The 72,089-nt window shown below is 35.7% G+C and overlaps 3 protein-coding genes across 3 annotated transcripts in view; all 3 read right to left on the bottom strand.

Moving 5' to 3' along the window:
- Positions 1-806, bottom strand: part of LOC104110375 (cysteine-rich receptor-like protein kinase 42) — a 3,708-nt gene extending 2,902 nt beyond the window's left edge. The window contains exon 1 of the mRNA XM_009619851.3: positions 1-806. This exon is cut by the window's left edge and continues 419 nt beyond it. Coding sequence (XP_009618146.1) covers positions 1-359 — 359 coding nt within the window. The 5' untranslated portion in view covers positions 360-806.
- A 2,916-nt stretch (positions 807-3,722) lies between these two features.
- LOC104110365 (homeobox protein knotted-1-like 2) lies at positions 3,723-15,919 on the bottom strand. The gene is made up of 5 exons (XM_009619842.4): positions 15,404-15,919; positions 15,031-15,150; positions 14,736-14,877; positions 4,430-4,677; positions 3,723-3,973 (listed from the first exon to the last, which is right to left on the bottom strand). Exons 1-5 carry the CDS (start codon positions 15,707-15,709, stop codon positions 3,821-3,823), a joined length of 969 nt encoding a protein of 322 aa, XP_009618137.1. The 5' UTR covers positions 15,710-15,919; the 3' UTR covers positions 3,723-3,820.
- Positions 15,920-70,611: 54,692 nt separating this feature from the next.
- LOC104091640 (homeobox protein knotted-1-like 2) overlaps positions 70,612-72,089 on the bottom strand; it is a 12,156-nt gene continuing 10,678 nt past the window's right edge. The window contains exons 4-5 of the mRNA XM_009597020.4: positions 71,397-71,641; positions 70,612-70,917 (exon numbers count right to left, since the gene is read on the bottom strand). Of these exons, the coding sequence (XP_009595315.1) occupies positions 70,765-70,917; positions 71,397-71,641 (398 nt within the window). The 3' untranslated portion in view covers positions 70,612-70,764. The remainder of the gene's footprint in view (positions 70,918-71,396; positions 71,642-72,089) is intronic.

Here is a 72,089-nt window from a genome sequence, read left to right on the forward strand (position 1 = left end):
ACAGAGCCACCAGGTGCAGGAATGCACGTGTTGAGCTTATCCTTAGCTTCGACGAAACAGAGTTTGCATTCGTCCTGAGAAAGATCGTTATGGCATTTCGCTAATCCATAAATATCAGGTGAATTAGAGCTTAAGGAATATGTTGCTGACTTATTTTCCGAAATGAAATCACTGAGAGTTCCCATGATTTCCATGTATTTTGGGAATAAATCGCTGGTAATTGACACATTTGTACGGGGTTTGCAAGAAATATTAGCAACCGAAGTTCTTGGATCACAAAGAGAAGGAGAAAACAGAAATATGAAGAAAATTAAGGAGATGAACGTGACATGTTCAAGGTATATTGGTGGAAAATGCATTAAATCTAAATAGGAATTTTCTTTTCTTCTTTTTTATTGATTTTGATCCTAAGTTACACTATTCCAGAGATAATGAAATTGTGACATATGTACAAAAGGTATTTCTGTAACAAATAAACATATTTGTACAGGGCAAGAGAAGAATTGAAAAGATTGAAGTCAATGCGTATGGAAATATCTAAGGGTCGAGTCTTCAATTTTCTCCACCTCTTCTTCTTCTTCTTCCTCCTCCTCTCTCTTTTTATTTTATGCAAATACACATAAGAATGCATAAATGTATTGTAAAATTAAAATTTGCAGAGGAGGGAAGAAAATAAGGGGGCGTGCCCCGTTTGGGGAAACTTGAAAGTAATGTCAATGATTTCGATCCGATTTTAATTTGTTCTTTTTCAAAATAGAGAGTTGAGATAATATAAATGGCTAATATCAATTTCCAAGTTCCATCACAACTTATATGTTCTTAAATCTTAATTTATGGTGGTAATAAAATCATTCAAGATGTTGGATATTTTGAATAATTTTATACTTTCTTTTAATCTAAATCATTTTGTTTCATTTCTATTTAGCTTAAACTATAATCAGGGACAAATCCAACTTTTTCGCAGTTGATGAAGCCTTACCGTCGTTTTCATCTCGGATTTTATAGACATATATATATAGTTGAACTTTTTTTTATTTGATGCTGACGTGCACCCGTTGCTATAAATAAGTAGTGAGTTGAAACCCATTTAAAATCAAGAAGACAAGAATGCACCGAGGGGCGGCAATTTGAGCCCAAATTCATTTGATCCGTCAAATTCGTCCAAGGTTTGGTTGGTCATTGACCCGATCATTTGTTGAAAACGACCCATCTTGATCCAACTCATTTCAGCCCATCTAAAGTTGGGCTAATTTTTAGGTAGAAATGGTGTGGGATAGCCACTTTTTAACATGATATTTAATTTTTATCCAGTATTTTTAATTTTGAGCAAAAATAGCCACTACTCTATTAAAATTAATACAAAAAGATGGTGTTACCCTTTCTTCATGAGTGTTGTGTAAATATTAAGGACATGGTGTCCTTAACATTTACACTGCACACATGAAGTTAAGGACATCGTGTTCTTAACATTTACACTACACATATGAAGTTAAGGACATGAAGTCATAAAGTTTAACAATGGAAGGTGCAAATATAGGACACTTTGTCCTTAATATTTACACAGCATTCATGAAGTTAAGGATACCATGTCTTTAATCTTTACACAATACTCATAAAGTTAAGGACATTATGTCCTTGATATTTATACTGCACACATGAAGTTAAGGATACCATGTCCTTAACATTTAAACTACATATATGAAGTTAAGGATATGAGGTCCTAAAGTTTAACAACAGAAGGTGCAAGTACAAGTTAAAGACATTATGTCCTTAACATTTACACTATATTTTTTTTTTAGATTTCATGGTGTTCCTATTTTTCTTATGATTGTTGTGATGATACTAATATTTACTAATATTGTCTCCCTTTGCTTTGCATCTTTCTTCTAGATTTCATGGTGTTCCTATTTATCCTATGATTGTTGTTGTGATACTAATATTGTCTCATTTTTGTCATTTTATCTTCTTTTTTTTTCTTTGAGCCGAGGGTCTTTCGAAAACAGCCTCTCTACTCCTTCGGGGTACGAGAAAGGTCTGCGTACACACTACCCTCCCCAGACCCCATTAGTGGAATTTTACTGGGTGTTGTTGTTGTTGTTGTTGTTGTTGTTGTATTTACACTATATGCATGAAGTTAAGGACGTCACGTTCTTAACATTTACACTGCACATATGAAATTAAGGACATGATATCCTAAAGTTTAACAACGGAATGTGCAAATACACGACTCTTTGTCCTTAATATTAACACAACATTCATGAAGTTAAGGACACCATGTCCTTAATATTTACACTGCACCCATGTCTAGCACATGGGTATTTTCGTCCGGACGGGTAAAAATTTAATAAGCACAGGCTAATTGTACACTTCTCCCTAATTTTTAGCCCAAATTGATCCATGAGTAACTTTCCTAAAATATCTTTAAAAATAATTCTTTTTTTTCTTTGATATGTTATATATCACTAGGGGTGTACAACGAAAACCGATAAACCGTACCAAACCGATAATCCGAGTCAAACCGAAAAAAAAACCCGATGTGATTTGGTTTGATTCGGTTTGGTATTGGAAAATAAAATTCGACCATAATTGGTTTGGTTTGGTTTTAACTAAAAAATATCAAACCGAAACCAAACCACCCCAAAAGTACATTTATATAATTTTTAAAAATATTTTATACATATAAATATTTATTGTAATGTAATTTATAAATATTTCTTAAACTTTTTCACAGTTTTATCTTTTAACGTATTATTTCAAGTTTAGACTTAACATTCTTGATGGTAAATAAATTTTATAGCCCATAAATATAGTAACTCCAACAAAGTTCAAATCAATACTAATGCTAACAAAAGAAATTCAATTCAATACTAGGAATGATGAAAGTGTTGGATAATTATTTTAGTTTTACATTGGTTTATAATGAAAATGCATGACTTATTTTATCTTTTTCTTTAGTGCTTAGTTATATAATTAATATTAGTACTTATTAGCTATACTTATTTTAGCATGACCTATATAGTATTTTTAGATTATGTTAATTTTTATTATGGCTTATTAATTATCAATAGTTGTTTTATGTAATTTTATTATTTTATCTTTATTATTGAATACTTTAGTATAATGCTATAACTTATCTCATATTATTGTGTTAGTTTCTTGGAAAACATATTATAATTGTATTTTTCTAGGACTTAAGAAATATTTCGATCACAAGTTACATATTTTATGCTATGAAGACTTTACCGGAAAAAAATCCGAAAATCCGAAAAAACCGAGATTGAAAAATCCGACACCATTGGTTTGGTTTGATAATTGAAAAATTCGAACCAACCCGAGTTTGACGGGTTGAGCTATGACTCAAATTTTAGCGGGATCTTTACATAAATAGCCGGTCATATTCATTATTTACTTTTTCTAGCCATATACATAAATTATACATTGATTACATATAATTATACACATATAGTACATACGTTATACATATATTATACCTTCGCTGGTTATTTTTAGTTTAAGTGATTGAGTGAGCGGCTATTTAGATGGATTCTTCAATTTTAGTGCATCTTAATCTAGCCCATCTTACCTGCCATTTGTTAACTCAACCCATTTTAACCCGCCCATAATCAGCCCAACTCGCCCATTTGACAACCCTAAATCCACCTTTGACTAAAATTCAGTAACATCATCATAGGACTTGGATCAGAAGCATAAAGATTATCGTAGAGGCAATATGGTAACTGAATTAGAATTATATTGTTAGCAAGATAAAATGTCTGATTAGAAACATTGCGGGAAAGAGATTAATTTCCTCGAAGCTAAATTATTCAGAAAAGTGACCATATATACTTTCCATAACAGCATACTGCATGTTTTCTGAAGGTTTCCAATGACGTTTTCTCTGATTAATGAACCAATTGTTAATCTGCTTCGGATCTAAACCTGTTGATTCAGCTAGACATATTTTCTCTCCTTCCTGCATTCACCAAGTTCAATAACAGTATTATTCACATCTTTTTGTTGACAGAACAATATATTTTTACGTCTATCAATATTGTAACTCATATAAATATTTGTACAGCATCTCAAATGAACATCAAATGTGTTTTACTGATGGTGAGTTTTCATTGTGTGAAGTAATTTTTTTTTTCTTTCTGTCGAGATATTTCTACTGAAAATTTCAAACTTATTCATATCGAGATATATATATATAGGTCCTTGCTTCAACAATTTTTCTATGATTAATATACAATTATATAAGGGATGTATAATGGAGTTTAAATGTTTTCTTTTAACAAATAGCAATAATACCTTTATATTTGAGTGGGATTTTAATAATATATATGGGTGTAAGTACTATAAGATGTTCAGTATAATTTATCCTATTTTTTAATTACTATAATCTCTATTGACGAAAAATAAAAATGGTTACCGTAGGATAAGGCCATTTGTAGTGAGTGGTCCACCAGTTAAGCAAGATTTGCCTTGCTTCTCTTGGGAGTTTTCCCTTCTTATTCTTCTTGGAAAATTCTTGCTTTAGACTACTTATATATCCACTGTACTTTCGCATTAACTTATCCTTAATTTCATTCTCAGATCTGCACATATCATTAGTATTTCCACCACCACCGCTTGTATCAGCCACCTCCTCCTCCTCCTCCGTCCCCGCCGCTCCTTCATCTTTCGAAACAAATTAAAATACGCAACAGATACAGTGTAGTTAGATTTTCTAATGGCTTCGAAACTGGGGATGTAAAAAATAGATAATGATTGATATTAGGAAATTAATCAAATTTGCCTATGTACTACTCGACATTGACCAATTTTGGTCCAATCTTATCTCATAGATGGTTTTTGCCCTTAATCTCTAAGGAGAACTCCAACCTAAGGATAATTTAAGAGGAAATAACACATAATACCTATCAAGGCCAAAATAATTACCCGTTGTTGCCCACTTGAAAATTAATTACAATTCCCACCTATACAGCACAAACTTATTATCGGACTATTCAATTTCCTATTTCCCATTTAATTTGCTTTACCCCACGTGAGGGACATGTGGAAAATGCAAATCTATTCCCCTTTTTATTTTATTTTATGACTTGAATCACATTACTTTTGACTATCTTTCCGTCTATAATATGTACTTTGATTGTAGAAACATATATTAATAATTATTTTAAAAATAAAAATAAAAATGAAATAGGATATTCGCAGTGAGAAAAATGGACAAGAGGAATAAGTTGATCGGAGAAACTCCCGGGTTGTCGTGCATACCACAATTTCAAAAGGATTGTCCTGAATTTTTGTCCAATTGTTCTCCACATTTTCAATAAATAAATAATAATATTTATTAACATTAATGGAATTCCATGGAGGTATTATTCATTGCATTAGCTCTCATTGAGTTAATTAGATTATGTGACAACTGATATTATTTCAGTTTAATAATTGAATTTAAAAAAAAAATTAAACTCTTTGTGTACAATTGTATACCCCGTTGGTATAACTATGTACTATATTGATATCATTAGTTAGTTGGAACATTTTTTGGTTGTATTAGCTACATTTAATTGATACACTATTTGATTTTTCTTTAGTAATAATAGAATAGTACATTATCTTGAATTTTTGTAATTTTCCTTTATGCATGTTTATTATGTAATCATTTTGATTTTTTCTTTATGCGTTTATTTTATATAATAGTATTATAATACAATATCTTGAAATACATTCTTATATTAATATGTGATACACTAATTTTTTATTTTTCTCTTTATGCATGTGTATTATGTAATAGTAGTATAGTCATATATAGTTTTCTGGAATTAATTAGTAGAACTGTATACCCTATTGGTATAATTATATGTCATATTGGTATCATATGGTAGTTGGAATAGTTTTTGGTTGTTTTAGCTGCATTTTTAAGTAAATTCTATTCTAAAATGATTTATATGATCATGTTTTGCTGTGTTGGATTTTCTTGTACCTATGGACATAGATTTTGTGTATTATGTAATAGTTTTTATAGTTATATGCAGTTGTTGGAATGACCCCATACAACTATATACCCTATTAGTATAGTTATATACTATATTGGTATCATATGCTAGTTGAATCATTTTTTGGTTGTATTAGCTGCATTTAAATGGTACACTATTTGATTTTCTTTTAATAATAGTAATATAGTACAATATCTTGAAATACTTTATTATATTAATATGTGATACACTATTTTTTTTTTATTTTTCTCTTATGCATGTGTGTTATGTAATAGTAGTACAATCATACAGTTGCCGGAAATTAACCAGTAAAGCTGTTGTAACGACCCGGCCAGTCGTTTTAAAAGTTGTAGCCTCATTCACCCATTTACTGCTCATTTTGTACTTTATAACTGTTATGTGACTTGCCGGGATAGTCGGTTCGGGTCCGGATACCGCGATCGTGTAGGGTCTTTTCTGGGCAGCTTGCAATTTGCACTTCGCGATCGCGGGACCTTGTCTGTGATCACATAGAAGAAATCACTTCATCCCATTTTCTATTTTTACCAAATTGGAGCTTGGGAAGAGGTAATATTCGGGAGATTTTCAAGAAAAATAATGGGGTAAGTGTTCTTAACTCAATATTGGTCAAATTACCCGAATCCATGGTTGTTTTTAACATTTAATTGGTGAATTAAGTTGGAAGATTTAGAAAACCCTCTTGGTTTAAATTGAAGATTTGAGGGTCGAGTTGATGTCGGATTTTAGTAAAAATTATATGGTTGGACTCGTAGTAGAATGGGCGTTCGTATTTTGTAACTTTATTGGGTTCCGAGACGTGGGCCCATGGGCGATGTTTTGGGTTAAATTTTGAATTTTGTTAGAAAAATTATATTTTCTTATAGAATTTATTCCTATAATTTGTATTGGTTGAATAGAATTAATTATGATTAGATTCGAGCCGATCAGAGTTGAAAAATCGAGGAAAAGGCATGCTACTTGACTGATTGAGCTCGGTTTGAGGTAAATGACTTGTCTACTTTGTGTGGGGGAAATTCCCCTTAGGATTGGTATTGATATGAAAATTTTGATGTGTTAAAAGTCGTGTACACGAGGTGACGAGTGTGTACACGGGCTAAATATGGAAGATTATGTCTTTAAATTATGTAGAGCACTGTTGCATATTAATTAAATTATTTTATTTTGTTATATTCATCGTCATTAATATATTTTCGTATTTTAATTTGCATGACCTGTTCTTGCTAAGTGTTTTACCTGTTTAGTTGAAACTCTGTTTCTTTTGTTATGTGCATTATTTGAAGGATGGATTTCTTAATTTAAATATTATTAAAAATGAAGTATTTTACATTTAAAAATTTGATATTTAGACAAGGTGTTAAATTTGTGAAATATTATATTTGCTGAATATTTTGTGAGATTTTCGTACTCATTGTGATTGAGCCGTGAGCTCCTTATTATGAAAAATATTGTTGTTGATTTATTCTGGCATGAGCCGTGAGCTTTTAATTGTGAAAAATATTGTTGTTGTTGATTTATTTTGGCAAGTTGAAATATTTGGGCACTTGAGGTACAAATTGTGATATATTGTGATATTGATACGCATGCGGTGGTATAAAGTCTGAGTGTTGAAACGCATGTGGTGAGATAAGGGTGGCTTGATACGCATGGCTAGTAGGGGAACTACTAGAAATCATGCGGTGTGATAAGGGTGGCTAAAACACGGGATGATATTTCAAGAAAATGAGATATTTTGAATTTATTTATGATTTGGGACTACGAGGCGGTACCTCGGGAGTGCCCTTGTTGATATTTCTTTATGGCTGCATTGCCTTTGGTTATTTTGGTGAATTTCCATAAAGTTGTAAATTTTCTGTTTTTCCTTCCGCGAGGTATTGTTTTGCCCTTATTCTGTGTAGTTAAATTGTGACATACTACTTACTTGATTCATTTTTATTGTTATTTTATTGTTATTATATTGTTAAACATTTGACCATGTCTTTTATTATTTTCAGTAGGGCCCGACCTAACCTCGTCACTACTCTACCGAGGTTAGGCTTGGCACTTACTGGATACCGCTGTGGTGTACTCATACTACGCTTCTGCACATCTTTTGTGCAGATCCAAGTAAGTCCTACTACCCCAGATATCGGTGAGCTACCTGTGTACGAAGACTTCGAGTTATATCTGCCAGCGTCTGCAGACTCCAGAGTCCCCTTCTATCCTTATTATGTTGCTTCTTTATTTTCTTTAGACTCTAAGATATAGAGACATTGAGGAAAAATTCTTAGAAGTTTATGACTTATTCCTACCGGGTTTTTGGGAGTTGAAATTATTAAATTGCAGTTCTTATTTATTCGACTGTTAAGGATTAAATTTCAATTTATATTTAGTTATATTCCGCATTGATAGGCTTACCTAGTCTTAGAGACTAGGTGCCATCACGATATTCTACGGAGAAAATTTGGTGTCGTGACAACTGTATACCATGTTGGTATAGTTATATGCCATATTGGTATCATATGATAGTTTGAACATTTTTTGGTTGTTTTAGTTGCATTTTTAAGTGATTACTATTATGAAATTATTTATATGAACATAATTTGCAGTGCTAGATTTTTTTTGTGCTGATGGACATAGATTATGAGTATTATGTAATAGTTTTGGTAGTTATAGGCAATTATTGGAACGACCCCATACAACTATATACCCTGTTAGTATACGAAATGAACAAGTTGCTTTGCGAATATTTAGCTTGCAATGCGAGCATGTAATTTTCTCATACTTTTATTGCATCCTTTAATATTTTGGTACAGTAGTATAGTCGCAGATAGTTGTAGCAATATTCTAGAGTAATCATATACTCTGTTGGTATACATGTATACCATATTGGTATCATATGGTACTAGAAGTCTTTTTTGCTACTTATACTTTTATTGCATTTTTTAATATTTTATTATCATTTCTATTCTAACTAGTATATATGAAGATTTGGTGGTCGTAGATTATGTTTTCTTGCTCAATAATTGGTTATGTTACTACTAATGGTAGAGTGTGTACTGATATTTATAGAGAAGGGGATCAAGGTTTGCATGACAATCACGTGTTGATTCTTAGAATCTGATTATGTAATTTATGGTGCTCAACAACAGTCAATGTGATATTCAGTGAATTAGATCAAGTGACAACTGATATTATTTCAGTTTAATGATTGAATTTTAAAAATGAGAAAAAAGAAAAAAAGGTATATTATACTAGTTATATTTAAAAAAAGGTGAACAAATATTTACTATATCAGCTATTTTTTTTTATTGTATAAAAAAAAGAATAATAAAAAATAGTGAAAACAGTAAATGAAATTAGATTATGAAGAGAAAAAGAATATAAAAAAATAAGTTAAATGAAATTAGAAAAGGAAAAAAGAAAAAAATAAGAAGAAAATGAGAAAAAAAGAAAAAAACGAAAAGAAGCATAGAAATAAAAAAGAATAGGAGAAAAAAGAGAAAATTTCTCACAAAAACTACAATGGGTAGGAAATGTAATTAGTTTGATGGATAGAAAAATAAATGGGTAGACAAAGATAAATAGTTTTATTTTTGTGGGTAACTGTGTCATTCTCCCATAATTTAAACCGTAGGAAGAAGTTAAAGGGGTAAATTTGAACTTTTTGTTTCTCAAAGAATTTAGACACACAGAGTCGTCTACTTATTACGAGATTTAATTGCTCAATTTAAATACTCCCCTTGTCCCAATTTTATGTGATGCAATTTTTTTTTGTCTGTCCCCAAAAATATAAAAAAATTCTATATTTAAAAACGATTTATTTTATCTTTATAGGATAATTTATAGTCACACAATTATATATGATTTGTTTCATATAAAAAAATTTAATTTTTTTATTTTCTTATTAAATTTCGTGTTAAATCACATATGATGACAATTTTGGACATTTTCCTGATAGTATGACCCCTTGGGTTATGTAACTGCAGAAACACATCAAATTGTGACGTTCAATATGCGTACTAAGGAGAATATACATCACAGACACAAACCCATCAAGCTGTGACGTTCTTTACGAGTATTAATTAGGAGAATATAAATCATATAAGGACAACATGAGGGTAACTCGTGACAAATTAAAGGCGTAGGTTTTGTTATGTCGTTTCAGAGTCAGAGAATCAGAGAAAGATTGTACTACTACATAGTTGCAGCCATTAATCTAACATAACCCGCATTCTACGCACTCTCTGTACGCACCTTTTTCTTTTTTTGGTCTTTGATGTTTTCATTTGTTGCTCAGTATCTATGTCATCATTTCATGTATATTTCTAGAAATGAACCAAACAAGGTAATGACTAATGAGCACTGAAATTATTTTGGCTTAACACTGTTGCAGACTATTTAAGTCATATAAAGTTTTTTCGTTTAATCATCTGGTTTCCTGAACCTATTGGCCGGACTAAAGTCTCATTTGTTTTTTTTTTTTAATTAAGACGTTTGAATCTGAGTATATCTCTAAATATCAAAATGTATATTAAGATTAAAATATTCGAATTTGAATATACTTCTGAATGTTAAGATTTGTATTAAGATCTGAATACTAAATGGTTAAGACTGTTTGTTTTTTGAATATACAAAATTTACCTTTATTTAAAAATTAGTAAACATAAAATTCAAATAAAATACTAATTAACCTAATATTCTATAATTAATATATATATATATATATATTAAAATATGATAGTTGGTGGTGGTGATGGCTAACAGAGATGCTTGTGAATGCCGACTAGAGGCAGTGGTTGGTGGTGGTTTTGGTTGATGGTGGTCGTTTTGGTTGATAGTGATGGTTCTGGATAGTAGTTAGTGGTGATTGGTAACGATGGCGATTATGGTTGGGTTGTGGTTGTTTATATTGGTGGGCGGTGCCGGTTATGGTTGTTGATCATGACGGGGTGGTTGGTTATGGCAGTTGATGTGTGTGAGTGTGTGGTTGTAGTTGAGGATGATGGTGGTGGTAGATGATAGTAGTGGTAGCATCTATGGTTGAGTATGGTGGTGGTGGTAGTTGATAATGGTAGGCAGTGACGACAGTTAATAATAAGTATGGATGATAGTCTTTTAATGAAATTAAGTCTTTGTTATGGATCTTAATCATACATACCTATTAAGACCTATTAAATAATTGTGAATTAAAAAAATAAATACACTTAATGATTAAGATTCAAATTTTAAAAATAAACGCATTTAATTTTTTACCTAGAAGATTTTAATTACTCTATTCCAAATTACGCGAGAAGCCATTAGACATTACTAAGAGACATCCCTACTATATATATATTATATGAAATTTAAATAATTAAGATTCAGACTTTCATAATTAAGTGCAAGCAAATGAGGATTAAGTTAGATCAAGTTCTTGTACGAAAGACACCATGAATTAATTTATCAAGAAAGTAGAAAAAGAGAGGAGCTAATATAACCCCCCTCCCCCCTCCCCCCAATACCTGTGGAAATTGAAGTGGTGATATTAAACCTCTACAAGGTATCTAAATTTTTATTAGTCATTTAACTTGACATATGGAGCTGCCTAATTGCCTAAGAAAAATGATCACTTCAAGTCATTTATACATTGAGCATGCATTCAACACACAAATTAAAGATATGACATGGAAAAAAAGTTCAAACACATGCAATGTAAATAAATTAATTAAAAGAGCAAGCCTAACAGGGAAAAAAAGAGCAAACCATTTAATACGAAGCAATTTCATTTTCTTTGGGCGTATATATGTGTTAGATAAGTAAGAAAATTATGTAGAGAGTCTGATTCGAACCCTTACTTTGATAAAAACAGTTGACTTAGCCCTAGAAATCCTACATAGTACTAATTCGGAAAGGAAGCAGAAATCCTCCATGCAAGGAATGCAATCCCCCCTTTTTTCGAAACTAGAGAGGTTTCATCATATGAGCTTTACATTAAGCAGTTAATATTATAAAACTAGAGTGTCATAATTTTTCCACTGTTTATCTTCAACAATACAGGGAATAGCAGCTTTTCTAGACTGGATGATAACTTAAAATAATCAAAAGACCATACAATTTGTAAAACCATTCACCTAACTAACCAAAACTAAAAAACGCAAATAAAAAACAAAAAGTATCAGACATTGAACAGCACTTCTTTGCTGTGTACTAACTGAATATATTTATGCATATGGCCACAGCTTTTTGCTAGATATATCAGTTATAAAGCCTTAAAGTAGAGATTAACAGACAATCATGAATCGAAGCTTGAAACTTATTGGATGTCTAAGGACGACAAGATCATGCAAAGCCATGACGATGTATATGAAACTTAACTTTTTCTTGTACTTGTTTCTGCCACAATATCACATGCTCACTATAATTAACAAGATTCCCTCTGCTTCTGACTACTTAAGATGAGGGTTAAGAAAAAGGCTATATTAAGTTTAGGATTTATTTATTTAATTTTATGAGCATTAGAAGCTTTGCACAACTCCTTCCAACCAACGTCACTTTTCTCTTGACAAAGTGAATGTGACTTTTCTTTCTAGGGCCCTCTGAGAGGAGTTAAATCGTTTACGGATATAATTAAGTTATATTATATACCGACAGTGTAATTGTTTTTACTCCATTAGTGAATTTGACATGCGGAGTTAAGGATGAAGATGAACTCTCTGTCTTTCACATTTGAAGTGGAGGGTTCAAAGTTCAAACCCATCCGTAGCACTTCCCGTTTCCCCCTCCTCCCGCCCTTATGTAATAAAAAGAAGTGTGATAACATGTAAGTTAATTATCATTTTTATCAGATTACCCAACTAATACTTATCAATAAATTTACATGTTAATTATCTAATAAACCATTTGATTTAAAAAGTATATACTACTACTAGCTAGTATTTTTCAATATCTGTGCATAAAACTTAGAACTCAATCTTTATTGAACGTTTAGAGGAGTTGGGACTTGGGAAGGGAAGAAACTCAGACGAATCTACTGAATAACGCGTGGTACATTTCTTTCTTTCTTCAGACATGAAAGCACTAGGAATTGTCAAGTCACTCAGAGCCCGTGAGATAGTAGTTGTTTTATTTACCCCATTTTTGCAGATAAATTCAAGAAAATAGGAAGTGTGGATAGAACTAAGAAAAGCTAGCATAGCTAGCTAGGCCTTTCGTACACCCCGCAACTGTGGAAAGCACTCTTAAGGTCATGAATTTTGTACAATATTCAGAATGTTTGTTCTTTCTATCTAAAAGAAGACGTTCTGCATTTCACTTTTTATTTCTTTTACAGTTCTTCTTTTTTACTTTTCACCATTACTACTAGAAACAACAAGAAAGCCCGAGAAGAAAAGTAGTAATGAGAAGCATTTGAGCCATAAACAAAGAAAAATACAGTACTATGTTTTTCGTCTTTTTTTATATGTCTCTTTAATTTGACTCTAGCAAAGAAATTTAAGAATATAAGGAAAATTGTTGAATCATGTGATTTAAGCTAAATGTGTGTATAACAATATAAAAATGTCCTTTAAATTCTGTCTCGTCGTTTCTCATTTCTCTATCATTAATGATACTCCCTCCGTTCACATTTACTTGTCACGTTTTAATTTTTCACGCTCTTAAGAAATAATAAATGAAGTGCATAATTTATCATGATACCCATATTAATTGATGCATATTTTATTGGATTTGAGAAAATAATTTGAAATGAGTAATAAATACTGTGGGTATAACAGAATTTTTTTTTGTCTTCTCTTGATATGCATAAAGTGACATGTAAAAATGAAAATCTATTTTTAGTATACATGCCAAGTAAAAGTAAATGGAGGGAGTAAAAAGAGAATGTTGAAATTAGTAACTTAATACTCCATCCGTTTCAAATTAGATCAAATACTTTCCTTTTTAATCTGTTCCAAAATAAATGATACGTTTCTAAATTTGGAAATAATTCAACTTTAAACTCTTCATTTTACTTATTTTACCATTAATGAGAAGCTTTTATAACCACACAAATGTCATGGCCCACAAAAACTTAAGCTTTTAAGACCACAAGTTTTAAAAGTCTTCTTATTTTTTGTTAAACTCCGTGCCAAGTCAAACTAACTCATCTAAATTGAAACGGAGGGAGTAAATACAGAAAAAATATATTTTCTAGACAAACTAAAAAAGAAAGTAAAACACATCAATTGAACAATCGACCTTTGATGCCACACCTTAACCAGAGCAATTTCTATTAAGAAATTAAAATGACATCAATTTAAAGAGCCCTCATCATCAATGTAGCGTTTACCTAGTCCTTTGCTGTTTTAGCTTAATGTCGAAGTCTTGCTAAATGCGGGGTAGTAAGATTTAGAGATTGAGACCTATATTTAGGTAGCATTTCTTTGCTAAATTAATTGGTCTCTAAACCCCTCAAGTCGGGAGGATGAGCACAATTCACCCAAAAATTGTGCAATGACTGATGATAGAAACTCAAAAATTAATTAGGTTAACTAATTTGCAGGACGATTAATAAGGGTCAGTGTATATGACTGAAATCTTAGTAACTGATACTAGAGCAAAATAGAAAGAGTGTCTCACATACAGGAGTATTAAGGAAATTAAAAGGCATTCATTTCATGTAGTAAATCCATGTGCTAACATGCCGATGAACTAAAGCTAACAAATTAACTGCTGCTAGACGTAGGCGTTTATATATAATATAATTAAAGAGAAACTGACCTGAGATATTGCTAATTGTAGTGGCCGGAGCAGCGCAGAGATTGGTAAGTTGAGTTTCAATATCATTAAGAAAAGTAGTTGCTTCATTGAAAGGCCTTTCAAGATCCGACTTGAACTTTGCTAACACATCACAGTAAGTTCCCTGCAGTATATATCACCATTCACTATATAAGCACAAACAAATCTACACACAGAGATCCCATATCCCCAATTAGGAATGAAAGCTTGATACATACATACATATATATATATATATATACTACTCATAGGATTGAGATGAAAACAAGAGAGAGACCATGAAAGCATCCAGCTCAGAATCGTCGCTCAGTCGATTTGATCTCCTAGAAAGATCATTTTCGTGGACAATATTAATATTGTCCAACATATCAACAATCTCATCAGATGGCGCTCCTACCTGCAAACGTTATACATACCATAAGATTAATATTGATGAAAAATTGTCAGATAAGAAGAGATCATAACACCCAAGATCTTCTTGGTTAAACCCTAGAATCATATATAGCAATCCAAAACCCTAAAATCATAGCTGAACATTGTGTTCCTAGCAGTGTCCAAACACATAATTAAGAAAATATGCTTTTTTTCTTTCTTTCTTTCTCTAGGTCTACTCTTTCTACTAAACAGTTTCCAAACTGAAATTGTTTTACCTTGTGGCAGTCGATGTAAGTACGAAGAAGCTTAGGATACAAAGGATGAGAAGAGATCTTTGCTCTAATATCCGTCTCAGGATGATCTTCTAATTGTAAATTAGAAGAAGACGTCCCACTTTTATCAACTACTAAATTAGCAGCTGAAGTTTCTGGACACGCCCACGACATATTTCCGGATCCAAATCCCATTGGGGCCAGCCCATCGCAAAACGCCGGCGGCGATCCAAAATATGGCGGCTGCAGATTGTCCTCGACGGAGTAAACATCACTACTGCTAGAAACAAATTCGTACATTTTCTCCATTGATTATCTTTTAATGTTAATTTCCTACTATGCTCTTAATTATTTTGTTGTGATCAAGAAGGAGATCAAACAATCTTTAGGGTAGCTTATAACTTTCTTGCTTTACAATCGTAAACAATAAGGTTCCTAATTAAACTTTCAGAAGTAAATATTAAGGAGAAAGAGAGGCGGAAGGGAGGAGATCGAGCTGATGCTTGATGGAGAGAGAAACTTTTGCCTACAAACAAATGAATTACCTGGAGAAAGTTATATAGCTGCAGCACCTGATGATCAGGAAAAGGAAGCACTGTCATCTTTATTTTAATCTTCTAAATGGATTTATAAACATTTTTTTACCGCATCAGTAAATTTTAACTTGATTAGTTGCCATTTTTATTAGATTATCCATTAATGTTTATTGTAAGATATTTACATGATAATTATTTCATAAATGACCTTGTATAAATTATTTTTACAACGTCAATATATATATAGAAACTTGAACTCTTTTTAAATCTTGTGCACTAATCGTGTAAAGGTTTTGATCAACATTATTACGAAAAATTGACCACAACAATAGATAAAATTTAACCCCTAGATCACACTCATAGTGTAAAGTTCTCAATATATATAACTTAAGTCCGAAGAAATTGAATTCAAGTTATATATGTAGTGATGACTAGTGTCAAAGTTATATATTCTTTAATGCCAAATCCGACAAAAGAAAAAAATAATAAAATACGTAAAATCCTCAAATATTGAATCATATGAGCTCCTTTGTGGAATCAGAGACGGATCCAGGATTTGAACCTTATGAACACTTAATATTTGAGCAAAAGTGATACTCTCAGCAAGTCAGAAAGTTTTTTAATGTTGGCTGGTCTGTTTTTAAAAGAAAAAGAGAAATAAAAAAGTACCTACGAGTGTTGTTTTGTGTAAAAAAACGAAAGTGAAGTTAAAAGTATATACTCCCTCGTTTCAATTTATGTGAACTTGTTTGACTGGACACGGAGTTTAAGAAAAAATAAAGACTTTTGAAATTTGTAGTCCTAAATAAGTCAAAAAGGGGCCCATAGTATTTATATGCTTATACAAGTTTCTCATTAAGGGTACGATTGTAAGTTTAAGCTAGATTATTATCAAATTTAGAAAGGGGTCATTCTTTTTTGAACGGACCAAAAAGAAAATAAATTTACATAAACTTGAACAGAGGGAGCAATGTATTCAAACCCTCATCGGATATTCAGGAACATAGCTTAAGTTGGTTCCTCCGTTTGCCACCGGACCAATTGATTTTACTTATAGATTCCAAGCTAAAAATAATTATATAGATTTCTCATTGCAAATACAAGATTCAAGTAAAAGATACTGGTTTCTATAGAATTAATCCATACCCGATACCGTAGATCCGCCCTTGGATGGAATCTGCTTGACTACAATAATTCCTACCATAGATAACTAAAAGTTCTTTATTTTTCCTTTTCGTTTTCTCAAATGTATCATACTTAAAAATTTTGTTAACTAATATCGTGCTCAAGATACTGTTAATAACTAAGCCAATTCCAAGTTCTCTTTTTCTTTTTCCCCTCCCAATTCCTAACAGGTACTTTGTTTATGCTTCTTTCCCCGATTTTAAGTACCACTTTTGATGCTCCTAAATGAACTTTACTATTTTTAATTTCATAGTGGAAATACTTTCTCTAACTCCATTTGCTGCTGCCCAATGAGAGACGTTTGTCGTGCGTAAGTCCAACTAAATATTTAATTGGAGTGCATACTTTGACTTTGTATTTTAAATTTCACACAGAATCAAAGCAGCTTCCACTTTACTGCTTGCGGCTTGTTTTGCAATACGTTATTCAATTCTTTCTAATTTGGTTGATTTCTTTTTGAAGTGGGGCTGATCCATCGGAGCGTATAATGGAGAAGTGGGAATAACTATCTGGAATAAATTTGTAATCATTAAATTATAAGTACACTACTAATTTTGTCATTTTAGGTCCTTTTTTTTTAAGATAGAGGAGGAGAAGGAAAAATAATTTGGGAATTACAAGATGAAAAGTTAATTATTCAATAACAAGATGATAATTCAGATAGTCGGTATTACTAAGATTTTGGCTATGATGGTTGATGGTGGAGGTTAATGGTGATAATTGTGTGGTGATGACTAATAGTAAATGTCACGATCCAAACCGATGGTCCGCGACGGGTACCCGGTACCTTACTCAACGGAGTACCAATGTAATGTATCTTTCTTATTACATCATCATATACACATGACATACGGGACTAATAGGCCAACATGATCATTTATAAACTCAAAACATAGGCCGACAAGGCCGTACAATCTTTCACGTACACGACATATGTCTACAAGCCTCTAAGGGTACATAATTGTCATAAAGGTCGGGACAGGGCCCCACCATACCAAGCCATACACATCTAAATCATACTGACCAAACAAGCAACTCCGGAGCAAATGGAGTGCACCAATATCTTCTGGTGAGCTGATCGCCTACTTGGTGGACTCTCGACCTGTCTATCGAGACCTGCGGGCATGAAACGCAGCGTCCCCAGGCAGAAGGGACGTCAGTACAAATAATGTACCGAGTACGTAAGGAATAAAAATCAGTAAATAATAGACATGAGAGAAACATGGAGTAAAAGACTCGACATGTATGTCTGCATAACTCTGTGAATCATTTCATTTTTTATAACGTCATGCATATGCATATAAATGCCATACCATGCATAGGTATATGTGTTCATAACATCATCAAGCCTCTAAGGGTATCCCATCATATCATTTCGGCCACTGTGGGCAAATCATCAACGTATACCAGTTGATCAGGTAGTGGTGCGTATATAACGCCATAACTTTTTTCCATATCCCATATATATATATATATATATATATATATATATATAAAACTCTGTGAATCATTTCATTTTTTATAACGTCATGCATATGCATATAAATGCCATACCATGCATAGGTATATGTGTTCATAACATCATCAAGCCTCTAAGGGCATCCCATCATATCATTTCGGCCACTGTGGGCAAATCATCAACGTATACCAGTTGATCAGGTAGTGGTGCGTATATAACGCCATAACTTTTTTCCATATCCCATATATATATATATATATATATATATATATATATATATATATATGCGCGTATATAACGCCATCTGGTCATGGGTCAATGTATATATATAAATGCATGAAATGCATAAGAAATACGTTAATAATATTTTCTCGGAACGTCATAAAAATAATATGCCTTAAGAAATACGTTAATAAGATTTTTTCGGAAGGTCATAAAAATAATATGCCTGTCGGATAAATTTTATCAAATACGTATTTTTCTGAGACCCATGAACAAAAGATATAATAATAATTCACATGGGGAATCAAGAATATAGATACCCCTAATATTTCTATGAATAGAGTCATTTATGAAAATTGTGCATTTGCTCATTTCGTTCGTGTCGTATAGATCATGCCAAAAGGAAAGAAGGGATAGCCTTAAAATACCCGAGTCGATTTTTCTTGACAATCCCTCTAACACACGCTAATTGCGACAAGACACGTGACGGTAAGATCGGAGTATGGAAAAAAATCCGTATAAAATGTTCGAATCAAATAACGTTGCTATGTAAAATAATCTTGGCTAAAACTCTTTCTTCAATAACGTTGCTGAAACTCTCTTAAGAGATTTAAAAGTTATTTGAATTGTAAAGTTTCTATGTTCTTGGCAGAAACTTTCTTAAGAGTTTAGAAAGTTCTTTGAATTGTAAAGTTGCTATGTTCTTGGCAGAAACTTTCTAAAGAGTTTATAAGGTTATTTAAATTAGCAAGAAGGGTATATGATGTTCTTACTTTATTATTCTATGTCCCAATAAAATGAAACCAAGACATGTAATAAGTCTCACTTTAGATGGCCACCTAAGACAATATGACTAAGAGTCATATGTTTTAGTAGTGGCTTGCTGCCACGTTTTGGGGGTGGGGTGGGGATTTTGATCTTATCTAATAATTAATTAACTAATTAGGTAATATTTCGCTATTCGGTAATTAACCAATTACCCGCATAATTACGAATTGTCTTAAATTACTTAAAATTTTACTCATTTTTAATTTTACTTTATACATCATACTATCACGGTCATGTGGTACCTTGTATGGTACTAGTCCGTAAATACGGGGTACTATAGCTTTGACCGTATTTTATCCCAAAATATCAAATTTTGACAAAATTCATTTTCTTTGATTTGCTCCCCCTCCCACCTTCACAATTTTACTTATCACTTGTTTGAAATAGTACAATACTTATAATCTCACAATAATCTCATTCCCGAATTTATGTCGATTAACTTATGACGAAACTTTAACGTACGAAAATGCGGGATGTAACATCTCATTTTCGAGCATATATCAATTTACTTATGGCGTACTTTCACGTACGAAAGCATGGGGTGTAACATCATTTTCCTCTTTGGAACATTCGTTCTCGACTGTTTACTGATGCATTTATCATTCTCATAACCCATAGCTCTTGCGAATACTTTAATATTCTCCTTTCCATTTAGACAAATGTCCTTTGAATAAATCCAAAGGCCATGTCTTTCCCCCCTTTAAGCCTCTTTCTCACACCATGACTTGTGGTCGGAATTCTTCCAATCTCGTAACTCTTGCTACCTTCTGCCATGCTGCCTGTACAACTTTTTCCTTGTAAGTGCGCCTATGAGACTCTTCTCTCTCTTTTCCTCCGGCTTTTAGCCAATCTCTAGGCCTCACTTGTAATTATATACAGAGCTTGATAAGATGTCCCTCTGGGCATCTATGGTTATACTGAAGTTCTTCGCTCGGTACTTTGTTGAACTTACGAATATTATTATACCTTATTTCATAGATCCGTTTATCCATCCGTATGAATTTACTGTCATAACTCTTACTTTAATTTATCGTTATTGAGGTTTGCTACCAAACTCCAGGTTACTCTCGTTGCTTATCCTATATGTATAAATCTAAGTCCTTTAATGCTTCCTCATTATTGTTCATCTTAAGAATGACGACCTAATCTCAGCTTATACTTTGTGACTTTTGTCCATCCATTATGATTTGTCTCAATATTGATCTACAATATACCACTGATAATTTGAAACTTCTTATGTAAAACCTTGCCACTAGGGCTTATGTTGCATCAAGGAATATTTGAAGTGATTTCCGTAATCGTATTTCATAGTATCTCGATGTGAATCGCCTTATGGGGGTATTCTGATCTCGTGCCGTTTCGCGAAATCTTTTCTCCTTCTCCCTTTTTTCTTTCTTCAAATCATTATTCAGTCGAAGGCCTAACCATTATCTTTTATCTGTCACAATTACACCTTCATTTCACAACCAGGGCAGCATTCCATCTCTTCTAAATGCTACTAGTCTTAGACTTCTTTGAGTTCATTCATGCTATACTGAGCCTTCTATAACTTAGAGAACCTGTTGAATCTCATGTTTTCATGGGCTTAATCCCGAGAACAGAACCATTCTCCTCACCTTCTTACTCGCCCTTTCTCATCCTTACTCATGTCATAAAACCTTGTCATTTTACCATGCTTTAGCTCGCGACCTCTACGTATCTATTTATACTATTCACAACCTTCCTTCAACTTGCTTGTACCATTGATTCCCTTATGTTATTCTGGAATATTAAGCGAGACATCACATCGTCTCTAACTCTTCTTTACTCTCTTGACTAGATCTCGGTACTTAGAAACCATAGGCTGGAAGGTATGCCACTGATGCCACTACTATCATTCCTGAATACTGAATCTCAGCGCTTCTAGCCTTCTATCCGAAGTATGGACTATTCACAACCTTCTGCATTTGAGTATCTCGTACATTGTTCACATTTACCTTACTTTCTGTAAAATATCGCATCACATCTTCTATCTCTTTCGTGACCTCCCTTCCACATAGGTATAATTCACATCCACAAATTGAAGCTCTATTATAATACTTGCACCTCTGGTGCATACACAATCCGGTGGTAGCTCAATACTGACTTCTTATGAGGCTGGTACTCTTCTAACTGGCTTTATCATAAAACCGTTATAGAATATGGTTGTTGTACTATCTCTCTTGTACCTTTGATATTAGAGTAAGTCTGCAATGTTCTTGATCACGATTTCTATAATATTCTGGGTCCAATAATCAGACTCCTGATTTACATGGTTGATGTAACTCTTTAGTTTCCTCTTCCTTCTGATCAGCCTTTATGTAGGCTTAAGCTATCTTCCAGTGTACGACTCCTGGTATTAGTTATTACTTTAGTCTTTCATGGGCGCTATGGAATATATATGATATAATCTTCTGACAATTCAATCCTTTGTCTATGCCCTAGGCTCAATTCTTTCTTTTAAATTATACCGGAATCTTCTACGACTTGTATGATTGTCAACATATATGCTGCATGGATAATACTCTGAAATCTTAAGTGCATTCATAACGTAACGCACTCTGGATCACTGATCAAATGATTCCTTTCATTCCTTCTCAACTTTCTTTAAATGTAAGCAATTACTTTTCCTGGTCGTTTTGCCACTTGTTGCATGCATACTTAGCTTATCTTAGTTCCTATGCCTGCCGAAATTTTCGTGCAACTCATATGATCTCGAATATTACTTTTGATTTTTCTTTCCGTTCCTTAGCCACGTTAGGTGCCACTTTCTTATGGAGTGCATATAATGTTGTAGTGAGACTGTTTTTACATGACCATTTCCTCTTTAGGTTACTGTGCTTAGATTGAAGCCTTCTTCCTTATTTCCTCAGCTAGTCTTTCATTGTAGTACTTAGGGAGGATCCCCCGACTCTTATAAAGTTGTGAGCTTATTACATCGTATACCCGATAGAATATTTGATGTTCGTACTCACATATAATTATCCTTAGTTACTTTCCTCCACGCTCATGTGCTCGTACGGTATCTTCTGAACTGAAGTTTTGATTGTTTTCCCAGTGGGACTCTCTTTTATTTCCATAACACTCATACAGTATCTTTAACTACCCAACTCTTATCTGAATATTTCTCAAGGCTGCGATGTCATATCTGTAAGACTGAATTCCCCATATTGGTTTTCATTCTGTTTATCTTGCACGATCTATTGATTTGTCTGTATCCTTTTGTCTAGCCATAACTAGGATCTTCCTAAATCAACTACTAACTAATCGTTGGCCCACTCTCATATCAATATTCCGCGTAATCTTTCTTGGGTTATTTCCTTTGTCTTAACTTACGTCTCGTACTGGCTCCTTATTTATCAATAACATCTCGAGCAGGAACCCTCACTTCCTCTCCTTGACGTCGTGTTTACATAATGTTCTGGAATCGTAGCCTATCGGTAGGCTTTGAATAAGTACAATCTCATCCCTTTTTTATTTTTATCGCATTCTTCCTTTACCATACCATAATTACTAGAACTACTTAATTCTGACTTAATGCCACATCACTCCATATTCCCCCCTTTAGGGGAGCACTAAGATTTAGTGATACGATAATCTACGTATAGATGTTTTACCTTCTCATCTTTGGCATCTTTTCACATCATCGATGATCTTTACTCACCTCGCGGAAATCCTTCTGTACCAAGGATAACGAAATTCCTCACTCGCGAGGGTGACACTTAGGGTAGCTGGCACATACAGTCCCTTAAGCTTAACTTTACTCACCTTGCTTGCTTTAGGGAAGCGTCTTCCTGAAAGACCTTTAAAGGGTATTCTCCTGTCGCCCATTCTATTATCACCGGGACGCAATCTCTGAAATTCTCATGCTGCTGACTATTACTCAGTTCCTAGTTCATATTTAGTTTATCTTGTTCACCATCCCATATTGATTTTCATTACTCTGGGGTCTAACTTTTTCTTCTGGTAGTTGCGTTGGAGTCACGAACTTATTTTTCGAAGTGAGGATATGAATTTATGGCCTATACTTTTTTGTTGTCTCAAGGCCTGTCACCTCTCGTTTTTCCCTTCACTTGACTATAGACTCTGTAATACTATTATTTTTTTAATCTACCGTTATCATCCATGTACCACATTTTACTCATACTGCTCCATTAACTCTCTTCTTATTTTCCTGCTAACATTTCTATCTATCACTTTATTCTAAAAACTCGAACAAAATATTCTTTTACTTTTAGCCCCTCTTGCTCCATCCATTGGCTCCTCGAATTGCCTAACATTCTCTTTCTACCAGGGATGGGAGCCACACTAAGATAATATTTATCCCTTCTAGGCTTCCAGTGCTTATCTTTGTAGTACTCATATCTAGCTGTACTATTTTAGAGTGCACCATCGAGGTGTCTCACAAGGATATCCATTACCACGTTTGCACTATCCTTCGGAAATGTCAACTAACTCTACCAATCCATCCACTATTTTAGGTTACTCTATCCCCAACCGGATCTTGATTACCCATCCTTCTCTTAAGCTATGTCTGTTAGCTCCCATAGGGCATAATTGAGATCGGTATGGCCAATTGTACATACATCTGTCACTATTGAAGATAACTCAAAATGCTTATATCTCCCTTCCTGAATAATGACAATCTTTATTAACCGGGTACCTTGTACCCTTCTTCATCTTTCTTCTTTTACTCCTTGAAACTTTTATTTATCTTCTCAATCTCTCATTGTCTTTCACCATAAAGGTGAAAAAATATTCTTGCCTTAAGGCTCCTTATCAAGAGACTTACACGTCTTAGTACAGACATGATCTGCTGAATACCTCATGTTAATCCATCATAAGCATGATGCAAAAATCGAGTCCCTCTGACTCAACTCTTCCACAACTATATCTCTTACCAACCGTCTTTCTGAATGTAGGCATCGTTGTATTACGAATAGGATAAAGTTTAGGAAAATGAGTTCTTATAACTGAGCTCTACCACACGATCTAGAGTAAGAAGAAAGAGTGACCGTCCTAAATGCCCTATAGCCTCCTGTTTATAAGTGTGGTGCACCACATACCCATAAACAAGACTCTACTAGACACTGCTTGTAGACTCCCTAGGATAGAATTGCTATGATGCCACTTTTGTCACGACACAAACCGATGGTCTGCGACAGGTACCCGGTACCTTACTCAATCGAGTACCAACTTAACATATCTTTCTTATTACATCATCATATACACGTGACATACGGGCCTAATAGGACAACATGATCATTTATAAACTCAAAACATAGGCCGACAAGGCCATACAATCTTTCACGTACACGACATATGTCTACAAGCCTCTAAGGGTACACAATTATCATAAAGGTCGGGATGGAGCCCCGCCATACCAAACCATATACATCTAAATCATACTGACCAAACAAGCAACTCCGAAGTAAATGGAGTGCACCAATATCTTCTGCTGAGCTGATCGCCTACATGGAGGACTCTCGACCTGTCTATCGAGACCTGCGGGCATGAAATGCAGCGTCCCCAGGCAAAAGGGACGTCACTACAAATAATGTACCGAGTACGTAAGGAACAAAAATCAGTAAATAATAGACATGAGAGAAACGTAGATTAAAAGACTCGACATGTACATCTGCATAGCTCTATGAATCATTTCATTTTTTATAACGTCATGCATATGAGTATAAATGTCATACCATACATAGGTATATGTGTTCATAACATCATCAAGTCTCTGAGGGCATCCCATCATATCATTTCGGCCACTGTGGGCAAATCATCAACGTATACCAGCTGATCAGGTGGTGGTACGTATATAATGCCATAATCTTTTTCCATATCCCATATACATATAATATGCATATATACACGTATATAACTCCATCTGGTCATGGGTCAGTGTATATGTATAAATGCATGAAATGCATAAGAAATACGTTAATAATATTTTCTCGGAACGTCATAAAAATAAGATGTCTTAAGAAATACATTAATAAGATTTTCTCGGAAGGTCATAAAAATAATATGCCTGTCGGATAAATTTTATCAAATACGTATTTTTCTGAGACCCATGAACAGAAGATATAATAATAATTCACATGGGAAATCAAGAATATAGACACCCCTAATATTTTTATGAATAGAGTCATTTATGGAAATTGTACATTTTCTCATTTCGTTCGTGTCATATAGATCATTCCAAAAGGAAAGAAGGGATAGCCTTAACATATCTGAGTCGATTTTTCTTGACAATCCCTCTAACATACGCTAATTGCGACAAAACACGTGACGGCAAGATCGGAATAGGGAAAAAGATCCGCATGAAATTTTCGAATCAAATAACGTTGCTATGTAAAATAATCTTGGCTAAAACTCTTTCTGCAATAACGTTGCTGAAACTCTCTTAAGAGATTTGAAAGTTATTTGAATTGTAAAGTTTCTATGTTTTTGGCAGAAACTTTCTTAAGAGTTTAGAAAGTTCTTTGAATTGTAAAGTTGCTATGTTCTTGGCAGAAACTTTCTTAAGAGTTTAGAAGGTTATTTAAATTAGGAAGAAGGGTATATGATGTTCTTACTTTATTATTCTATGTCCCAATAACATGAAACCAAGACTTGTAATAAGTCTCACTTTAGATGGCCACCTAAGACAATATGACTAAGAGTCATATGTCTTAGTAGTGGCTTGCTGCCATGTTTTGGGGGGTGGGGTGGGGATTTTGATCTAATCTAATAATTAATTAACTAATTAAGTAATATTTCGCTATCCGGTAATTAATCAATTACCCGCATAATTACGAATTATCTTAAATTGCTTAAAATTCTACTCATTTTTAATATACTTTATACATCATACTATCACGGTCATGTGGTACCTTGTATGGTACTAGTCCGTAAATACGGGGTATTATAGTTTGGACTGTATTTTATCCCAAAATATCAAACTTCGACAAAATTCATTTTCTTTGATTTGCTCCCCCTCTAACCTTCACGAATTTATTTATCACTTGTTTGAAACAGTACAATACTTATAATCTCAGAATAATCTCATTTCCGAATTTACGTCGATTAACTTACGATGAAACTTTAACGTTCGAAAATACGGGATGTAACATCTCATTTCCGAACATATATCAATTTACTTATGACGTATTTTAACATACGAAAGCATGGGGTATAACAGTAAAAGTTAGAGGTATTAGAAGGTGATTGTTAGCTAGAGGGTGGTGGGTTTTGTTTGAAGTAGATTGAGTAGTGGTATAAAGGGGATATTTACAAGAATTTTTAAATGAACAATGACTTATGGTTTTAACATTTTGTACAAAAAATATATGATACACTTATATAGAGCAAATAACTAGTGATAAATTTTTTTTAAAAAAATGTTTATGAACTTGTATTTGATTGATTCAGATTGAGACTTACGGATCCCTAATTTGTTAATATACCGTAAACAACAAACTACTTGTTAATTTCTGAAATGAACATTTGGCAACGCTAAACTAATTTGATATTGAGGTTGACGTTACCTACTAACATAAGTACTCATTCATTTTTAATTTGAGCTCTTGGTATAAAGTTGTCTATGTTAGGAGTGTTTTACTCCCAACGTGAGACTTCAAATTTAGTCGAGCCCCAATACAGATACCGAACATTGGATGGAAAACAAAAAAAAAAATTAGTTGAAGACCCAAAATAAAAATTTGCATTTTTCTTAGTAAGAATTGCTTTAAGAAGTAAGAACTACTGTATATATCTAATACATTTATATCTATCTATATTATTATAAAAGTAGGAAGCCCATAACTTAAAAGTTGAATTACCTAAATGCCTTTCTAAATAATTCAAATATTTTACTTGTAAAAAAATTAAATAAAATGAGAATTTTATTTGAAAGGATGCAACCCTTCAAATTAGATGCAAATGTTAGTGTTCGGTTGTGTATTAGATGTCATAATTGGATTACATGGGATTATGATAACATCTATTTAAGTGTCCGAAAAAGAATTCACAACATATCTCCTAACGATCTCCCATTTTTCAAGAATTTGTACTATTGATATGGTTCTATATATAAGATAAGTTATCATCGGTAGATTTTCGTCTTCCCAAAATATATTCACATGCTTCTCTATTCCAACCATATCATATGTTGCTATTCCGAACAGTTCCTTTGGTATTATATGAAAAGCCAATAACGTTTAAAAGGCATTGTCTATAAGAGGCCATCTTCAGAAGTTCTCCAAACAAGTTTTTAAGATATACTCCAACATCTTCTTGCTAATACCAAAAATAAAGTAACTAATCTTGCTCTTATTATTTATATTACGCTATTTCTTTACTACTATAGTCATTCTTATTTGTTGCTTTTTTTTTCTATAACGACCCGATTGGTCGTTTTGAGCTCGAGCATGTCATTCGGCGATTTGAGGCCTTGAGTAGCTCTATTTCAGGTATTATGACTTGTACGTGTGGTCGGAATTGAACTTCGGAGAGTTCGGAGTTGATTTGGAAAGAAAATTCTAATTTCAGAAGCTTTAAGTTGGGAGAATTGACTAAGGTTTGACTTTTAAGTAAACGACCTCAGAATCAGGATTTGAAGGTTCCAATAGGTTCGTATGATGATTTCGGACTTGGGCGTATGTTTGGATTGAGTATCAGATCACCTAGGAGCATTTCGGCGATCATTATGGACGGTTGGCATTTTGAAGGTTTAAGAATTTCCTAAGTTTGGTTTGAAGTAGGATTTGGTGTTATCGATATCCGTTTGGGATTCAGAGCCTTGCAATGGGTTCGTATTGTGATTCATGACTTATACGCAAAGTTTGGCGTCATTCCGGAATGTTTTGGTATGGTTCGGACGCGTTCGTTGAAGTTTGAAAGTTTAAAAATTTAAAGAAGGAATTTGATCGTCGATTCGTGATTTTGTTGTGGTTGGTGTGATTTGAGACCCCTAGTAGGTCCGTGTTATGTTATGGAACTTGTTGGTAAGTTCGGACGGGATCTCGGGGGCCTCGGGTGTGTTCCGGACGAGTCGCGGATCAATTTGGAGCTTTGATGTATTGCTGAAGGGCCTGAGTTCTGGTGCAATGGCCGCAAGTGCGACGCCGCAAAAGCGGCCAGGCAAGCGCATGAGCGGATATTGGCTGGGTAGTGCTGGGACCATAGATGCGGTCGTCTCGCCGCAGAAGCGGAACCGCACCTGCAGAGTGGGGCAGCGCAAAAGCGAAGGTTGGCCAAAAGGCCTGGGCCGCAGAAGCAGACATAAATGCGCAGGTGCGCGAGCACAGAAGAGCTTGAGGCCCGCAGAAGCTGAAGCGCATATGCGCTACTTGGGGGGGGGGGGGGGGGAATGCGAGGACTATTGAGTTGAGCTGGAGCCGCACATGCGATGGATTTTCTGCAGATGCGAAAAGGTCACTGGGCAATAAGGTATTTTAATACCGAGGCTTAGCCCATTTCTCTCACATTTTCATTTGGTTGGGCAATTTTTGGAGCTCTTGGAGGGAAGATTTTCATCATCTATGGCAAGGTAAGTTATTCCCACCTATTGTAAGTTAAATACATGGATTTTATAGGGATTTAAACATTAAAATTAGTAGAAATTGTGGGATTTTGGTAGAAAACCTAGAATTTGATATTTTTAGATTTTGACCATGAAATTGGACATGGATTTAGGAATACTCTATATATTTGAGTTCGTGGTGTTATGGGTAAGGTTTATCTTCAAATATTTTCGGAATCCGGGCACGTGGCCCCTAGTGTCGACTTTATCGACTTTTCAAGCGGAGTTGGGAATTGTTTAAATTAATTAATTATGGGTGTTAGAATATATTTTGATTGGGTTGCACATTGTTTGAATAGTTTTGGATCGACGGGCTTTGGTTTGAGGTGTTAGAGAGGCTTTAGAGCCGCTTATGGAACTTCGGAGTGAAGTAAGTCTCATGTCTAACCTTGTGAGGGGGAAACTACCCCTTGGTGATATTTATTATTATGTGTAACGAGTTGTGGGTACTACGTACGCACGAGATGACGGAAGTTCGTATGTAGCTGATAAGTGGAGATTCTGACTATTTATTAGCGCCTTTTAGCTTTTATTTTAGTCCAAAAGCATTTAATTGTGTTTCCGAAAACTGATGAAATGTGCTAAATTGCAGGAATATTGAAAGATGGATTCCCGAGATGAAATTTAACTCAAAAAGGAGTAATCTAAACTCAAGGCCATAAAAGTCACAGAAGCTCACAAGTGCAGACCGCAGAATATCATCTGCGGCTGCAGATGATGAAGGAAAGGCCAACAGACCTTTGTGCACAGTGCGGTCCGCACATGAATTGTGCGGCCGCAAACGATGGCTAGGAACAAAGTTTAGAGAATGTACATTTCAAGTCCCTTAGAAGTGCGGACCGCACAGGAATTGTGCGGCCAGAAGAAGCGTCTTGCGGCCGCAGGTGTAAAAGTGCGGACCGCAGAAGACCTAGTTGCGACCGTAGATATAAAAGTGCGGACCGCAGAAAGGATACCTTGCGGCTGTAGATTAGACTTATGCGGCCGCATACCTCCAGTTCCTAACGAGTTGAAGAATTCTGCAGACCGCACATGGAATTGTGCGGATGCAGAATCTCCCGAAGGGTATTTTTGTCCGAAATTTTTACCCCTATATAAATAGATGAGTTTCACAATTTTAGGTTAACTTTTGACATCAGCAGCTACAATAGCCGTTTCTTTTTACTTCTTTTAGTAGTTTTTTATATTTTGGAATATTTTAACATAGATTTTATCATTTTGATTTCACAATATGAGTTTATTTATCATTTCTTCTTCAATTTCAAGCATGAGTAGCTAGATTTTTACTAGGGTTATGACCCAACCCTAGTGTGTAAACCTTATGAGTGTTTAATTTGATGCTTGTTTATGGCAGGGTATTTATTATTTAGCATTGTTCATGCTTTAACATAGGACTCGTCACCTCGCATACACGACTTTTCACATTTTCACAAATGACAGACTCGATGACTAAGGGGTAATTCCCCCACTCAAGGTTAGGCAAGATACTTACCTTTTTGAAGTTATGCCGATATTCCAAAAATCGCCTTCTTGATTGAATTGACCTCCGGACCGCTCAAATCTATCCAAATTAATTTAATTCAGTCAATACTAATTATAGGAATTAATTCCATATGAAAATACTAATTTTTCAATAAAATCTGAAATTTAACTAAAAAATCGCATGTGGCCCCCACGTCTCGTAATCTGACGAAACTCACAAAATCCGACAACCCATTCAATTACGAGTCCACCCATACTAATTTTATCAAATTCCGATAACAACTCGACATCCGAATCTAAGATTTTTGTTTTTTAAAAGTTATACAAATTTCTCCATTTCTTCTATTTGATTCACTAATACTTGATGAAAATAACCATGGAATCATGAAGTATAATTACTTTTGGATATAGAACACTTACCCCAATCCATATGATGAAAATTGCCTAAATAATCACTTCAAATCCGAGCTCCATAGCTCCAAATATGTTAAAATGGCCGAAACTCCAAAATATAGCTTCTGCCAAGGTAGGTCGCATCTTTAAAATGCGACCTACTTCAATTTTCCAACCAGAAATTCCAGTGAAACTGCAGTACCAGGCGGTTAATCGATCATAACTTTCTGTAAAAAAGTTCCAAATGATGAATTGTTTAACATTCTGGAAACTAGAATCAAAGGACTACAATTTTCATATTTTGATAATTTTCTTATTCCTTATATATTTCGAGATATAAGCTTCCAAAGTCGGCTTCATGCATCAAAAATTTCTGGCGAAACTGCTTTACTAGCCTTAATTCAGTCGACCATAACTTTTTGTACAAATATCTAAATGATGAATGGTTTAACTTTCTGAAAATTAGAATCAAAGGACTACAACTTTAGTGTTTTAATAATGTTCAGATTCCTTATAGATTTTGAGAGATAAGCTTCCAAAATCAGCTCTGCGATTGCACCAGTTGTTGTCCAAAAACAGCTTCTGCAGCAGAAAAATTCCAGCAGCTCCTTTTGTCCGAAATCCATTCCGTTAACCTTTTGAAATCCATCCGAGGCCCTCGGGACCTTAACCAAATATACCAACATATCCTAAAATACAATACGAACTTAGTTGAGTCTTCAAACCATGCCAAACAACGCCGAAATTATGAATCGCGCATCAAATCGAATTATGAGTTTTCAAATTTTTCAACTTCTATATTTCGAACAGAAACGTATCAAATCAATTCCGATTGACCTCAAATTTTGCACACAAGTCATAAATGGCATAACGGATCTATGAAAATTTACATAACTGAATTCCGACTCCAATATCAAAATGTCAACTCCTGGTCAAACTTTCAAAAAATTCAACTTTCGCCATTTCAAGCAAACTTTCACTACGGACTTCCAAACAATTTTTCGGACACGCTCCTAAGTCCAAAATCAACATACAAAGCTATTAAAATCATCAAAATTCCATTCCGGGATCGTTTTCTCAAAAGTCAACTCTCCGATCAACTCTTTCCTTTTAAGCTTAAAAAATGAGAATTGTTCTTTAAATTAAACTCCGAATCTTCCGAAAATCAAACTCGACAATACACGCAAGTCATAATACATATTACGAAGCTGCTCGAGATCTTATGTAACTGAATGGTGCATAGATTCTTAAAATGACAAGTCGGGTCGTTACATTCTCCCCCTCTTAAACATACGTCCGTCCTCGAACGTGCCAAGAATTATTATGATGACATTAAATTACTGAGTGCATTATTTCACACATACTCATGGGTGATTCTACGTCACTTTAAATTTAACAGGGGTCCGACAACATCATCTCTGTGGAGATTATTTTTTTTATTCATACTTATAAGCTTTAAAGTCAATTTCTTACACTCCAATCTATTTCAAATTCCTTACATCAACACACGGAATTAGTTTCAACCTGCTGTAGAAACTCGTCCCTACGCACACTTCATACGTATGTCCATAACCACATCTCTGGTCATAATAGCTGTTTTTAATTAACTTCAGCATCATCAATTAATCTTATCTTAACCAAAATCTCATATCTAATTTTCACAACACTGACGGCAACACGCGAGGCATGAAGACCTCATAATTATTTACTCGGGTTAACGAGTCACATTTAATGCCACCTGGGCGGGCACCTACCTCGTAGGTTAAAACTCAATAATTACAACACGAATTTAGCAAGTATGCACATAGAATTTTCATATATGAATTTTCAAATAAGTCTAACAGACATGAATACCTATTAGTACTATAGTACAAATATAATTTCACAAGGGAGAACTTAAACATAAGAATTTTTCTCACAAGTATCTCGTCCTTGTATAACTTCCACTGCAGCTCGTAGCCCGGTTTAAACATATCAATTTATATTAAATTGCGGAGATCTCGTCCTCAATTCTGAATCACAAGTATTTTTCACATCGTGCCAACTGAATTTTTCAATTTCCTTTCTTTCTTTTTTCCAATAAATTCCGTAAACAATTTTCACAACACATACTGAACCCCCATACCGGTAGGTCATATAATTCATAAAATTGAACTCAATTATTCCGAAATCACATCAAAACCCACTGTAGAGGGTAATAGAAAGTCACTTTTGGACTTATAGTCCTCAATGGTGTACAAAATAAAATGATAGACATGGGCTAACCTCATCGAATCTCCCAACAGGGTAACATATAAGTGATTCACAAAATTACGAAGCTCACCCATAAGCAGAGCATAATAGGAGGACTCACCTCAAAATTCAGAACCGAATCAAATTAAGGAAAGATATTCTTTTATAACAGATCAGGATCATACATGTAACGACACCATCTCCTGTAATGGCTTCAGCCACGCCATTGCAAATATATCAACGAGCTGGGCTTCCCCCTCCAGGGCGCCCTTTACCCTCTTGTCCTCTACCTCTAGCTGGTTGTGCATGTGGGGTAGTAACTACATTGGAGCCCATTACGTGAGTGTTCTGATAAAATCCACCCTTCCTAAGTTGGGGACAATCTCTCATGATGTGCCTTGTATCACCACACTGATAACAACCCCTTTGTAGGTTCGGCTGCTCATACTGGGTTTGTTCCAGATAATTAGAATAACCATTGTAGGAACCCTGTGTCGGTGGTGCATTAAAAGAACTTATTGGAGCACTCCGAGTATTCTAAAATTGTTTCCATGACCCTGCTCATACTGAAATATAGAATTGTTAAGAACGCAGTAATACCGCAAGTCCCAGCATCATCCCATACAAATCTCACCTCTTAATCATATACAAGTTTCGGAGAACCTTTCAATACCACATAAATACATCTCAAGCCAAAATTGATATAACACATGATCCCGCAATCTGATCGTTGATAGTGGACTTCCCTCACTTGGCGCGAAGTCATAAGACACAGTCAGATAATCCACAATACTAACCTTCACCGCTCGTACGTCACAGTCATAAGACACATCAAGCCATTTATTGGGCGCAAGTCATCCTCGTGACATTCAAAATCGCTTCCTCGAGTGCCTTGACTGCTAGTATGTACCTTTCACTAAATGGAAATCCCATACGAACTACATAGTCTCTAATACCACCAACTATCTTCAGATCTTCATCCACCTCGTGACCCTACCACGACTGTGACGATTAGACAATTAATTAAACCTTCTTAGGATCATACTTATCAACCAGATGTCAGAACTTGTTGCATCCTCATGTGCACAACTGAATGATCTCTCAATACTTGCGCATCCTCGATCTCTTAATACTTGCGCATCCTCGACCATTGTAACAATGGTTGAGTAACCCTGACTCCCTTATAACCCCTCTGTAGTATCACGAACCCTTGGCATATAGTTGATACCGAGTGCGCAATTTCATACACGAGTGGATGCAAAAGAACATACAATATATGCTTCAAGCTGAATAAATACCGCACTATAAGGAATGAAAGAAGTGGAAATTTTCCTTCTAGCTCTGTAGCCTCTCGAAGATAAGTACAGACGTTTTCGTACCGACCCGCAAGACTTTACTAAACTCGTTCGTGACACGTAGAACCTACGAACCTAGAGCTCTGATACCAACTTGTCACAACCTAAAATCTCACCACAGGCATGTCGTGATGGCACTTAGTCTCTAAGACTAAGTAAGCCGCTTATAATTACAATTCAAGCCAATTTCTTTTTAAATAGATAATTAAAACCAACCGCGAAAATAATTACAAACAACCTCCCAAGACTGGTAATACTGAGTCACGAACTCTAACTGAATACATGAAATGATCTCAAGGATCGAATACTCAATACTGTTTGATTAATAATTAACAGTACAATAAAATGAAAAGACTCCCAGGGATTGCGACGACCAAGCAGCTCTACCTTGAATCCTTGCGATCACACTCTAATACTGTCCGAGTTTGATATCTCCAATACCTGGCTCTGGACAAAAATATACAGAAGTGTAGTACTAGTACACCACAGTCGGTACGCAGTAAGTATCAAGATTAACCTCAGTGGAGTAGTGACGAGGTACAGTCAAGACACTCACTAGTCTAATAACATGTGCAATATATTATATAAAAATAATAGGAAATAAATAATAATAATGAAAACACTAATCAACCAGTGATATGCACAGCAGGGCAACAAGAACACCATTAATATTGCTCAACAAATAATAAATACAAGTACACCCAATTAAATCAAGTTCTTCAAATATAAATCTTTCGCCTATATGCTTCTCAAATAATAATCTTCAGAATATAATACTTTTCAATAAATATATTTTGAATATACTCCCTTCAAATGAATATCTTTCAAATATAATTCTTTCAATTAAATCTCTTTCAAATATAATTCCTTCAAATAAATATCTTTCGCCTTTCGTCATTTCAAGCAAAATTTCACTACGGACTTCCAAAATATTTTTCGGACACGCTCCTAAGTCCAATATCATCATACGAAACTATTGAAATCATCAAAATTTCATTCAGGGGTCGTTTGCTCAAAAGTCAACTCTCCGATCAACTCTTTCCATTTAAGCTTCAAAAATGAGAATTGTTCTTTAAATTAAATTCCGAATCTTCCGAAAACCAAACTCGACAATATACGCAGGTCATAATATATATTACAAAGCTGGTCGAGACCTTATGGAAATAAATGGGGCATAAATTCTTAAAATGACAAGTCGGGTCATTACATAGGATTACTTTATCGTAATTGAAAAAGAATTTCACCCTTTGGTAATTTAGAAATAGATCCTTAAATTATATAAATATTTAAGGGCATAAAAGTCAATCAATATTTTGAGGATATTTTTGTCATTTAACATTTAACATAAAATATTCGTACTTTTATAATAAAATAGATAGATAGATAGATAGATATAGGCTCTCCTTTTTATAAATGGATTTGGACAATATAAAACATTCTCGAATTAAATTTGTAATAGGACATTATAATACGTTTTCAAATTAAATTAGTAATAGAAATTTTTAAGAAGTATATACTAAAAGTATTAGGATTACATGACTAAAAATATATCTTTATCCCGAAAGTAATTATACTAAAAGGAAACCTAACGTGTTCCTAAAGGTATAAGGTTTATGTGCTAATATGTAATATTATTTGTCTATGCCTGAAAGTATTTAAAGTAAATTAGTAGACAAAAATAGCCTTAATTACATCAAGCTTTCCATTAAATCAGTAGGTTATATTGGTAAAAAAAAAAATATTGAGATAAATATGGAGTTTTAAATAAATACGTACTCTAAATATGATCTTATTTCATTGTTGAAACTAGGGGTGTCAATGGATATTTAAAAATTGACTAAACCGACCGAACCGTACCGAATAAATTTACATGTAAAAAATATATTTATATATTAAGTTTAAAAATTATAAAGCATTAAATTTTTTCGTGGGACTTGGAATTGTTAACCGTACCCAACCTATTATACTACTCATGTTAAAATTAAACTATTTTCAGCATATTCACTAGCAAAACACAAGGTATTCTAGCGATTATGAGTAGCAAAGTACAATGTATTGAATACGTTTCATTTCGTATGATTTAGATTTATCTTTTTGAATGTTTAATCTTCTCTAGACTTTATTTTTGAGTCCCAGCTTGGTTAATATCTTTCCACTCGTGTGATTTATATTTTCTTTGTCTTTGCTTAGTTTCTTTTATACTATTGTAGAATAGTTAATGTATCTATACTCTGGCCATCTTTCATGTTCTTAATCCATCACCCTTTTAATAGTAAAAATGAATAGAGAGTTTTGCTAAATCCTATAAAAGTATGTATGTTATTGCATTCTATTTCTACTACTTTTACATGACATTTAAAAAAATACCAAAAATTAACCGAACCGTACCGATACCGAAGAGAAACCGACATGATTGGGACGATTTTGAAAAGTCTAATTTTTGTTATACATAATAAAATAACTGAAAAATTGGTATGATACTAATTTTATAAAATAATTGGCCGAACCGAACCATTGACACCCCTAGTTGAAACCAAATTGTAAACATCATCCAAAAAAATAAATGAATCCGATTCATTGCAGCATTTCATTCAAAAAAGGAGACGAAAATATTCTATACGATGTTGAGTCATAATAATGTCATAACTAATGTGAAATATATAAACAACGAACAAAAGTAAACAAATAAATTAGATACACAAACGAATTCCTAACGTGTAGTATATGTCCTAAAACTAATAGGATTACAAGACTAATGTCTAGAATTCCGGTTATGTCATTTTATTGTGAGTTATTATGCTTAACATATATTTTATAAACTATTGCAGCTATCAGATGTAAATAGTTTTGCGGGCTAAAAGTGATCTTTTTTCTTATCACTTTGAATGAGATTGCTCGCATATTAAAAGTATATAAACATTCTCTTTTGAATTAAAAGGTGAAAACGTATAATTCCAAGGTTGATCAGATCCTGGGGCACCACCGATATTGAAAGGTTTGGATTCCAAAAAATTCGTACAAAAGCCCTTCCCCGAGCGCAGCTCCGAAACTGATACCCAAGAAGTTCTGCATACCCGAAATTTCTAAATATAATGGAACGACCGACCCCAACGAACACGTCACCTCTTACACATGTGCCATTAAAGGGAACGATCTAGAAGACGACGAGATCGAATCTGTATTATTGAAAACGTGAAACCCTGTCAAAGGGAGCAATGATATGGTATCATAATTTACCGTCTAACTCTATCGATTATTTTGCTATACTTGCAGATTCTTTTGTAAAAGTACACGCTAGAGCCATAAAGGTCAAAACCAGAAAGTCCGACCTTTTCAAAGTAAGACAAAAAGACAACGAGATGCTAAGGGAATCCGTATCTCATTTCCAAATGGAACGAGTGGATCTACCGCCGGTCACAAATGATTGGGTTGTTCAAGCTTTCACTCAAGGTCTAAACGAACGAAGGTCGATGGCTTCACGACGGTTGAAGCAGAACCTGATCGAGTACCCAGTTGTTATATGGGCCGATGTACACAATCGGTATCAATTGAAGAACAGAGTTGAAAACGACCAGTTAGGTTCTGGGTCCGTTATTAAAAGTGATATCAACCAAGAACAAAGGCCGATCAGGGACCGATACTGGCCGTATAGTGGAGATCATAGGGGTAAGTAACGAACCAAGATGTAACCCCATACAAGGCGATAAAAGAAGTGATCGAGGCCAAAGGTATCGAGAGCTGATGAACAAGAATGGGTTCGACAGGCATATCGGACCTAATGAAGAAACATGGTTATCAAAGTATAACTTCAACATCGATGCATCCGCCATCGTGTCGGCTATCGTACGCATCAAAGATACTAAGTGGCCTCGACCTATGCAGACCGATCCAACCCAGAGGAATCCCAATCAAATGTGCGAATATCATGGCACTCATGGCCACATGACGGAAGATTGCAGGCAATTTAAGCGTCCGGTCCAAAAACCATTTCAAAAATAGGGATTTCAGAAGACAAAACGAACAAGAAGAGCCACAACACATCATCCACATGATCATCGGTGGGATCGATATGCCCAGGGCTGGTACTTAAACGCACTAAGATGTCAATTGTAAGAGAGAAGCGATCTCGGTCTCAAGATTACGCACCTAAAGGAACCTTGTCCTTTAGTGATGAAGACGCAGAAGGAATCATGCAACCCCATAACGATGCACTGGTAATATCTGTACTTATGAATAAAACTCAAGTTAAGCGCGTGTTAATTGATCCAGGTACTTCGACCAACATTATTAGATTGATGGTCGTAGAGCAGCTCAGTCTACAGGACCAGGTCATGCCCGCAACCCTGGTTCTAAACGGATTCAATATGGCATGTGAAACTACTAAGGGAGAGATAATTCTGCTAATAAACGTGGCTCGGACCATCCAAGAAATGAAGTTCCACGTGACCGAAGGTGACATAAGGTATAACACTTTTTTTGGAAGACCGTGGATCCATAATATAAGAGCTGTACCCTCGACCCTCCACCAGGTTCTGAAATTCCAACAATGGAGGGAGTCAAATTGGTCTACGTAGAGCAACCGACCGCAAAAGAAATGTTTGTCGTCGATGAAGTAATTCCGATATCTTCACTATCATTGACCAAAGGATCGGATTCGAAGGGGGAACGGAATACCAAATAGCAATCACAAATGTCAGCCTCGACCCTTCGTGGTCCCCGATGATTCTGATGCTACCTAATCAACGGTAGAAGAACTGGAGCAAATCACGCTGGTCGAACATCTGCCCTAACGAAAGGTATACCTGGGCACGGGATTAAATTCCGAGCTCAGAAAAAAGCTTATTCAATTTCTTATAGCTAACATGAACTGTTTCGCTTGGTCCCATTTTCACAGGACATGGATCCAACCAGAAGTAACTACTCATAGACTAAGCCTGGATCTGAAATTCCATCCGGTAAAGTAAAAAAGAAGGGCCCCGTCCGAGGTCAAACATGCCTTTATCAAAGACGACGTAACCAAACTTCTTAAAATAGGATCCATTCGAGAAGTAAAATACCCTGAATGGTTAGCAAATGTGGTGGTAGTCCCTAAAAAGCGAAACAAACTTAGAATGTTTATAGATTATAAAGACCTGAATAAAGCATGCCCTAAGGATTCTTTTCCTTTGCCTAATATCAATCGTATGATCGATGCCACGTCCGGCCACGAGACTCTCAGTTTTCTCGATGCCTACTCCGAGTACAACCAGATACAGATGAACCCAGAGGACCAAGAAAAGACCTCGTTCATCACTAAGTACAGTACCTACTGTTATAACGTAATGTCATTCTGTCTAAAAATGCTGGTGCAACTTATCAATGCCTAGTAAACTGAATGTTCGAAAAACAAATAGGAAAATCAATGGAAGTTTATATTGATGACATGTTAGTTAAGTCCATGCGAGAAGAGGACCATTTAAAGCATTTGCAGGAATCATTCAACATACTAAGAGAGTACAATATGAAACTCAGCCCCAAAAAATGTGCATTTGGGGTTGGCTCGAGCAAGTTTCTTGGTTTTATGGTATCCAATCGAGGAATCGAGATCAACTCCGATAAAATCAAAGCTATCAAGGACATCACAGCAGTAGATAATGTAAAGGCCGTGCAGAGGCTAACGGGACGGATATCCTCCCTAGGATGATTCATTTCGAGATTCTCAGATAGGAGCTACCGATTTTTCTCACTACTTAAGAAAAAAAGCAGCTTTGCATGGACTCCGGAATGCCAACAGGCTTTGGAGGAGCTAGAGCAATATTTATCGGGCCCGCCTCTTCTTCATAACCTGAAAGTGGACGAACAACTTTACTTGTACTTAGTTGTCTCAGATTTAGCGGTAAGGGGAGTCCTGGTCCAAGAAGAACGAGGTACACAATTCCCTATTTATTATGTTAGTCGGACCTTAGGAGAGGCCAAAACTAGGTATCCATATTTAGAAAAATTAGCGCTTGCTTTAATAAGCGACTATAGGAAACTTAAACCATATTTCCAATGTCATCCGATACATGTTGTAACAACTTATCCTCTTCGAAGTATTTTGCACAAACCCGAGCTTTCAGGTCGACTTGATAAATGGGCCATAGAAATTGGCGGGTACGATATTGAGTACCGAGCCCAAATCGCTATCAAATCTCAAATCTTGGCAAATTTTGTGGCTGACTTTACGCCGGCCCTCATACCCGATATTGAGAAAGAACTATTGATAAAATCGGGTATCACCTCGGGAGTCTGGACCCTATTTACGGACGGTGCCTCGAACGCAAAGAGGTCTAGACTAGGCATCGTACTAAAATCTCCCATAGGTAATATAGTTAGACAGTCTATCAGAACTGCAAAATTGACTAAAAATGAGGCCAAGTATGAGGCCATGATTGCAGGACTCGAACTAGCTAGAAGTTTGGGAGCAGAAGTCGTAGAGGCTATGTGTGATTCCCTCCTCGTGGTCAACCAGGTTAACGAGACCTTTGAAGTCCGAGAAGATCGAATGCAAAGGTACTTGGATAAATTACACGTGACTCTACATCGATTTAAGGAATGGACTTTGCAGCACGTACTCCGAGAACAAAACAGCGAGGCTGTTGCCCTTGCAAACTTAGGCTCAGCCGTCGAAGATGATGAACTCAACTCGGGGATCATAAGATCAGTGATCGAAGAAGGTCACGCCGAGATAAACTCCATAAGCCTGACCTGGGATTGGAGAAACAAATATATAAATACCTCAAGAACGGGAAACTTCCTTCAGATCCAAAGGAATCGAGAGCTTTGTGCATAAAGGCAGCGCAATTCACCCTGTCCGAAGACGGTACACTCTTTAGAAGGACGTTCGATGGGCCATTAGCAATATGCTTGGGACAAGGAGATATCGATTATATCATACGGGAAATTCACGAGGGCACTTGTGGAAACTATTCTGGTGACGATTCGCTAGTTCGCAAAACAATCAGAGCAGGGTATTATTGGACCGATATGGGCAAATATGCGAGGGAGTTCGTTCGAAAATGCAAGAAATGCCAAAGACATGCGCACATGATTCATCAATCCGGGGAGATACTCCACTCGGTCCTATCTCCATGGCCTTTCATGAAATGGGGAATGGACATCGTCGGCCCACTCCCATCGGCCCCAGGTAAAGCTCAGTTTATTTTATTTATGACTGATTATTTCTCTAAATGGGTTGAAGCACAGGCTTTCGAGAAAGTCAGAGAAAAATAAGTGATAGATTTCATTTGGGACAACATCATATGTCGATTCGGGATGCTATTCGAGATTGTATGTGATAATGGAAAATAATTCATCTGCATCAAAGTAACTAAATTTCTCAAGGATCACAAGATCAAAAGGATCCTATCAACTCCATACCATCCCAGCGAAAACGAGCAAACCGAATCGACCAACAAAACCATCATCCAAAATCTTAAGAAGAGATTGACCAACGCCAAAGGAAAATGGAGAGAAATACTACCCGAGGTCCTATGGGCATATCGCACAACATTGAAATCCAGTACCGGAGCAACACCATTCTCGTTGGTCTATGGTGACGAAGCTTTAATCCCGGTTGAGGTCAGAGAACCTAGCATCAAGTTTCGATATGTAACAAAGGAGTCGAATAACGAGACTATGAACACGAGCCTAGAATTATTGGATGAAAGACGAGAGGCCGCTCTCGTCCGATTAGCCCCCCAAAAATAGCAGATCGAAAGATACTACAATCGAAGAACCAATATTCGATATTTTAAAATCGGGGACTTGGTACTAAGGAAAGTCACCCTCAACACCCGAAATCTGAATGAAAGGAAATTGGGTCTGAACTGGGAAGGACCATATCAGGTTCTCGAAATTGTCGGAAAGGGAATCTACAAGCTCGGCATGATAATCGGCAAACAACTACTGAGCAATTGGAACGTATCACACCTAAAATGATACTACTGCTAAGGTACGGCCCTCCCATGTTCATTTGTATTTCGAAATTAACCCTTGCAGGTGATCGTCCAGAAACAAGGATGGATCATTCGGCTCGAAGCCTTTAGGCTTGAAAGCACGCGTTGCACTCTTTTTCCCTTAGACCAGTTTTGTCCCAAATGGGTTTTTCGACAAGGTTTTTAATGTGGCAACCATTGATCGTGCTAACTTGGAACAATCCAACAGTATCCGAGGCCTCATTACAATCAACCTCGAATACTAGGAGGCATTACCCTCGGAAATATATCAAGTTCTATTATTAAGTTCGATACAAGAAAGTTACTTCATGGCAACAAGGTCTCGATAGGAAAAATTGTAAGGGCCAAATGGTCAATCGAACCATGTCCGTGTAGTTTGCTTGAGCCCTGGCACAAAAACAAAACGTGAACACATATATAATGACTTATAAAGAGAAATTTCTTCCTTACCGATATCTTATATCTCGAATATGTTTCTTCTATTTCGTGATCTATTATGCAAACAGGCTTAAGGTAAATCAGGGACTGCCAACCGAAAAATCAACGAGATCGAGCACCATAAAGCCTAAGGGTTCATCAGTTTGAGTTCGAGCAAACACTCACTCGACCATAAAGCCTAAGGGCTACATTACTTCGAGTTTGAGTAAACACTCACTCGACCATAAAGCCTAATGGCTACATTACTTTGAGTTTGAGTAAACACACACTCGGCCATAAAGCCTAAGGGCTTCATCAGTTCAAGTTCGAGTAAACACTCACTCGACCATAAAGCCTAAAGGCTACACTAATCCACGCTCGAGCAAACACTCACTCGGCCAAAAATCCTAAGGGATACATCAATTCGAATTCGAGCAAACACTCACTCGACCATAAAGTCTAAGGGCTGTTTTCATTTAGAGTTTGAGCAAATACTCACTCGACCATAAAGCCTAAGGGCTATATTACTTCGAGTTGTAAACACTCACTCGACCATAAAGCCTAAGGGTTGTTTTCATTTCGAGTTCAAGCAAACACTCACTCGACCATAAAGCCTAAGGGCTACATTACTTCGAGTTCGAGTAAACACTCACTCGACCATAAAGCCTAAGAGCTTCATCAGTTCAAGTTCGAGTAAACACTCACTCGACCATAAAGCCTAAAGGCTACACTAATCCGAGTTCGAGCAAACACTCACTCGACCATAAAGCCTAAGGGCTACATCAATTCGAGTTCGAGAAAATACTCACTCGACCATTAAGACTAAGGGCTACACTACTTCGAGTTCGAGCAAATACTTACTCGACCATTAAGCCTTAGGGCTATATTAGTTCGAGTTCGAGCAAACACTCACTCGACCATTAAGCTTAGGGGCTATATTACTTCGAGTTCGAGCAAACACTCACTCAACCATTAAGCCTAAGGGCTATATTAGTTCGAGTTCGAGAAAATACTCACTCGACCATTAAGCCTAAGGGCTATATTACTTCGAATTCGAGCAAACACGCATTCGACCATAAAGCCTAAGGGCTACATTAGTTTGAGTTCAAGAAAACACTCACTCGACCATTAAGCCTAAGGGCTACATTACTTCGAGTTCGAGCAAACACTCACTCGACCATTAAGCCTAAGGGCTATATTAGTTCGAGTTCGAGCAAACACTCACTCGACCATTAAGCCTAAGGGCTACATTACTTCTGGTTCGAGCAAACACTCACTCGACCATCAAGCCTAAGAGATACATTAGTTCGAGTTCGAGCAAATACTCACTCGACCATAAAGGCCTAAAGCTACTCTTACTTTGAGCTCGAAGCGAACACTCACTCGACCATAAAGCCTAAGGGCTGTTTTTCACTTCGAGTTGGAGAAATCATTCTTACTCGACCATTAAGCCCAAGGGCCACATTGATTCAATTTTGAACTATTGCCCCCAACTGGGAACTACGTATCAAGCTTAAAAAGGCTACTCTGTTTTCAATTTTGAGCAAATCATTTCATTTGACATGTATCCATCGAGCCTAAGGGCTACCTCAGTTTGAATTCGGACATACACTCGGGGACTGCCTATAATAAACAGTCGTGTGCAGTACTTACTACCGACCTTTACTATCTCAATCTTGGACATTCGAATATTCATTAAATACTAAGGCACTTTTGACCTTTGTATAAATTAACAAAAAGGAAAAGGATTAGGAAGCCATAAAAGGGAAAAGGTTTTATATACAAATCTTTTACAAAGGCAACTCGGCCCGAATAAAGTTCTTTACAAAGGCTGAAAGAAGCCTCAAAAGAAATAACAACAACTACCTAAGTTCCTAAATGGCTTGGTCTTCATCGGAGGTCGCGTCTTCGGTATCTTCCCCACCTTCAGATTCGCTCGAGCTATCGGAGTCTTCCTCAGGGAAGGCTAGCCTTTGAGCCTTGTTTTTCTCTGCCATGACAATTTCAATCTTGGCCCCAACATCTAAGCCCTGAGCATTGACCTCCTAGAGAGCTGTTCTCCGAGCCTACCATTTAGCGTGCTCGACCATGCTCTTGGATTTAGCTTGGATGACCTCAACATCGATCCTGAACTGGGCCACTTTAGCATCGGCTCTTTTATTGGCCTCAATCACCTTAGATCTGGCCACTTTAAGTTCATCAGCCAAGCTTGTTTTATCAGAAATAACCAAATCTAACTGATATTCATCTCGATCAACCCCAAGGCATTTGTTTTCGTAGATCAAAGTTGGGCCTCAGACAGCTCCAACTGAGCTTGAACGGCTTCCTTTTTTGAGGCAAGGATATCCATATTCTTTTTAAATTCTTCCGCCTCGGCCAGTAGCCCATCTACCTGTGAGTTGAGCCGTCCGATTTGCTCGATCCTCTGCCGAACATGCAGAATCGGATCATTAGTGGTTATCTCCAATTCATCTTCACTATCATGGAAAATTCGGAATACCTGCTCAGCCATCTCCTCGTGCTCTTCTCGAGCTGCTGTCAAATCTGTTCGAAGTTTCTCACTAAGAAGCTTGTAAGAGTCACTCTTCTTAGTAGGTTCTGAACCTCAGCCTGGTGTTCCTCTTGGATTTTGAGGAAGGCCTCGTGATGCAGCACCGAAGCCTACAAACATAGGAAAAATGTTAGAATTAACTACACATCTAAATATAAGAGAAACAACAAAGATACCATCGAAGTTACCCAAATTCAGAGCATACTAGGCCTCGTTGAAAAGGTAAGTGGGTCCTACCGCATTCACCACTGATTGATCCTCTTCGGTCAACAAGGACCGAAGGTAACTGGAAACCCCCACGGGGGGAGAGAAAATTCGGGTATCTTCCGGGATAGAGAGCACTACCCTCCGCCTACGATCGGGATCAACACTCGGGGCCGAGAATCGGTCCAGCAGTTTTAGAACTAATGAAGACTCGACAGAACCCGACCATGATGCTTTCTTTGGTATCGGTAATCCATCAAAATCGATAATCTACTCCTAGGCAGCTGACTCGATCCAATCCAGAAAATCGTGGATATCAGTCGGCTCCTGAATACCCTCGTAGGATCGACCTTCCAACATGCTGGTCTCACGGATCATAACATCCGATATCTGAGGGAATCCAGTAATATCGACTATCCCAAGCTCGTCCCTCGAGATATTTTCTGCCCGAGATGCCCTGCCCTCGGTCTCTACCTCGACCATCTCAGTTCGAGATCGAATATTCTTGGCTTTCCCTTGTTCAGGAATCACGACCAGAACTCTCTTATTAACCTCCGCCGATTCGGAGGATTGTTGTATCACAACAGTGGCCCGCATACATGCTAACTCCTCTTATTCTTCTTCGGGCTCGTCCCTTAATCGGCGGATCGAGTCTAAAGGCATGATATCGGAGCTCCCCTTGGGTTTGCGAGTTCTCTTCACCAGATTTTTCTTATTCTAGACAGGGGAACTCAGTGCATTATTCTTTTTCCTCTCTTTAACCTGCTTCGGGGCAGAGACCTCTTCATCACCAGATGGGGGCCTCATGACAATATCTTTCCCGAGTCCTACAAAGGAAGAAAGGAGGGTAAGTAAGTGAAGAAGATCAAGCTACAAACATACCGAGAAAGAGCCTTACCATGACTACGGGCCTCCCATCGACCCTTTGATTGTTCCACCCAAGCACGCTCAGAATACGGTCTCTGCAGCATGAGACCTTCAACCTATTGTTTAAGGTCCGGGATCGGTTCTAGCATCTGAGCCACAACTATAATAGAAAAATATTGGATCAAGAAAATGAAAGGCGGTCCCAAATTAAAATACTCGAAAGGAAGAAAATACTCACGGCTCATATTCCATTTCTCAGGAAACGACATGTCGGCGACAGAAATTAGGCTCGAGGTTTTGACTTGAACAAATCGGCCCATCCAACCTCGATCACGAGTTTCATTTATACTCGAGAACGGTGCTTTAGTGGCTCGACAAGCTAGCTTGATCATCCCTCTTCGATAGAGTTGGGGACTATAAAGGCGCATAAGGTGATCGAGGGTAAAAAGACACCCCTCGATTTTGCTTGAGAAGAATCGAAGAAGAATCACTATTCTCTAAAACGAAGGATAAATTTGGCCAAGGGTCACATCGTATCTTTTACAAAAAGTGACGATGATGAGATCTAATGGACCCAACGTGAAAGGTACGTATAGACACTTAAGAACCCGTCCACGTGGGTAGTAATTGATTCTTCGGGCGATGGGACTACCACGACACCTCGAGATAGGCTCACATTGGCCTTGTACCGAAGAAGGTTTTTCAACTTTGAAATCAATGACAGTCGAGCACCCTACCAGAACGAACTCCTCGGGATGGGGCTCTGCCGCATCCTCGTCGCCGGTAGGCCGCGATGAAGAATTAGCCTCTTTCTGCAGTACCATTTTGGAGGTTTTCGCCATTAATAAATAAAGGATAGAGAATTGGGTTTGTTTGTGATGTAAAGTATATGAATCAGAGTGATTTTTGAAGAAGATACAAGAGCAGAGGAAAAACTTTTGGGTAAAAAGTTTGGATGTGAATAAAAGTTTGAATATTTATAGGCCTGATAATGATGGTTCAGAACGAGTAGTGGCCGACCAACGACTGACAAACATTTAATGTCTTGGTAACTGAACCGATTGGACATTTGTCGCATACGTCATAATCGGGCTCATCGTTGATGCCATTGCCCACCTAGTTGGAATTCGGAAAATCATATCGTTTCTCGCCACATTCCTTCCGAGAAACGAGGGGACTATCTATATACGGTCAAAAACGGGTTTGCCCTTCGTGTAATTAGTCGAGATTGGAACATGATGGACCGAGAGTCGTCACCATAATATAGAGATGAGATCTAAAGCCAGGTTATCGAGCCCAAGATTCAGGAACCGATCAATACCGAACTCGAAATTAATATCAAGCTCGAGTCCAAATCGTACTATGATATGAAGTGGTGCAATCGAGCTCGAGATCCATAGACCGATCAATATCAAGCCCGAGTCAATATCGAGCTCGAGACTCAGAGATCGACTGATACTGAGACTGACCGAGATCGAGCCAAGAGACAAAGAGCCGTTGTAGCCGCACTGGGGGAAGAGAATCTCGGCGAGAATTAAGGAAAAACTAATTAACTAATCTATCATGGGATCCCCACTATATATTTTTAATAATATCCAAACTAGGTTCTTTCACTATATAAAGAGTAGCTATTATTTCTGTAAGGGGCACATTGAACATCTAGAGAAGAAAACATTGATACACTCACATTCTAAAGATTATTACTTTGATATATAGTTGAGATTATCCTTTTTTGAGCTGGAACATTGATTTATCTTGATTGTTTATAAATCAATCTCTACTCAATTTGGTTTGTATTTCATTCCTTTATACTAAGGGTGGCAAGTGGGCCGGTCCAGGCCCGGGACCGCGGGCCAAACGGGCTAAATGGGCCAGGATCGTTTGGCCCGTTTTTAGTGGGCCTGGGCCGGTCTCGCGGGCCGGTCCTATGATTTGGGCCTGTTAGGCCCGAGACCGTTTAGCCCGCCAGAGTCCGGGACCGTCCCGGTCCCTTAGCGGGCCAAACGGTCCCAACGGCTATTTTAAATTTTTTTTTTTTATTTAAAAAGAATATAGCCGTTGGGCTGTCAAAAATAGTCGTTGGCTATTTATTAAATAGCCATTTAACCCCCCCAACTTTGTTTATTCCCAAACTTTTTATACATATATATTATACATTTAATATATATTATACATAGTATATACGATGTATATATAGCTTATCGAATATAACTTATATATATATATATACACACATTTAATATATATTCTATACTATACTATACTATATATACATCTTATATGTAGTATATAAGATGTATATATAGCTTATCGAATATAGCTTTTATATATATATATATATATATTATACATTTAATATATATATATATATATATATACTTTAATATATATACTATACATCTTATATATAGTATATAAGATGCATATATAACTTATCGAATATAGCTTATATACATCTTTTATATATATATATATATATATTATACATTTAATATTAACGCATTATATATTATACATTGTCTTGATCTCAGATTTTGCCCTAACGAGACAGAGTATCCAAATATCATTATCAATATTAACGCATCATTCCGTACCGTCCCTACTTAAATATTTTCTTTTACATTATAATAATTAGAAAACGGTTTTTGATTTATTATCTCACTGAGAGGTCCTACAATTGTCATGATTTTATGGTTGATTTGTATCTCGTGATATCTTAATATTTTCGTATTTCTTAACCAGTTTATATATATTAGTATGTATGTATATTAGTTTTCAGAAATTTTTATTAATTTTAAAAAACTTTAATGTAACTTTTATATATATGTATCCTTATTCTATTTTATAGTATACAAAAATAGCGTATTTTAATAATTCAGAGCTAATTTTCCACGCCTGGAGATTATGCCTCCTTCCATGCTAGTAGTTAAAAAACTCCTTATTTCGTGCTCCGACTCTCTCAAACATTTAAGCTCCCATTTGGCCATAGATTTTGGCTATCTTTTTTCAAGAAAATTTGAAAAACATCATTTGTTCATGGAATATGATTAGGTTTTGAAAAAAAATTAATTTTTTTTCTAAGTCACCAAAAACTGGTTTATGACAGCTTTCGGGTAAAAAAATTTCTTCCAATCACATAATTTTAACTTCTTTTCAAATAAAAAGCAGGTCCAAACACAACTTCAATTTTCAAAAATGAGTTTCAATACAAGTTTAAGAACTCCTTTTTCATGTTTCAACCAAATTTATGTCCAATCTCAAACAAAAGTTTTACATACATGGATCGAATGCGTAACTTTGTCGGCTTCTCTCTCTTAGCAATTTTGGAATGAGAAATTAGAAAATTTATTAAAGCACTCATGTACTACCTCATAAATAGTATAGGAAAATACACTAGTCAATTTCCTCACCTCTCCCCGAAACATGACTCATTATTACACACTTGAAAATTACCTATCATTTGTAGTTTGTGAGTTCGAGTCATCCCAAGAGCAAGGTGAGAGTTCTTGGAGGGAGGGAACCGAGGGTCTATCGGAAATAGTCTCTCTACCTCAGGGTAGGGACAAGGTCTGCGTACACACTACCCTTCCCAAACCCCACTAATGAGATTATACTGAATTGTTGTTGTTGTTGTATTTGTCATTCACACCATTCTTATTAATTATAAGCTGCATGTATTTACTGAAGGGAAGTATAATGCACTGTTGAGTCACAGAGTTCAAAGAATTTTATGAATGTTGATGATTATAAAAGAGACTACTCAATTTGACAAAGATGTAGTAATATTCATTCTGGTGGAATATTACTATTCCTATTAAATTCTACTGCTTCATGTCCTTGTTATTCTTATGGTCAATAATCGGCCAATCCTTCCTTTGCATTAATGAAGCAAACAGTTACTGGCATGATGTTCATGTATTAAATGGTGTGAGATCAAATGAGAAGCCTCTCATATAAAAGGCTCTGTAATTTTCTTTCTTTTTCGCATAATTTATAGTAGAAGAGTATGAAAAAGATTCAGCTAGATAGTTGACCTCCTAAAGAACACCTAATTGATAGAAATACTCATAGAATAGTCGATAGATCCTTTAATTGTTTCGTTCTGACATTTCGGCTCCTTTATTCGTGAATCGTGATCCACTAAATTTTATCCGGGCACCTCTACTTTATCAAATTTATACTTTTGAAATTTCTTTGACCGTCGACCAAGTTTACGTGCATTAACTTGACTTAGTTGGGACTTGGGACAAAAGGGTATAATAAACGTGTCTAAAGAGGGTGAATAAAGTGATTTTGATTTAAAAATATTAAAATAAGAAACTAATTTTTTAAATTCATTTTATATAATCTTCCAAGAGTTAAAAAAAGACAGTTATAAAACTAAAAATAAGTTTATAGCGATTCACAAAACTATTTGACTCGGCCTTCATAGCTATTTGACCCCTAAACCAATCACCACAACTAGCCACCGGTCTCTTCTCTTCTCTTTACCATCTGACTCTACTATAAAAAGCTAAAAGTTCAGGCAACTAATAAACTGGCAGCTTCTATTTCGCTCGAAATCAACCACTATAAAAAAAAGCTCAAATCACCGTAGAAACCCACCGTAAATTTGACAAAATTGAGAGTACCTCGGATTCGGATAAAATTCTTCGGTGCCGAAGATTTTTTGATAAAATTCAATAATAAATTTTCCCATGGATTTTAAAATTTGATATCATAGAATTAACCATGAATCTCGAGTCCCCAATTTTGACCTAGAAATTGAGATTTTTTTCGTACAGATTTAACGGTGATATTTACATAGCAGGTCATGTGATGATTATTTCAAGCTACAACGATTTCTGTAGATGATAATAGAGAGGGAAGGAGGGGGAGAGAGGAGCGGAAGGACGGAAAGAGGAGATGGCAAGCGGATATTTTCTTTAGAGTTCAAGTTTTAACTTATTTTTTTCTTCTTCTTTCAATTTTTGTTTTTGATTTTTAATCTTTTTAAATATTTAACAACTGTCGTGATGCATCATCCATGTCAGGGAAAGTGAGCAACACGCAAATTCGAAGGTGTTTTAGTCGGTGTTTGGACCTAAGAATTGAAAATTCCAAAAAAAAAATAAAAAAAAATAAAATCAAGTGAAAATGGTATTTGAAAATTATAGTTATGCTTGGACATGAATATAATTTTGGGTTTTTTTGAATTTTTGTGAGTGATCTCAGTGACAATTTTGAAAAATAACTTTTTAGAGTTTCAATTGGATATTTTGAATAATTTTATACTTTCTTTTAATCTAAATCATTTTGTTTCATTTCTATTTAGCTTAAACTATAATCAGGGACAAATCCAACTTTTTCGTAGTTGATGAAGCCTTACCGTCGTTTTCATCTCGGATTTTATTATTATAATAATAATAATAATAATAATAATAATAATAATAATAATAAATAATAATAATAATAATCTATACTATATTAAAAGCACGAAACCCCTATCGAAATGTCGTTCGCCTTTTTTATCCTTCATAAATATTTTTTATGTTGGATATAATTATAATTGTTCACTATTAATTTTTTTATTTATATTTTAAATAACACCAAAACTGTCGTGTATTACCGTTTTCAATGGCTGTGAATTTGCTTTCTTTTAAGTTTAGGATTCTTAAGGCTTTTTTTTGCTTAGGATTAGAATTCTCTACCAACGTGTCTGGCTTTCTTTTAGGTTTAGGCCTCTTTAGGTTTGACTTCTTTGGAATATTTCATCCTATTTTTAGTTACCTATCAACATGAGTTCAAGTTATAAAACAAACTAACTCTTCGAGATATTTAATATTCTATAGGTATTGTTGTTCGTTTTCTAAAAAAAAATTCCGAATTTTGTTTCTCATTTATATTGTTTCTATTTATGTTGTTAAGATTTTTATTACATATTTGTACATATTATATGTTCAAGTTAATACTTCTTTGCCAGAACCATATTTATAAGGAAACAAATTGAGATTTGTTTGCAAAATTAGTTATTGTACGCTTTGATTTAATTTTTCATAAATATCTACAAAGACGGGCTTCAAAATAGAGTCTACAAATATTAGACATGGTTACATAATTACAAAGACGAGCTTCAAAGTCCAAAACTTATTGGAAAAAATATTTAGGTTTTAAAGTTAGCTAATAGAATTTTCTAAATATAAATCCCACTTGAATAAATACACTGTAGAACTGAATGATTGATATATATATTTCTAATTCTGATTTCAAGTCGTTCTCTTAAAGTAAATAAAATATTACGTCAAATAATAAATGAGTAAATAATCAGAGTTGGGGCTATGAGGACTTCTGTGGAAAAAATATTGTTATTAAGTTAATTTGCTAAATAGAATCAATTTGAAGGAATTTAAATTACTTCTTAAACTTTTATTTTATAACTCAATAGATAGTTTTTAATAATATTTATGATTTTTAGAAGTATATTTATTACTCATCGATTATGGTTTTTAATAATATTTATTACTCATCGACATATGGTACACGCGCAATGCGTGTAACGTGGGACTAGTACTATAATAAAAATGGGAACACCTATCTTGAAACTTAATTTACCATAATATCCTTTACAAAACATTCATATATATTATAATATCATATCATATCATATCATATTTTATACTAAAAGTGGGAACACATATCAAACGTGCACCCGTTGCTATAAATAAGTAGTGAGTCGAAACTCATTTAAAATCAAGAAGACAAGAATCCACGGAGGGGTGTCAATTTGAGCCTAAATCCATTTGATCCGTCAAACTCGTCCAAAGTTTGGCTGGTCATTGACCTGATCATTTTGTTGAACACAACCCGTCTTGACCTATTTCAGCCCATCTTGACAATCCATTTCAGCCCATCTACAGTTTGGCTAATTTTTAGCCCAAATTAATCCACGAGTAACTTTCCTAAAATATCTTTAAAAATAATTACTTTTTTCTTTGATATGTTTTATATATATAACCATAACAAAAGGAAAAAATTTTATTTGATAAATCAATTCATAAGAAAATAATACACATTAATTAAAGAAGGCTTAATAAGTGTTTGACGGGTTGAGTTATGACCCAAATTTTAGTGCATCTTAATCCAACCCATCTTACTCATCTATTTGTTAACTAAACCCATTTTAACCCGCTCATAATCAGGCTAACTCGCCCATTTGACAACCCTAAATCCATCTTTGACTAAAATTTAGTAACATCATCATAGGACTTGGAGCAGAAGCATAAAGATTATCGTAGAGAGTGTTGGGAATAAACCCCCTACATAAATAATATTCACAGTAATAAAAGTAGAATAATAATGTAGCACCGAGATACGATAATTAACAAGAATAAAATAGTAACAATGACACCAAGATTTTTACGTGGAATACCCTTTTGAATAAGAAAAAACCACGGCCCCGTGACGAGCAACTGATATCACTATAGCAAGGAATTTTATATTTTGTAGGTCCGAGTAAAATACTCCAAAGACCATTACAACACTCAAAAGAAATAACCCTCTTTTGATATTTCCACCTCAATACAATATCGCTCATTCTCTATTTTTCTCACAGAATATTTTCTTATACCCTGTATGTGAAACCTCACTCTTTCTTTCTCGCTTTGTTGGTGTGATACAAATGGCTAGAAGCTCTCTATTAATAAAGATTTAATACTCCTGCAGATGTCATCAGTGACATCAAAAGAAAGAAAGAAACTTCAAACTCTTCAATGTAAACAATTCAAAAAACGTTGGCTGCCAATTCAAGAAAGACTACTGACATTGGTTGTCTTTATCAAAGGAAGAAAAACATCTTCGTTAAGTCATGGGATGAACCCATCAAATCTCCCCCTCCAGTCTCATTCACCTGAAGGAGATAACACCAGAGTTTCTAGTAAGAGTGCATGCCGACAAGTTCTTTGCATAGCTCGAACTTGTCTCTTGATACCACCTTTGTTAGCATATCCAAAGGATTCTCACTTATATGGATCTTTTTGACCTGTATAGATCCATCCTCTATTATTTCTCGGATCCAGTGATATCTCACGTCGATATGCTTCGTCCTTGTGTGATACATGGTGTTTTTGCTTAGGTCTATTGCACTTTGACAGTCACAATAGACGACAAACTCATTTTGATGCAATCCAAGCTCTAGAAGGAACCGTTTCAGCCAAACCATCTCCTTGCTTGCTTCAGTAGAGGCAATATACTCCGCTTCATTTGTAGAGAGTGCGGCACACTTCTGCAACCTTGACTGCCATGATATAGCTCCCCCTGAAAATGTAAACAAATATCCAGTAGTGGATTTTCTGTTATCAATATCACCTGCCATATCAACATTTGTATAGCCCTTCAAGATTGGATCAGATCTTCCAAAGCATAAACAATCACCCGTGGTACCTCTCAAGTACCTAAGTATCCACTTGACTGCTTCCCAGTGTTCTTTTCCAGGATTTTAAAAAAATATGCTGACAACACCAACCGCGTGGGCAATATCAAGTCTAGTGCATACCATTGAATACATCAAACTTCCAACGGTAGAGGAATAAGGAACTTTGGTCATGCTTTCCTTTTCATCCATTATTGTAGGACACATCTTCTTGCTTAACTTCAGATAACTAGCAAGAGGTGTGCTGACTGTCTTAGCATTCTTCATGTTGAAGTGTTCCAGTACACATTCAATATACTTCTCCATAGACAGCCATAAATTTCTGCTTGTTCGCTCTCGAACTATCTTCATACTCAGAATTTATTGTGCTGGGCCCAAGTCCTTCATATCAAATGACTTGGACAAATTTCCCTTCAACTTTACGATCAACCCTTTGTTTTTTCCTACAATTAACATGTCATCGACATACAATAACAAAATAATAAAGTTGTTGTCAGAAAATCTTTTGAAGTATACACACGGATGAGAATATGTCTTTGTGTAAGTTTGACTTTTCATGAATGAGTCAAACTTCTTGTACCATTGCCTTGGTGCCTGCTTCTACCCATAAAGACTCTTATTCAATTTGCACACCATGTGTTTTCTTTCAGCTACTTCAAATCCTTATGGTTTCTCCATATAGATCTCCTCTTCCAAATCTTCATGAAGAAATGCAGTTTTTACGTCTAACTGATCCACTTCAAGATCTAGGCTAGCTGCTAAGCTCAAGATTGTTTGAATAGAAGTCATTTTGACAACATGTGAGAAAATTTCGTCAAAATCAATACATTTCTTCTTCTCGAAGCCTTTTACATCAATCGATCTTTGTATCTGACAAGCTTGCCATTTTCATATTTCTTGAGTTTAAAGACCCATTTGCATTTGAGTGGTCTTTTACCGTTTGAAAGTTCAACCAACTTATACATGCCATTTTTCTGTAGAGATTCCATCTCTTCTTGCATGACTTTCATCCACTGGTTCTTTTCTGGATGGGATAGCACATCCTTAAGATTTTCTAGCTCCCCTTCATCACTGATGAGGACATACTATGTGGAAGGGTACCTACATGACTCTACCTTTGGCCTCTCTCATCTCCTCAGAGGTTGCGGTTGTTCTTCTTCCTGAGTGGGGTGCTCCACTTGCTCGACACCATCATCAAGTTGCTCCTCCTGCTTAATAACCTCATCAGGTTGCTACCCCTGCTCGGCAACCTCGTCGGTCGTACTTTCTGTACTTGTGGGATAGTTATAAGAAGAAAGAATGGTAATAAGGTTAGAGATTATACCATTCTTTGTCTTCTCTGATTGATCATCTACAACTCCAACTTCACTTTCTCAGAAGATTACATCTCTGCTTCTAATGACCTTCTTCTTTATAGGATCCCACAATCTGTACCCGAACTCTTCATCTCCATATCTGACGAATATGTACAGAACAAATTTATCATCCAACTTTGTTCTCTGCTCCTTTGGTACATGTGCAAAAGCCCTGCAACCGAACACCTTTAGATGTGAGTAAGACACTTTCTTGTTGGTCCAAACTCTCTCTGGGATGTCAAAATCCAATGGAATTGATGGACTCCTATTGATTAGGTAACATACTGTCTGAGCTGCTTTTTCCCAGAATGACTTAGGTAGTTTAGCCATTCTGAGCATGCTTCTCACCTTTTCAACAATTGTGCGGTTTGAAAGTACAAGGGGGTGGGGGGTGGGGGTGAATTGCCTATTTAAAATTTTTATTGTAAGTAGTTGACTAGTTTACCAATTAGTCGACCAGAAATAAGAGCAGGATAGAAGTAAATCAGAATTAAAGTGTAGGAAATAAAGACACCAGAATTTTATACTGGTTCGGATTCAATGCGAATCCTACTCTAGTCCCCTTGGGTTGCAAGGGTGTTCTCTTTCAGTGATTGAAGTTTCTTGAGTATAGAATAGTTGATGTAGCTTTACACCAACAGTTTGATCTTTATGTCACTTTTCTCTTCTTGATACAATGCTTCACCGGTGTTTATCTCCTTTTCTTATCTCACTAATTACACAACACATCTATAAGAACTACTATGCTTGTTTAGAGTAGAACAAAAGGAGTGAAAATGGTTTGTTCAAAGTATGTCTTCTTCAAGTGTGGAACATGTGTATATATACACTTCATGAGGCCTTCTTGGAAGACATGAATATTGAGAGATTGTAAACCCAAGGGAATTGATCCTTGAAAGGAATCATAGATTGATTCTTTCCAAGAATAAGCTCAAGCTTTTGTTGATCTTCCTTGATTTATGGTCCCGGCGAGCTTTCCCACCGCTAGGATTATCTCTTCGTTACTTGAGGCATATTCACTAGATCTCTTGATTTCTGCCAGTGCATCCTTTTATGATCTCGTTTCCCTTTGATTTGGGACCTTTCAGGAATAGCTTCCGTCAATCTTTTATAGAATCACTAATTGATTCTTCTTCTGAATCTCTGCTGCCTCTTCTTTTTTCCTCACTAATCATTGATTCTTTTTCCTTGTGTTATTTTTAGAGCCCCTGTTAATAGATTGTTTCCTTAATCTATTCTTGACTTTTTGACTCTTTGGTTTCCTTTTTGATCCTGCACCAAATGTGATATGCTATTTGTCATCATTAAAACTTACAGTTATCAATCTCTCCATTTTTAATGATGACAAAAATAATATATGTAAACAACAGTTGACTTCGCTATAGTTGACTCCCTCTCAATATGTGCTGCAAATAGTTAGTTGAATCCCCCTTAATAGGTGTTGCAAATACTTTAGTCGATTCCCTCTAAACAGGAGGTGCCAACAACAGTCCTGCAATGCACACAACTTCTTTCTCCCCCTTTTGGACATCAACAAAGAGGGGATACATATATATAGAAAACAAATCAAAGGCAGGCACATAATAGGCATGCATAGTTTATCAAAAATAAAGAAAAGTATCCAACGACTGGATATCCAATCCAAAACAGCAAAACAATAAAAAGAATTATTAAAAACTTCCACAACTAACGACGCAAGAATAAGTAAGAGTGTTGCAAATCACCTCCTTCAGTAGTTCAAAGCTGGCATTGGCTGATACTGCCACCCCATCAATCATGTCATGTACTTCCTTGAAAGCTTTTACTGTATTCTCTCCAAGTTTGAGAATTTTAACCCTCATCTTTGAGACATCAGACCTAGTCTCCTTGGAGATTGCATGGATGTCCCCAACAGTAGATTGAGTTGCCGCAAGAAGGTCATTGTTGATGTTAAACTTGTTGTCAATTGCAGTCAGTTTCTCCATAAGATCAGGATCACTTACACTATCATGGGAAGCAAAATCTTTGATCTTGGAATCAGGCTGAACGTTCTTGACATCACCTTCTTGTTTCTTCACCCAGGAACCCTTAGCACACACATAGCCCATACTGGCAAAAGCTCTAGAGTTGTAGGATTTTTAGACAGAGACAAAAGGATATTTTGAGATAGAGATTTTATGGGCTTCCAAAATATGGGTGATAGCCATACCATGGGGCAAACTGGTAGGATCATCAGCACTCTCAATCATGAAATTTATAACCCAAAAGGATAGTTTAACTTTGAGTTTGGTCACAAGACAGTAGACAAAAAAGGTAACTCGTTGAGACACGATGGAGAATGATCCAGTACGAGGAAGAAGAGTGGTTGAAACAATGTGGGCCAAAACTCGGGTTTCAAAACTAACATCACTGGACCTAACTAGTTAGGAAGAAAATCAGATGGACACTCAACAATACATCAATTTGCTCGATCAAAGGAAATTTCAAAATCATCAGGCTAAGTATTCTTAAAAAGCATAGGAAAACCAGAGCAGTTACATTAAAAATTGAGTCAAACATGGTATAATCAAGGATAATGCGTTTGCCTAAAACTAGGGATTCCAACTTATCAGGCTTGCTAGAGTGAATATTGGCATGAAACATTCTCACTAAAGGTTCATAGACTTTGGGAGAGGGTATAGAGAGGAATTTAGATCATCTTTAAAAAATAAACAAATCCTTTACCTTGTAATTGAGGGCCTCTATATCGTCAAGGTCGACTACTCTTTCATGAGCAATGGGCTTGTGTTTCAAAGCAGCAAAGAAATCCCTATTTGGGGTATCTCAGAAATTGAGGTCGGAGTCTAGAGAACTCGAGAGGTATACTCTGGATTTCTTGGGGGTAAGAGATTCATAGGGGGTCTTCCATAGGCCGTTTTCCAAGGGCCTTTTCTCATATTCGGTAGGAGTGGTCTGATAGTTCTGTCTGAGAGGAGGCAAACCCTTATGAGTGGTCAGACCCTAGGTCTACTTGTTCTGGGGGCTGAGAAGAGGGTTTTCCCTAGGAACGAGTAATTTTTCTAGTGGAGGCAGACGGGTTCTTAGAGTGTTTAGCCATGGAAAAGTTTTGAGGAGGAATTTGAAGGATTTTGGAGAAGGGTTTCTGAGTGATAGGAACAATGAAGACCTAGAATGGTGGTTCAGAGGATTAAAAGGACAGAAATTTGACAGTTGAGTGCAGGAAAGGGTGTTAGTGAAGGGTCATGATGATTGATTTCCTTTCGTGAAAGATGCAATTGATAGGAAAAGAGAGAAAAATCGGAGGCGCTAAATTAATGCACACTTACACAGAAAGACGAAATTAAAAACATTGGGCACACAAGAATTAATATTAACACATAGGTCCTAATTTTTATGATTAAGAGAAATAATACCGAGTAGTTCTCTTAGGGAGTAAAATCTATCTTCAAGTAAAGGCTTAGTGAAAATATCTGCTAATTGATCAGTTGTGCCAACAAATGATAATTCTATATCTCCCTTGAGAACATGATCTCTAATGAAATGATATTTGATGTCTAAATATTTAGCCCTAGAATAATGCACAAGATTCTTTGAGAGACATATAGCACTAGAGTTGTCACAAAATATTTGAATAGGTTTGAAAAATAGTTCATAGTCACCCAGTTGATGAGACATCCATGGTAACTGTGCACAGCATTGTCCAATGGCAATGTATTATGCCTCTGTTATGGATAGTAAAACTGAGCCTTGTTTCTTACTACTCCATGATATTAATGCCTTTTCTAGTAATTGACATGTTCCACTAGTGCTTTTTCTGTCTTCCTTATCACCTGCAAGATTAGCATCTGAAAAACCTTCCATCTTAAAATCGTTATAACGTGGATACCATAATCCATAAAAATTAATTTCGATGAGATAATGAATTTGTAACGACCCGGCAGGTCGTTTTGAGAGTAATAGTCCCTATCCCCAATTAACTGCTTTTTCCATATCTATTTCTGCTATTGTGACTTACCGGGATGATTGGTTTTGAGTTTCGAAGTATTTTAGGACACTTAGTCCCTAAATGAGAGCTTAAGCCTTAGAATTTGGGCCGTAGTAGGAACTATGTGAAAACAACTTCGGAATGGAATTCCGTCGATTTCATTAGCTCCGTTAGGTGATTTTGGCTTTAGGGGCGTGTCCGGATTGTGTCTTGGAGGTCCGTAGCTCATTTAAGCTTGAAAAGGCGAAAGTCGAATTTTTAGAGTTTTGGGCCGGTAGTAAAAATTTTTATATCGGGGTCGGAATCCAATTCTGAAAGTTGAAATAGGTCCGTAATATCGAATATGACTTGACTGCAAAATTTGGGATCAATCGGACGTGGTTTGATAGGTTTCGGCATTGGTTGTAGAATTTTGAAGTTTCAAGTTCTTTAAGTTTGAATTGGAAGGTGATTCATGATTTTAGCATTTTTTGATGTGATTTGAGAGCTCGACTAAGTTCGCATGGTGTTTTAGGACTTGTTGGTATGTTTGGTTAGGGTCCCGGGAGCCTCGAGTGAGTTTCGGATGCTTAACGGATCACTTTTGGACTTTGGAAGATAGCAAATTTCTGGTGTTCTGTTGTAGGCATTTTCTTCATCGCGTTCGTGAGGGAACCCTCGCATTTGCGAGGGAGCCCTCGCGTTCGCGTAAGGTATCTAGGAAGGGCAGCTGAAATACTCTTTGCGTCCGCAATGTCGCTCTCGTGTTCACGAAGTTGTGGAACCTCGAACCTACGCGTTCGCGACATGGTCCTCGCGTTCGCGAAGAAGAACTGGAGGTAGGCGAGATTTCGTGCTTCGCGTTCGCGATGGAGATCCCTTATTCACGAAGGGTCAAGATGAGTGGTCTTCGCATTCGTGACATGTTCATCACGTTCGCGATGGAGGATTTTTGGGCCGAAGTAAATTGTACTTCGCGAACGCGAGGGTGTGGCCGCGTTCGCGAAGAAGGACGCGTCTGGGCAGTATTAAAGTTTCCAAAAAATGGGGGTTATGCCATTTTTATCAAAAACTTGAGTTGGGAGCTCGGATTGTGGACGAGGTATTGAGGGATTTTCAGAGATATCGATTGGGTAATGATTCTTAACTCCTTTATGGTTATATTCTACTAATCAATGCTTGAATTCATCGTTTAATTTCGGATTCAGGGTTTCATTATTCTGCAAATGCTATGCTTACCTAGTTGTAGAGACTAGGTGCCGTCACGATGTCACACGAAGGGAAAATTGGGTCGTGACAGAATTATTCTCTTTACTGTAGTCAGATGCGACTCCTTAGGAGCTGACTGAAACCTGACACATTTACATACACTAAACATAATATCTGGTCGACTGTCAGTTAAGTTAAGCAAAGAGCCAATCATTCCACAATATTTGGTTTCGTTAACAGGATTTCCCTTTTCATCTTTGTCAAGACTTGTTGACAGGTTCATTGGTGTACTAATTTCTTTAGCACTGCTCATACCAAACTTCTAAATTAGATCCTTTGTATATTTCGTTTGCCACACAAGCGTTCCTTCTTCAGATTGTTAAATTTGAAGTCCAAGAAAAAAACGCATGCTCTCCCATCATGCTCATTTGCATAAGACTAGCAAATTCCTTGCACAAAAGAGGGTTAGTGCTACTAAAGATAATATCATCAATATAAACTTGAATAATAAGATTACCTTCTAATGATCTTTTGATAAATAGTAATGTATCTACTTTACTTCTTATAAACCCATGATCAAGTAGAAATGAACTAAGCCTTCCGTACCAGGCTCGTGGAGCTTGTTTGAGTCCATACAATGATTTAGTCAACTATACACGTGGTAAGGGAATTTTGAGTCTTCAAAACCTAGAGGTTATTTAACATATACTTGCTCATCAATAAATCCATTTTAAATGGCATTTTTGACATCCATTTGAAAAAGTCTGAATCATTTGAAGGATGCATATGCAAGTAGAATCCGTATAGACTCTAGTCGAGATACTGATGCAAAGGTTTCATCATAGTCGACTCCTTCCTGCTGTGAGTAGCCTTGAGCTACTAATCCGGCTTTGTTTCTTACAACCTTTCCATTTTCGTTGAGCTTATTTCTGAAAACCCATTTTGTTCCAATTACAGTAGCATCTACAGGTTTAGACAGTAGTTTCCAAACTTGGTTCTTATCAAATTGATCCAGTTCTTCCTACATTGCTTGTGCCCAGCTAGAGTTTTTTAGGGCTTCATCAACCTTCTTTGGTTCAATATGGGAGATGAGTGCTACATTTGCTTTTTTCTTGAGAGCTCCCCTGGTTTTCATTCCCTCACTTGGATCTCCTATGATAAAATTTTGAGGATATTCCGGTTCACTTCTCCACGCATTTTGATAGCATTAAGGACAAGGATAGAGTTTTGAAAGATCCAAGAAGGCCATTTACAAGTTCTCAAGCTAAAGAGTTGCAGACTAATGTTGTTGGACTTCAATGGCAAATAAAGAAGTTTTTAATTGTGGAGGATGAGGTCAAGCCCAAAGGAGATGAATTGTACATGTTTTATAATTATTTGGTGGCCCAAATTAAAGTCAAAGAGGAGGAAGATTGGGTCCCGAACTCGGCCCTTGAAATCCAGCAAAAGGGCACCCAAAAGAGCTCAAAATGAGCTTAAAAAAGGTCCAAAAGGGGGTGTTTGGAAATGAGCCCAATTGGAGTCCAAACCAATGACCCAAACTAGTAGTTTTAAGGACCAAATCTGTCCTAAAGGGATTTGGCCGCCTCTACCTAATTTTAATGACTTTTCTTATTTCTTAGCAACCACCCTACCTAATTTAATGACTTTTTATATCCCTTAGCAACCACCCTACCTAATTTTAAGTACTTTTACTCCTATAAATAAGGAGTTCTTCTCATTCATTGAGGCACTTCATTATTGATTAAGAATATTATACTTTGAGAGTTCTTTTGAACCTTTGTTACTTATACTTTGAGATTTATCTTTCAACCTTTACTAGTTCATAGTTCAAGGTAGTAAGATAACTTCTTTATTGTGATATCTTTGATTACTTTGTGGTATTCTGAGAAGGCGATTAATGCGAGTTATTAATTATTTTCTCAAGTTACTCGTAAAGCGGTCAAGATCCAAATCTATTGTTCTAATTTGTTTTTAAGTAAAGGCATTTGATTTCGTCAGTAAATCAAAATGTTGTTGCTTGGATCTTGTCAAGGCTATAGAATTTGCGTTCTTGGAATTCTTTCCTTGAATTTTCCCATATCCTTTATTTTTTGCACTTTAATTCTATTTGTTCGATTCCTTATTGTTATTGCTTCCGTATTTACTTCTCAAATTCTTATTCTAGTTTAGATTCGCGACCTTGTTGTTATCACATTTGGATGTGTTGCATTCGTATGAGTAGTTGACTCTTTCTGTGGTTCTGGTTGACTGTTGACAGACTCAATAGGTGCTTTGTGATACCGTCTATCCTATCAGTTGACTTTTGTGGTTTGCTTGACTGGGGTGTTTCTTGACTGATATCTTCATCACCTGCAATAATTCCTTTCTCGGGTGTAGAGTTATTTTCATCAAATATAACATGTACAAATTCTTCTACAGATTAAAGTACGTTTATTATAAACTCTAAAAGATCTATTGTTAATGGAACAACACAAAAAAATACCTTCATCACTTCTTGAATCAAATTTTCCAAGATTGTCCTTACCATTGTTGTGGATAAAACATTTGCTACCAAAAGGATGAAAATAACCTGTTGGGCCGTTTATCTTTCCATAGTTCATATGGAGTCTTCTTCAGGATAGGTCTTATAAGACATCTAGTGAGAATGTGGCAAGTTGTGCTTACTGCTTCTGCCCAAAAATGGTTTGGCAAGGAATGTTCCAATATCATAGTTCTGGTCATATCTTGTAGAGTTCTATTTTTCCGCTCAACTACTCCATTCTGTTGAGGTGATCTTGGAGCTGAGAAGTTGTGAGTATATTTTCATATGCACTTTCCAGTGAGAAAAGTGTTGTCCATTGAAATATTGTAGCCTAATTTGCGATGTTCCTTCTTGAAAGAGTGCTCTAACAATTACTTGATTTGCCATGATCTTTTCTCACAAGCTGTTAAGAAAAAAGTATGAGACTAGCTCTGATACCAATTGAAAGTACAAGGGGGGGAGGGGGAGGGGAGATGAATTGCCTATTTAAAAATTATATTGTAAGTAGTTGACTAGTTTACTAATTAGTCGACTAGAAATAAGAGAAGGATAGAATTTATGTTTTCCTATACTTTAGTTACATTTGTGAAGAACTTCTCCATGTCTATGGAGTAGATCCTTTTGAGTTTTGATGATTATTTGTGGATTATAACTCTATGTTTATGTATTTGAATCGTTTTTGGAAGATTTAATTGTTGTATCTATATTCACTTGTTCTTGTAATCGAAAAAGACATAACTTATGATATCTTTGTACTATATTGTTGGTTGAGTTCGTAGATTCTTCTAAGTAATCAAAAGAGGCTAGTTGAACCATTGATTAAATCTGGTTAGGAGAATAATCGAAAGAGATTTTCCTAAAGACCAATCCACTATGCATTCTTGCATATCTTCACAGAACTTAAATTGGTTCATATTGTGAGGTTGAGACTTAATCGAGAGAGGAGTTTCTACTAAACACTTGTTCTGATAATTAAGTGAATTCGAGAGACTCACTTGAACATTAGAAGTGAATTATCTAGAGTTAAATCTCAGACAATTATCTTTCATCTATCCTATCAAAACCTTATTTTCTCTTATTGATATCTTCCTTTGTTTAATCCTTGCTTCGATTGTCATTAGTTAATAATTTTAGATTCTTAGTTTAATTTTATTATTAATCACATAATATGATTGTTGATCATCTTGAATAGCGATCTAGCTACAAACTACGATAATACTGTTTAACTACAATCCCTGTGGATACGATAATTAATCTATACTATCTTTGACTAGCGAGCACAATTTAAGTGTGTGTTTTGCGCTAGTCAATCATCAATAAAAGTAACAAAATATTTGTTGCTGCCCATCGATTCAATTTCCATTGGACCACAAATATCAGAATATACTAAATCAAGTATATTCAATTTTCTTTAGACGATGTCTGAAATGAGACTCTATGCTGCTTGCCAAATAAACAGTAGTCATAAGGTTTTACCTTTGTACCTTTGGCATAATAAATGAGTGATTTCTTGGCAAGAATCTGCAATCCCTTCTCACTCATATGACCCATTCTTTTTTGCCACAAATCTGCAGAAACCTCATCATGTGCCACGTTCAATTCATCTTGGCATATTTCTGCGTTTGTCCTGTACAACGTGCCACGGGTAACTCCCTTTGCAATTACCAATGATCCCTTGGTGAGTCTCCACTTTTGATTTATAAAATAGTTCTCGTATCCATCTCGGTCTAAAGCAATTTTCGAGATCAAGTTCATCCGCAAATCAGTTACATGCCGCACGCCCTTTAGAACCAATGTACATCCAATATTTTTCTTGATACAAATGTCACCAATCACCGCAATCTCGGATCAGTATTTTGACAGTTTTGGTAGGTCTGTATCATGATTTGGGACTTAGGCATATGGCCGGAATCAAATTCCGAGGTCCCTAGCCCGAGATATGGAATTTTGATGAAAAATTAAAAGTTTAAGTTCAAATAGTGACCGGATGTCAAATTATGTGCAAACGACCCCGGAATAGAATTTTGATATTTCCAACAGCTCCGTATGGTGATTTTGGACTTAGAAGCGTGATCGGAATTTTATTTGAAAGTCCGTAATGGAATTAGGCTTGAAATGCCGAAAATTGAATTTTTGGGAAGTTTGACCGAGGGGTTGACTTTTTTATATCGGGGTCAAAATTCGATTCTGAAAATTTTTATAGCTCAGTTATGTCATTTATGACTTATGTGCAAAATTTGAAGTCATTCCGAATTGATTTGTTATGTTTTGACACAAGATATAGAATTTCGAAGTTCAAAGTTCATTAATTTTGATTTGAGGTGCGATTCGTCGTTTTGATATTGTTTGATATGGTTTGAAGCCTCGACTAAGTTCGTATGGTATTTTGGGACATGTTGGAATAATTGGTTAAGGTCCCGAGGGTCTCGAGTGGATTTCGGAAGGTAAACGGAATGGATTTCGGACAAAGAGTGCTGGAAATTTCTGTTGCAGAAATTTCGTGCGTGGAGCCAATTTGGAAGCTTATATCTCGCAATTCATAAGGAATCAGAATATTTTCAAAACATGAAAGTTGTAGTCGTTTGATTATAGTTTTCAGAAAGTCAAACCATTCATTATTTGGACATTTGTACAGAAAGTTATAATGGATTGAATGAAGGCTGGTAGAGCAGTTTTGCCAGAAATATCGCTAGAAACTTTTGATGCGTGGAGCCGACTTTGGAAGCTTATATCTCGCAATTCATAAGGAATCAGAACATTTTCAAAAGATCAAAGTTGTAGTCGTTGGATTATAGTTTCCAGAAAGTTAAACCATTTATCATTTAGATATTTGTACATGAAGTTATGATCAATTGAAGAAAGGCTGGTAGAGCAGTTTCTGGTGGACTTTTAGTGACGGAAAATGAACATTTAGTGACGGATTGGCAGAAACTTATGGACCAAAAATGATCATTTCATTCATTTCGTTTTGGATTTTTGGAGCACGGTTCTTGGGAGATTTTTGGGCGATTTTCACGGAAACATTGGGGTAAGTATTCCTTATCCTATATTTATTATATTTCATGATTCCATACTCATTTACATCATGAATCCGTAAATTTATGGAAGAAAAATCAAGATTTTTGCAAAATCTTCCAAAAATGAAAATTTAAGATTTGGAGGTCGAGTTGTTATCGGATTTTGGTAAAATTGGTATGGGTGGACTCGTAATTGAATGGGTTATTGGATTTTATAAGTTTCGCAGGATTCCGAGATGTGGGCCCCACGGGCAAATTTTGAGCTAATTTCGGATTTTAATGAAAATATAATTTTTCTTATGAAATTGATTACTATAATTTTTGTTGACTGTATCGAATTAATTATGACTAGATACGAGTCGACCGGAGTCGGAAAATCGAGGAAAAAATATAATACTTGGTTAAATTGGAGCAAGTCGAGGTAAGTGACTTGTCTAACCTTGTGTGGGGGAAATTTTCCCTAGGATTGGTATTGATGTGATTATTGAAATGTGTTGAAAGTCATGTGCACGAGGTGACAAGTGTGTACACGGGCTAAATTGCGAAAGATTATATTTTTAAATTGTGTAGATCACTGTTGCACATTTATTAAATTATTTTATCTTGTTATATTCTTCATCATTGATCTGAGATATATACTTCAAATTTGTTTGATCTTTTCTTACTAATTGTTTTACCTGTTTAGTTAAAACTTGGTTTCTTTTATTCTGTGCATTATTTGAAGGTTGATTTTCTTTAAATTAAATATTATTAATATGAAGTATTTGACATTTTAAAACTTGATATTGAAGCAACGTAGTAAAGATTTTGAAATATTATTTTTCTAAATTATTTACTCCTGAATATTTTTATACTCATTGTGAGAGAGCCGTGAGCTCTTTATTATGGAAGAATATTATTGTTGAATTATTTTGACATGAGCCGTGAGCTCTTTATTGTAAAAAAATATTATTGATGAATTATTTTGACATGAGCCGTGAGCTCTTTATTGTGGCAAACTATTATTGATGATTTATTTTGGCATAAGCCGTGAGCTCTTTATTGTGGAAAAATATTGTTGTTGAATTATTTTGGCAAGTTAAATTATTTGAGCACTTGAGGTGCAAATTGTGATATATTGTGATATTGATACGCATGCGGTGGTATAAGGTCTGGGTGTTGAAACGCATGCGGTAAGATAAGGGTGGCTTGATACGCGTGGCTAGTAGGGGTGACTACTAGAAGTCATGCGGTGTGATAAGGGTGGCTAAAACGCGGGATGCTATTTCGGGAAAAAATATTTTTTTTAATAAATTGTGAAGGCTCCCACGGTGATATAAGGAAATAAGATATTGTGAAATTACTTATAACTTGAGACTACAAGGCGATACCTCGGTAGTTCCCTTGTTGATATTGATTTATGGCCATAGTTGCTGTCGATTAATTGTTGTGATTTTCATAAAGTTGAAGGAAATTCTGTTTTGATTCCACGAGATATTATTTGCAACTATTTGGTGTTATTAAATGTGACATACTATTTGATTCATTTTTAATGTTATTTTATTTTACTACATTGATAAATATTTTACCATGCCATTATTATATTCCAGTAGGGCCTTACCTGACCTCGTCACTACTCTACCGAGGTTAGGCTTGGCACTTACTGGGTACCGCTGTGGTGTACTCATACTACGCTTCTGCACATCTTTTTGTGCAGATCCAGGTACATTTTACCAGCCTAGACGTCAGTGAGTTACCTGCGCACGGAGACTTCGAGGTATATCTGCCAGCGTCCGCAGACTCCGGAGTCCCCTTCTATCATTTTATGTTGCTTCCTTATATTTTATTTAGACCTTGACATATAGAGACATTGAGAATAAATTCTTAGAAGCTTGTGACTTATTTCTACTGGTTTTTGGGAGTTGAAATTGTTTGAATTGTAGTTTATTTATTTCAGATATTTATTATTATTCCGCATTGATAGGCTTACCTAGTCTTAGAGACTAGATGCCATCACGACATCCTATGGAGGGAATTTGGGGTCGTGACAGGACCTGACAAGTGCATGCATTCCTCTTCCTCATTTATAAAGAGGACAACATTATCATTGTTTTGCGCCATGGCGGTTGTGTTATTGCTATTCTTCTGGCCACTGCTTTCACCATTTCCCTTCCTTGGATTTGTGCAATCTCTTTTGAAGTGATCTGGTTGATCACATTTATTGTAGCAATTTCTGACTCTTGATTTGAATCGGTTCTTAGACTTCCTACGAGCTCCGGATCTACCATAGTTGCTCGAACTCCTTTGATAACTCCTGCCTCTACCTTCTGTGATGAGAGTCTGTCCTTGATTTTCAGGCGTCTTTCTCATCTTCTCATTGAGTAGAAGAGCCTATGTGACATCTTTCAACTCAATGGTAGTTTTACCGTGCAGGATGGTTATTGCCAAATTATCGTACGAAGATGGCAACGAGCTCAATAGCAATATAGCTTTATCTTCTTCCTTGATTTTCACTCCGAGATTGACGAGCTGCGTGATTGGTTCGTTAAACACATTTAAATATGACAAAATATTCGTACCTTCGCCCATGTGTAGGGCGTATAACTACTTTTTTCAGGTACAATTTATTTGTTAGCGTTTGGACATGTATAGGCTTTCCAACCTTGTCCAAATGCCACATGCAATGTCTTCATCAATGATATTATTTACCACATCATCTGATAAATGCAACCTGATTGTACTAGCAACCCTTTCATCCAAGTCAGCCCAATCCTCAACTTTCATGGTATAAGGCTTTTTGACATCAACATCTAGTACCTTTGTGTAATCCTTGTTGGACGAGAACATCTCTCATCCTTCTTTGCAATGTTGAGAAACCGTTATCTCCGTTGAATTTTGCTACCTCGTATTTTACTCCGAACATTTTTTTCCACCGAGTATAGTACTACCGATAGTGAATAGTACTTTTGTGAGCGAGCATAACCTATGCTCTGATACCAGTTGTTGGGAATAAACCCCGACAAAAATAATATTCACAATAATAAAAGCGGAATAATAACGTAGCACCGAGATACGGTAATTAACAAGAATAAAAGAGTGACAACGACACAAAGATTTTTACTTGGAAAACCCTTTGAATAAGGGAAAAACCACGGCCCCTAGGCGAGCAATTGATATCATTATAGCATGAAATTTTATACTTTGTATGTTCGAGTAAAATACTCCAAAGACCACTACAACACTCAAAAGAAATAACCCTCTTTTGATATTTCCATCTCACTCTAATATCGTCCGCTCTCTATTTTCTCACAAGCTATTTTCTTATACCCTGTCTGTGAAACCTCACTCTTTTTTTCTCTCTTTGTTGGTGTGATACAAATGGCTCAAGAGCTCTTTATTAATAGATATTTAATACTCCTGCAAATATCATGAGTGACATCAAAAGAAAGAAACTTCAAACTCTTCGACGTGAACCATTCAAAAAACGTTTGCTGCCCATTCAAGAAACACTACTGACGTTAGAAGTCTTTATGAGAGGAAGAATTATATGGTAACTGAATTAGAATTATATTGTTAGCAAGTAAAAATGTCTGATTAGAAACATTGCGGGAAAGAGATTAATTTCCTCGAAGCTAAATTATTCAGAAAAGTGACCATATATACTTTCCATAACAGCATACTGCATGTTTTCTGAAGGTTTCCAGTGACGTTTTCGCTGATTAATGAACCAATTGTTAATCTGCTTCGGATCTAAACCTGTTGATTCAGCTAGACATATTTTCTGTCCTTCCTGCATTCACCAAGTTTAATAACAGTATTATTCACATCTTTTTGTTGACAGAACAATATTTTTTTACGTCTATCAATATTGTAACTCATATAAATATTTGTACAGCATCTCAAATGAACATCAAATGTGTTTTACTGATGGTGAGTTTTCATTGTGAAGTAATTTTTTTTTTCTATCTATCGAGATATTTCTACTGAAAATTTCAAAGTTATGGACTCGATTAATGAGAAGAATATATATATAGGTCCTTGCTTCAACAATTTTTCTATGATTAATATACAATTATATAAGGGATGTATAATGGAGTTTAAATGTTTGCTTTTAACAAATAGGAATAATACCTTTATATTTGAGTGGGATTTTAATAATATATATGGGTGTAAGTATTTAATTTTCATAAGTATTATAAGATGTTCAGTATAATTTATCCTATTTTTTAATTACTATAACCTCTATTCACGAAAAAGAAAAGTGGTTACCGTAGGATAAGGCCATTTGTAGTGAGTGGTCCACCAGTTAAGCAAGATTTGCCTTGCTTCTCTTGGGAGTTTTCCCTTCTTATTCTTGGAAAATTCTTGCTTTAGACTACTTATATATCCACTGTACTTACGCCTTAACTTATCCTTAATTTCATTGTCAGATCTGCACATATCATTCGTATTTCCACCACCACCGCTTGTATCAGCCGCCGCCGCCTCCTCCTCCAACCCCGCCGCTCCTTCATCTTTTGAAACAAATTAAAGTACCCATCAGAATTAATGTAGTTAATTAGATTTTCTTATGGCTTCGAAAACAATGTAACAACTGGGAATGTAAAAACAGATAATAGTTGATATTAGGAAAATAGTCAACTTAAATATGATAGTTGATTCAGTTGATATTAACTGAATCTAGTAATTAAACATAAAAATCAATATGATACCTAAATATTAATAATCACTTCACATTCGAAAAATATATAAGACTTTAATAGATCTTAATATATGTTATGAATATGGAAGAACAAAGAAATAAACGCATTTTCTGTAACACTTGATAAGAAAATGATCATACAACCTATTATTTAAGGTCAATAAATATGGAGCACTTCATATTCTATTAAAATTTATATCCCGCAAGAGAATCCCAAATATTTCTAGACATTTTTTAAAGAAAATTCTATATAAAATCTT

Source organism: Nicotiana tomentosiformis, chromosome 3, assembly GCF_000390325.3.
Source record: "Nicotiana tomentosiformis chromosome 3, ASM39032v3, whole genome shotgun sequence".
Classification (NCBI taxonomy): domain Eukaryota; kingdom Viridiplantae; phylum Streptophyta; class Magnoliopsida; order Solanales; family Solanaceae; genus Nicotiana; species Nicotiana tomentosiformis.

Bases quoted from the DNA above. Each gene is read 5' to 3' on its own strand.
- LOC104110365 (XM_009619842.4), bottom strand. From the start codon at position 15,709: ATGGAGAAAATGTACGAATTTGTTTCTAGCAGTAGTGATGTTTACTCC. The intron at 15,151-15,403 runs GTAAAACAATTT...TAACGTTTGCAG, and splicing joins CTTACATCGACTGCCACAAG to GTAGGAGCGCCATCTGATGA. The intron at 4,678-14,735 runs GTCAGTTTCTCT...TTGTTTCGAAAG, and splicing joins TACAATTAGCAATATCTCAG to ATGAAGGAGCGGCGGGGACG.